General features: G+C 42.3%; 1 protein-coding gene and 1 non-coding gene across 2 annotated transcripts; both read left to right on the top strand.

The window, feature by feature from the left end:
• The first annotated feature begins 22,525 nt into the window (after positions 1-22,525).
• LOC116506865 lies at positions 22,526-22,632 on the top strand. Its single transcript, XR_004255080.1, has one exon. It is a non-coding gene; the product is annotated as a U6 spliceosomal RNA (small nuclear RNA).
• A 2,460-nt stretch (positions 22,633-25,092) lies between these two features.
• Positions 25,093-63,176, top strand: SDC1 (syndecan 1). The gene is given in 6 exon segments (XM_032213414.1): positions 25,093-25,379; positions 58,704-58,791; positions 60,300-60,416; positions 60,419-60,819; positions 61,319-61,454; positions 62,824-63,176. Coding segments are annotated over 6 exon segments (975 nt in total). The 5' UTR covers positions 25,093-25,313; the 3' UTR covers positions 62,991-63,176.
• The last annotated feature ends 8,913 nt before the right edge of the window (positions 63,177-72,089 follow it).

Genomic DNA, 72,089 nt, shown 5'->3' with positions numbered 1-72,089 from the left:
GTCAGGTTACAAGACCCTTGCACCCCTAACCCTTTAGGGAAAAAAATCCCAGGGGTGTTCAATCTTGACAGCTTTAAGACTTGTGGACTTCAACTCCCAGAATTCCTCCTCCAGTCATGTTGGCCCAGGAATACTGGCATTGAAGTGTGCAAGTCTTAAAGCTGTCAGGTTACAAGACCCTTGCACCCCTAACCCTTTAGGGAAAAAACCCCAGGGATGTTCAATCTTGACAGCTTTAAGACTTGTGGACTTCAACTCCCAGAATTCCTCCTCCAGTCATGTTGGCCCAGGAATACTGGCATTTGAAGTACGCAAGTCTTAAAGCTGTCAAGTTACAAGAGCCTTGCACCCCTAACCCTTTAGGAAAAAAACCCCAGGGATGTTCAATCTTGACAGCTTTAAGACTTGTGGACTTCAACTCCCAGAATTCCTCCTCCAGTCATGTTGGCCCAGGAATACTGGCATTGAAGTGTGCAAGTCTTAAAGCTGTCAGGTTACAAGACCCTTGCACCCCTAACCCTTTAGGAAAAAAACCCCAGGGGTGTTCAATCTTGACAGCTTTAAGACTTGTGGACTTCAACTCCCAGAATTCCTCCTCCAGTCATGTTGGCCCAGGAATACTGGCATTGAAGTGTGCAAGTCTTAAAGCTGTCAAGTTACAAGAGCCTTGCACCCCTAACCCTTTAGGAAAAAAACCCCAGGGGTGTTCAATCTTGACAGCTTTAAGACTTGTGGACTTCAACTCCCAGAATTCCTCCTCCAGTCATGTTGGCCCAGGAATACTGGCATTTGAAGTACGCAAGTCTTAAAGCTGTCAAGTTACAAGAGCCTTGCACCCCTAACCCTTTAGGAAAAAAAACCCAGGGATGTTCAATCTTGACAGCTTTAAGACTTGTGGACTTCAACTCCCAGAATTCCTCCTCCAGTCATGTTGGCCCAGGAATACTGGCATTGAAGTGTGCAAGTCTTAAAGCTGTCAGGTTACAAGACCCTTGCACCCCTAACCCTTTAGGAAAAAAACCCCAGGGGTGTTCAATCTTGACAGCTTTAAGACTTGTGGACTTCAACTCCCAATTCCTCCTCCAGTCATGTTGGCCCAGGAATACTGGCATTGAAGTGTGCAAGTCTTAAAGCTGTCAGGTTACAAGACCCTTGCACCCCTAACCCTTTAGGAAAAAAACCCCAGGGATTTTCAAACTTGACAGCTTTAAGACTTGTGGACGTCAACTCCCAGAATTCCTCCTCCAGTCATGTTGGCTCAGGAATACTGGCATTTGAAGTACGCAAGTCTTAAAGCTGTCAAGTTACAAGACCCTTGCACCCCTAACCCTTTAGGAAAAAAACCCCAGGGATGTTCAATATTGACAGCTTTAAGACTTGTGGACTTCAACTCCCAGAATTCCTCCTCCAGTCATGTTGGCCCAGGAATACTGGCATTGAAGTGTGCAAGTCTTAAAGCTGTCAGGTTACAAGACCCTTGCACCCCTAACCCTTTAGGGAAAAAAATCCCAGGGGTGTTCAATCTTGACAGCTTTAAGACTTGTGGACTTCAACTCCCAGAATTCCTCCTCCAGTCATGTTGGCCCAGGAATACTGGCATTGAAGTGTGCAAGTCTTAAAGCTGTCAGGTTACAAGACCCTTGCACCCCTAACCCTTTAGGGAAAAAACCCCAGGGATGTTCAATCTTGACAGCTTTAAGACTTGTGGACTTCAACTCCCAGAATTCCTCCTCCAGTCATGTTGGCCCAGGAATACTGGCATTTGAAGTACGCAAGTCTTAAAGCTGTCAAGTTACAAGAGCCTTGCACCCCTAACCCTTTAGGAAAAAAACCCCAGGGATGTTCAATCTTGACAGCTTTAAGACTTGTGGACTTCAACTCCCAGAATTCCTCCTCCAGTCATGTTGGCCCAGGAATACTGGCATTGAAGTGTGCAAGTCTTAAAGCTGTCAGGTTACAAGACCCTTGCACCCCTAACCCTTTAGGAAAAAAACCCCAGGGGTGTTCAATCTTGACAGCTTTAAGACTTGTGGACTTCAACTCCCAGAATTCCTCCTCCAGTCATGTTGGCCCAGGAATACTGGCATTGAAGTGTGCAAGTCTTAAAGCTGTCAAGTTACAAGAGCCTTGCACCCCTAACCCTTTAGGAAAAAAACCCCAGGGGTGTTCAATCTTGACAGCTTTAAGACTTGTGGACTTCAACTCCCAGAATTCCTCCTCCAGTCATGTTGGCCCAGGAATACTGGCATTGAAGTGTGCAAGTCTTAAAGCTGTCAGGTTACAAGACCCTTGCACCCCTAACCCTTTAGGAAAAAAACCCCAGGGGTGTTCAATCTTGACAGCTTTAAGACTTGTGGACTTCAACTCCCAATTCCTCCTCCAGTCATGTTGGCCCAGGAATACTGGCATTGAAGTGTGCAAGTCTTAAAGCTGTCAGGTTACAAGACCCTTGCAACCCTAACCCTTTAGGAAAAAAAACCCAGGGGTGTTCAATCTTGACAGCTTTAAGACTTGTGGACTTCAACTCCCAGAATTTCTCCTCCAGTCATGTTGGCTCAGGAACTCCGGCATAGAAGTGTGCAAGTCTTAAAGCTGTCAAGTTACAAGAGCCTTGCACCCCTAACCCTTTAGAAAAAAAAAATCCCAGGGGTGTTCAATCTTGACAGCTTTAAGACTTGTGGACTTCAACTCCCAGAATTCCTCCTCTCTCTCTTCATCTTGATGATGTGCGGACGGGCGGGGGGAGGGAGCTGGAACCGGTTCTAAATGGCACTGTAGATTTGTGGAACCTCTTCTATAGAAGAGGTTAGAACTGGCAGGAACCCACCCCTGGGTGGGAGCTACAAACAACCCATAGGTATAACCCCAGGCTATACCTCCTGGTACACAAGAACCAGCTCTACTATATGATGAAAAGTTTACCCATAAAGTTGACCAGGGGAACTGTCATTCAACTGTCCTATGAATCATAAAGCCTACTTCCCCGCGCCCCTGTGGGATGATAGGAAACTCCGATGACAAACAGAAAAAAAAATCCTCCCTGGCGGATGCAGTTACATAGATGATAGAACAATGATTAACCTTATCGTTTTACTAATGAACATCTAATATTTTCTTACTTACACTTGTCCCAGATTTTTGTTTCCCCATCTCTTCCATCAGTCCATTATTCATTAACTACATCCTGGATTCTTTTACACCACAACATTTTTGTTTCGTTGAAGATTATTTATTTATTTTTGCTCAGGGTAGTTTAAAGCTGTTCCCTGCACAGTATTGGTTCTGCTAACAAGACCCTCGAATGGGTTGGGTGGTTGGGGGCATAGATTTATAGGTTTTCTCTCTCTAATTTGCTCTATCCTTGCAAATTATTGGATGTCCTGCATTCACTAGGGAAAGCTGCAGTCAGCAGGTGGCAGCACCTAACTGTACTTGGTTGATCTTGAAATGCTAAGCAAGGCCCGAGTTGATACACAAGGCCCTGGACAGGCCTTTAAAGGATTCAGGAAAACCCAACATGCATGGTCTGATGCTGAATGGGAAAACACCAGTGGAATTTCTGCTGCTCAACACTGTCTGAATGTACAGCCAAGGTTCTTCTAGCTGGGAGAATGCAGGCAGACAAAGGGAGGCGAGCCAGAACTTCAAGTCAGCTAACAGTTTATTTCTAACAGTTGCCTAACGCGGCACTTCACATTTCGCGCGTATTAGCTAACTGGCAACAGCTGAGCCCTGTTTGACAGTTCTTTATGTACCCCAGGTGTCAAACAGGTAACCAATCAGTAACAAGGACACGCCCCCCTAGCCAAACGGACCAGAGAGGAGACTGTAGTACACAACAAAGATATTGAGAAGGACTGGACAAATGTACCACCCTTACTAACAACAGGAGGAAAATAGTGAAGACTGAAGGAATGAAGATGCCCTATGCAAACCTATGGCATGCGTGCCACAGGTGGCAAGTAGAGGCCTCTTTGCCAGCACACGAGCCATTGCCCAGCTGAGCTTCACCAAGCATGTGCGAGTGCCTCCCGCCAGCCAGCTGATTTTCGGACCTCTGCAAAACACTATACAAGCCATCAAGAATATAACTAAGATAGATAGATAGATAGATAGATAGATAGATAGATAGATAGATAGATAGATAGATAGATAGATAGATAGACAGACAGACAGACAGACAGACAGACAGACAGACAGACATATATATATACATATATATATATATATATATATATATACATATATATATATATATATATATATATCATACATATATATATATCATACATATATATATATATATATATATATATATATATATATATATATATACATACATACATATATATATACATATATATACATACATACATACATACATACATACATACATACATATATATATATATATATATATATCCAACAGGAACAGGAAGTGCCTCACAGAAACAGATAGAGGTAAATCCTAGAGAGGCAGGAAATGCATCACTGAACAAGGGAGATGAATGCTAGGGAGGAATAAAGCTGCATACAAATCTGACATAACACCTGTAACTGTGTAGGGATGCAGAGGGGACAGGGGGGAGCACAGGGGAGCCCGCGCTATCCCTGTGCCCCCTTTTTTGGGCCCAGGAGGCTTCAGGGAGGCCTGCTAGACAAGAACGGGACATGGGTGGGTCGCACGCACATGCACAGGGGGGCAGGGGCATGGGCATTGTATTATGGGTGTGGGCACGTGTGCACGAGCCGTTGTGCGTGCACGCGCACTTTTAGCACAGGAGGACAAAAAGGTTAGCCATCACTGCCCTATGGAAATAACATCAAGAGTCTGGATGAAGACAATCAGGACAAATAACTGGGCATCCTTCAGGCTGATACCATCACACACAATGAAGTCAAGAAAAAAGTCAGAAATGAAGATATATCATGAGAAGGAAAAAGATTTTAAAGTCCAAAGTCAATTAATGAAATACTATATCAAGGCAACAAGCACCTGAACAATTCTAATTCATTCACAGGGGTGCCAATCTGGCGGCCCGCGGGCCGGGTGCATCACGTGCAGGCCACGCCCACCCCAGCTCCGCGAAGGGGGACAACGTAGTGATACGTCACGTGATGCCTCAAGTTTGGCAGTAGAAGAATGAACTGGACACAGGCGGAATCAAAAGCCAAGCCACGCAATGACGTCACAGACTCAGTTCCCCAAGGAAAATGGGTGTGTATGGAAAGTGGCAAGTACATCAGAGAGGCTGAAGAAGAGAAAAACGGCCTACTCGAAAGACCAAACGAAGAACAGGAACAGATAAATAATAAATGCAAAATAATATATGTCCAGTACATAAAGAAAATAAGCGGGCAAAGCAGATAAGAAGACCTAGCAGTTTGCTGAGAGCAGGAAACTTGAAGAAAGAAACAGAGGGAATAATTCTGGCTGCACAATACCAAGTCTTAAGAACAAATGCATGCAAACCCTGACTTGCGAAGACAGCAACAGACAGCAAATGCCGCCTTTGCAAAGAAACTGAAGAAACAGTGGATCACCTGGTTAGCTGCTGCAAGATCACATAAGACAGATTGCAAATAAATGCACGACAAGGTAGCAACGTTATTGGAATATTGGAATATCTGCAAGAAATAAAACTTGCCTGCAAGAACTGGTGGGACCACAAAATGGACAAAGTAATAAAAAGCAAAGCTAAATTGCTCTGAGACTGCAATTCAAACAAATAAGTACCTGTCACAAAATACCTCAGACTTAAAAAGCAGCTTGTAACAACTTACATCCTGTGACAATACCTATAATATTATTAAACAACAACACCTGCCTATTCCAAGTCCTTGGGAAGGCTTGACAGGTGGACAAAAATCCAGAAATTCAAATCCTTGATAGGTGGACAAAATCCAAAACACCAATCCAGTGTCGATTGATTATGTGACGAACCATGACAAATAATAATTTCCAATTTCCAATTTAATAAAATTTGTATGCCGCCCACTCCCTAGGGACTCTGGGCGGCTTACAGACAGATAAAAACATTTAAAAATTTAAAAATAAAGGTACATTATTAAAATTGCACATCATCCCTTCAGTGTAGGTGGGGCTGGACATTGATCAACATCCCCAGGCCTGCCAAAACAGCCAGGTCTTGGTGGCTTTACGGAAGGCCGGGAGAGTGGTAAGCAGGGGTGGGTTTCGACCGGTTCGCACCGGTCCCTGCGATCTGGTTGGTCGCCGAACCCGGAAGTAAGTAACTTCCGGGAACGGCGAAGCCCCCCCCCTGCGCCTGCGCGCGCCCGCACACCCGCGCCCGCTCCTTACCCGGTTTTTCCTAATTCTGCGCTTTCCATGCATGCGCAGAACGCATACAGCGCCTGCGCGATCCTCCAGGAGCAGCTGGAGCATCGCGCAGACGCTAGTACGCATGCGTGCGCCACATGCGTGCACGCGCGCGCCGTGTGTGTGCGCGAGGACGCCGCGTGTGTGCGCGAGGACGCCGTGTGTGTGCGCGAGGACGCTGCGTGCGTGCGCGAGGATGCCGCCGGCCTCGTTCCAACCGATCCGGTTGGAACGGGGCGAGAAACCCACCCCTGGTGGTAAGGGTCCGGATCTCTACGCGTAGATCGTTCCACAGGGACGATAATAATAATATGGCTGCTTGAGCAGTACTTTCAATAACATGAATGGATTTCTTAAAGTAGCAGCAACTTTTTTCGGGTTTGCAAGACTACCCTAAAGGCACCAAAACGACAACAGCAGCAGCAGCAGCAACAAGAATTTGGGAAGACAATTTTGTGGCATTCCCCATGAGGTCTTCTGCTTTGGTCACATGAAACAACACAGAGATGCATGGCTGAAGCCTTATTAAACACCCAGAGCACTGGTTATAGTTGTTTGAAAAGAGTGATAAGATTGACTGTGAGTTCACAAACTTTCAATGTGTTATTGACTGTGGCACTCATAAATCTTATGGCAATGTTGGTCACGATAGAGGAAAGGTTTGGACAAAAAGGAAGGGAGTGGTTTTAGCCTGTTGGATTATGACTGATTTCTCTCTCTCTCCCTCTCTCTCTCTCTCTCTCTCTCTCTCTCTCTCACACACACACACACACACACACATCTTTCTATCTATCTATCTATCTTTCTATCTATCTTTCTATCTATCTATCTCTATCTCTCTCTATCTCTCTCTATCATCTATCTATCTATCTTTCTATCTATCTATCTATCTATCTCTATCTATCTATCTATCTATCTATCTATCTATCTATCTATCTATCTATCATCTATCTATCATCTATCTATCTATCTATCTATCTATCATCTATCTATCTATTTATCTATCTATCATCTATCTATCTATCTATCATCTATCTATCTATCTATCATCTATCTATCTAGTCACTCATGTACAAAAAGGAAGGGAGTGGTTTTAGCCTGTTGGATTATGACTGATTTCTCTCTCTCTCCCTCTCTCTCTCTCCCTCTCTCTCTCTCTCTCTCTCTCTCTCTCTCTCTCTCTCTCTCTCTCTCTCTCTCACACACACACACACACACACACACACACACACACATCTTTCTATCTATCTTTCTATCTATCTTTCTATCTATCTATCTCTATCTCTCTCTATCTCTCTCTATCATCTATCTATCTATCTTTCTATCTATCTATCTATCTCTATCTATCTATCATCTATCTATCTATCTATCATCTATCTATCTATCTATCTATCTATCTATCTATCTATCTATCTATCATCTATCTATCTATCTATCTATCTATTTATCTATCTATCTATCATCTATCTATCTATCTATCATCTATCTATCTATCTATCATCTATCTATCTAGTCACTCATGTACAAGATAACAGGAATATGAATAAACATGAATAAGAACACAGGAAATGGGGAGAGTAGGACAGGGACAATAGGCACGCTGGTGCGCTTATGCATGTCCCCTTAGGAATGGGGTGAGGTCCATGCTAGAAAGTTTAAGGTTAAAGTTATGGGAGTTTGGGGTTTGAAACCACAGAGTCAGGTAGCGCATTCCAGGCATTGACCACTCTGTTGCTGAATTTCTGCTTGTCTTTTTGAAAATGAGAAGCGGCAGCCCAGGAGGTATTAATGGCTTAAGTGGAAAATTAACCCTATGGTTACATATCCGATGAGCTTGCATACCTCAATATATCTTCTTGATTGGCCTTAGCAGTCGGCATCTTGGAGACCATCTTCAGAGCTTGCTTTCTGCCTTGTTCATCAGGCCATGCTTCTCCAGACCCTGTCCCAGCACAGAGAAGACCTGCCATCCATCTTCCCAGGGCACCTCCCACTCTGGGGACGAGGCCATTATTCAGCGAAGAGCTTCTCCTTTCCCACTCCCTTCTCCTCCTCCTCCGCAGGTGGGAAGGGTGGGAAAAGGAACAAGTCGCAAGGCCTTTCCGTGACAAGGAAAGACCAGCTGTTGATAACGGAGGCTTCCTCCCACCTGAGTTGCTGTGCAGGAAGGACCAGGAGAGGGCAGGTCCAGACAAAAGCCCTGAAAACTCTTCTGCTGGGCTTCCTGGTGTCTGAATCAGCACTTATGCAAAAGAGTGAGTGAACTGGAACACAAATTGCTGCAGCAGTTACAATCCCTTTGAAGCTGCTGATCAAGTAGTTCAGTGTTTCTCAACCTTGGCGACTTTAAGTCCTGTGGACTTCAACTCCCAGAATCCCCCAGCCAGCTGGCTGGGGGAATTCTGGGAGTTGAAGTCCACAGGACTTAAAGTCGCCAAGGTTGAGAAACACTGAAGTAGTTTATACCTGAGGGCTCAATCACAACGGGGTGATATCAGAACAGGGTATGCCTTGGAGTTGGGGAGGACCAGTTTTGAGGACAGAGACCCACCTAATGCGCAATGCAAGTCATGGTTGCCCAATCTGAGAGCCATTTTGGCCAAGTGGTGAAGGCGCCAAGCAAGAAACCAGGCGCCTGTGAGTTCTAGTCTGGCAGGGTAACTTTGGGTCAGTCACTCACTCTCGGCCCAAATCACCTCACAGGATGGTTGTTATGAGTAAAATAGGAGGCGGAAGCAGTATAAAGTATGTTTGCTGCCTTGACTTATGTATAAAAATAATAAAGGTGGATTAAAAATTAAATAAATAAAGCTTTCCCTTAGTGCCAGCTTCCTTTGGCCCCAGAAGGGAGAGGTAAATATTGTGACATTTCAAAAATTGTGAATTATAACCCCGATCCCTGATATTCCCAGCTTGCATGGATAATAGTAGAGAATTCTAGGAATGGTAGTTCATCAACCTCTGATACATGACAAGTTATCTATTGCTGGTCTAGCTTTGGTTTTAGACCACGTACTAAGTTGAGGGTACATGCCACAAGCTGGTGGAATTTTTCTGGAGGCAATTTTTCACAAAGCTACCTATAGATATATACATTGTAAAAGCAGAGAGATTGAGGGTAAAGGAACCTAGTTCAGGTATAAATACAGCAGACTATCTCTAACACCACTATTTTAAGACTTCAATCAGAAATCTTGATGAAAGTGGTATTGATATGGCCATCACCAAATAAGTATACATTATATATCTTTCCTAATTGTGTTCTCAACAACATTCAAAGGTAGATACACTTACATAGAACTTCGAAACTGTGGTGGTTATTCTACCTGATTCATAAAAACAATGGTCCTGGGAAACCAGTTCTGAAGGACAAAACATATTTTAGTTAATATGAGTATAAATCAGTAAAATAAGTATAATTAAGCAAATTACCTGATGCTCCCCACACAACCTTGAAAAACAAGCCATGCGTAGCTTGGAGAAGTCAACGCTAATTTCCTGGCCCAATTTGCTGTCGCCAAGCGTTGAGTTTTGTGCAGGAGATCAATTCATAGTTTGGTCCAACATTCTGAGAACATGAAGAAACGTTAGTGTGATTCTTCAAATAATATCTGTTGGCCACACATGCTCAGTCATCACACCAAATGAGTCTATGGGATTTATGCTTAGGAATACATCTGAAGATGAATGTTGTGCAGCTGTGTATGTGTCATATATTTCAGCATACTTGCAAGGCATTTTTAAAAGCAGGATGATTCTTCATAAGACCCCCCCCAAAAAAAAAACAGTGTCTGTCAATGAGAACATCCATCTCTCACTAAAACGAAAGATAATTTATAAAGAAAGCAGTAAAGACAGTTTACAATGTATTCCCATACAATGTATACGGCCGGTGATTCAGAGGTGGTATTCAGCTGGTTTGGACCGGTTCAGACGAACTGGTAGTGGTGACAATCAGTTGGCCCCGCCCACCTGCCCCTGCCCTATCCTGTCCTTTATTTCCTGCTTTCTAGTTCATCTCAATCACGTGGCATAGCTGATTCCCCCCCCCCCCCAATGCTGTTCTACGTACCGTTGCTGTCAGGGAAGGTAAGCAGCTGAGCTTCTAAATCAGTGTTTCTCAACCTTGGCGACTTTAAGTCCTTGAGAAACACTGTTCTAAATGCTCCATTTTCAGGGCTGCGTGCAACCACTTTAGGTGCGTGTAAAGCACACGCTCACCGAACTGGTTGTTAAATCGGCAGCATCCCACCACTGAGTTGATTCTAATGGTGTCTTTGAGGTGAAAGGAGACAGGACCAACCTATTGAAACCGAGCAAGCAGGGGAAAGATAGCAATGTGTTGAACCCATTTGTGGTAAAGTACTTTTAACTCAAAGTAGTAACTTCCAGAACTTTGAGCTACATTTCCCATCATTTCTGACCAAGCTGGGTACTTGTAAGCTAAACTATAAGGATAAGGAGGCTTGATCTGTTTCAGATCTGAATAAATCTGTTTAAAGTCCTCCGATGTTTAGTCCTCCAATTTTGACACGTGAGGCCTCCTCTCCCTCAAATTTGCATGTTCCCTATTACAATGACTTTGGTACAAATCAGGATCCTGCCCTATCATGGCTGCTTGGCTAGCAGAGTTTTTCTGCCTTCCTGCCTTCCTCTTATGGCCACCTAACTCACGACTCTGGGCAGCTTACAAACAACCAAAAAATAATCATCAAAAAGCAATACAAATCAAGTCAAACAAAGAACACTGGCAACCAGTGCCATGTGTTAGGCGCGACTTCATTTAATAATCAGGAAAGAAACCGCTCAACTCCATTTGTTTGAAATTAAGTGTACTTTTACTAATTACAAATGAACAGTAGTGAAGCTAAGCTGAATCTGGTTAATTAGGCGCGAAAGCAAAGAATATCATGTATAATTCAATCCCCTCCCCTTGGCACCCCAGTCCATAGTCCAATTATAATTCACCCAACTGTCAGGTGGGAGATATCTTCAAAAAACATCACCAGAATGGAATGCTGGACAGTTAACCTTGGCGGGAAACTCCCTTCCTCCGCATGCGCAATAAGATGGTCAGGTCAGCGTCTAGAATCTTCCTCCAGCACATAACAATTCCCTTCCCAAATACCATGCCCCCCTACCCGTTTCATGGCAGCCGAAGCAGCAGCAAAGCAGAGGCTGACAGAATCACTCAAAGCTCTGGTTTTCTTTCTTAAGCAGAGATCGTAACCAGAACCATATACCTGTCTCTTTAAGGAGGAATTATTCAAACTGGATTTGTTGGCATATATATATATATATATATATATATATATATATATATATATGTATATGTGTATGTGTATGTGTATGTGTATGTGTATGTGTATGTGTATGTGTATGTGTATGTGTATGTGTATGTATGTATGTATGTATGTATGTATGTATGTATGTATGTATGTATGTATATATATATATATATATATATATATATATATATATATATATATATATATATATATTCCTGCAAAAATGTGAAGCAGTATTGACAAGCAGGAAAAAAGCTAGGTGTGAAATGAAGGATTTTAGGGAGGAAAAAATAGCTAGGCTCTACTGTGCCGAACTGGAGTTGCCAGCTGTCCTAAAACAAATTGCCCGTCTGGATTTTTGAGCCAGATTTTCTTGATTCTGATTACAAATGGCATGTGGCCTTTGTCAGCAACTCCTTGACAGTCACACTGTCACCACAGGAAAAAAGACGCACAGTGTAAATATTTAAGGACTAGAAAATGGGCACGTGATGGATATCAGATTAATCACAGTGCACAAGCCTACGAAAAGTGCAGCGAGGTTAAAAATGTCTCATCTTGGGTAGACTTATTTAGATTCTAAGCTCCTACCAGGGGTTTTTAAGTCTGGAATTGATAAGAGCCAGAACCCCCTCCCCCTCCTGTGTAGATATGCAAAGGGCCATGAAGTGAGGGAAAACAACAACCCAAGCACCTGTTATGACTCAGCAGAAGTTTGCTGTGAGTTGAGTCAGGATGCAGGAATAACAATGCAGCTGGGGCTCGTTAGTGTTGTCTTCTGGAGATAAAAGGACTGATGGTGCCACGCCCTGGTTGCAGAAGTCAACGTTCATTCATTCACTCGTTCGTTCGTGGTTCGTCGTTCATCGGTCGTGGTTTGTTTGTGAGAGGCACTTGGATAAGTGATTTGCTTTCTGTAACCCTGATTCAAAGAGACACTTGGAGAAGGGATTTGCTTTCTTTCTGTAAACCTGGTGTTGCTGTAATAGCTCTTTGTTTTTGCATTCTGCTGCGTAACCTTTTTGCCAGAGACATTGTTTATGTTTGTTTTTGGGCTCGCAGCCAGCGTGAGCCAGGACTGATAAAGTTATTTCCTTTTAAGTCTGTCTGACTGTCGTCTGTGAGCAAGCGAAGAAGGGGGGTCAGAACAGACACCTATTCAAGAATAATAGACTTGAGTCAGGGGTGGGTTCCGGATCCTGTTGTAACCAGTACAGTGCAACGGGGTCAGGCATCCACCACATGCACGCGCAGAGCATGCGTGCAGCGCATGCATGCATTCTTACCACCCGCGATGCTCCTCAATTCTCCAGCTGCTCGGGGGACCATCGTGCAGGCGCCGTATGCTCCGTGCATGTAACCCCTGATCAGCTCAAATACAGGTAAGGAGGGCGGGTGGGCCCTCCGGAGCACCATACCGGAATGGTACCTGGTGCTCCCAGCAGGCACCGATGGTCGTATCCCACCACTGACTTGAGTGATCTTAACTCTGAGAGAAGAAATGATTATTATCCTCAGGAATTCTTGCAAACAGGAAGTACCGACCCAGTGGTGGGATTCAAAAATTTTTACTATTGGCTTGGTGGGCATGGTGTGGCTTGGTGGTGAGGCTTGGTGGGCATGGCAGGGGAAAGATACTGTGAAATCTGCATCCCCTCTCTGCTCCAGGGGAAGGATACTGCCAAATCCCCATTCCCTCCCGATCAGCTGGGACTTGGGAGGTGGGGCCAGTCAGAGGTGGTATTTACCGGTTCTCCGAACTACTCAAACTTCCCACTACCGGTTCTCCAGAACCAGTCAGAACCTGCTGAATCCCACCTCTGTATCAACCCCTTCTAAGTTTTTCCAAGAGCTGCTAGAAGAAACAATGAAGCACGACAGTGGTATGTCAATAAAAAAAAAAATCCAGGAAGATGGTTCAGTTTGCAACAGCACTAAGCTTCTGGCTCATAATCCTCATGTAGGCTCACCCCAATCTGGAGCTCTCCCTAAATACATTTGCAATACGTTTTCTATCACCCTCGGACACTTGGCCCATTGATTCTGTTGGTTGGGGATACGTAGTCCAAACACCTGGCTTACATCCTGATCAACATTAAACCGCAGGAAATGTCAGTTCCAGATTGCAAGCTAGCAGCAGACACCAATGTCAATATGTACTTTTTTTCTTTCTTTCGCTACAGTGCAGGATCTCTCCAGCACCTCCAAGGTGACACACATTTTTCTAACTCAACCTGTACAGCCAGAAAAGCCGCTGTAGGAAGAAGCGTAGAAGGCAAAAAGTGTTTATGCTACAGTATAGTGATATGAAATCAGCAGCTCACCCCACCCCACCCCCAGCGCTCAGAGAAGATTCAAGGGAAGCCTTAATTGCTGCAGTTAGGCACCTGTTTCCAGACACGTCTCCTCCTCCTCCTCCTCTAATAAGGCTGCCTGGAAACATAAAACTGCAGTAGGGAAGGAACACTAATTCAGGAGAATACCGGGTTGCAAGGGGAAGTGATGCTAGAATCCCTGCCAAAATCATTTTTTTAAAAAAAGGGGGGTGGTTAAGAAATGGAGCAGAAATAATCTGGGTCAGCATCACAAAGCAAATGACCCAGAAGGTGCTGTGCAAAAATCTAAGGCAAGAGGTCGTCCAACCTGGGCAACGTGAAGACTTCAACTCCCAGAATTCCCTGGCTGAGGAATTCTGGGAGTTGAAGTTCACAAGTCTTCAAGTTCTCAAGTTCCCTGATGTAAGGTATTGTCCTAATCCAAGGCAGCCTTAGCAGGGGTGGGTTTCTCGCCCCGTTCCAACCGGTTCGGGTGCTCCTGGAGGATCGCGCAGGCGCTGTATGCGTTCTGCGCATGCGTGGAAGCGCAGAACTCATCAAAACCGGGTAAGAAATGCGGGCGGGCGGGTGGATCCTTTGGCGTTCCCGGAAATTACTTACATCCGGGTTCGCTGACCAACCGGTTCGCGGGGACCGCCGCGAACCGCCTGAAACCCACCCCTGAGCCTTAGCAACTTTTTTCAGAAGCAATTTGTCCTTGCCTCCTTCCTCGGGCTGAGAGAGAAGGACTGGCTCAAACACCTAGCTGGCTTTGTGTTTATAACTGAACTAGAACTCCAAGGCTCCTGGTTTCTAGCCTAGTGCACTGTATCAGACTGACACCTTACCAGTGTGTTTCTTTATCCCATTCCTTGGTTAAGGCAAGACATGCTGGATTGTAGCATAGTGGCTGCAATGTTTGCCAAGAAGTCTTCCTTGCCAAACTGTCCTGTCAACCATAATTCACGACATGGTCCTCAGGCTCTGCAACACCTTCAGAACAAGAAGACTGACTGGTTCTTGTCAGGATTCCTAAGTGGTATCCATGGGAAGGACAAGAAACATCAACAAGTGTTGCTTAATTTTTAGTAGCAGAAGGATTAATATCATATCTGACCTCTGGTCTGGAATTCTTCATTCCTTTACCCCACAGATTAGCTCTGCCTCCTTTTCTCCTTGCAATTTCTGTGTTTAGCTGACATGCTAAAGAAGAAATATTAGATACCAAGCGCTGTATTTTACTCAAAGTGTCCTACTCGTGTTGTTCAGTTTAAAAATGGGTGTCATCTTGGATACCCGGGGACTGTAACCAACAAGAAACAAACCAAAGGCATAACATCAAAGTTTAAAGCATTCTAAGATAAGTTTGAATGACAGGCCAGTCTAAAACACTGACTGCAAAGGGTTGGAAATCTCTCCCAATCTAGGTTTTCTTAGTAGATTGTGCACATATGGATCTCCCTTTATCCTTCCATTTCTCATCCTATATTTAGTCATTACGCACTATAATATGATGGCTAGGTTCACACCATGTTATATTTATTGTTTAAATGTTTTATGTTCTTGTTTTATGTTATAAGCTGCCCAGCGAGATAGTGAGATGGGCAGCCTATAAATGTGAACAATAAATAAATAAAAAAATAACCAAATTTGCTTCTGACTCCATGCTATGGGAACCCAATTTCCATTATGGTTTATGGTTTGGCACTAATGTCACAAATAGGAACTTTTTCTTGGTTCATTCCCAGCTCCATATCCTCTGTGTGTGTGTGTATGTGTATAAATAAATAAATAAGTAAATAAAGTGGAAGCCAGCCTGTTGGAAAGCAAAGCTCCAGCCTCAGGAATTTATCAGAGTGCTTCTGAGATTTATTTTATTTTTTTCAAATATAATTTTTTTATTTTCCATTTTCATAACATATAATCACATGTATACTATTACATAGCCAATATCATGTTGTGTTAATTAATAATTACATCAGTTCATCTTGCCATCAACTCCCAGAAAAAAAATAAACAGAAAAAGAAAAACCAATTATTGGCTCTTCCGCTCTCCATACACCATAGAGTGTAGAGTGCTTCTGAGATTTATAAGTACACCAGAGTCATTCTTAGAAAATCAAAATGGAGAGACATATACCAGTCAAGTGATCTGGAAATCCAGAAAAAAAAAATTGAGAGCATTCGGAAAGGCAGGAATAGCTCTCGAGAAGCAATTTCAGCAATATTGTGTTCCCCATGGTAGTTACGTTTTCTAAATTTCAAATATCCTCTTTGATCCAGACTCCTGGCTCAGCATGTTTATTAACCTAGCCAATTCATGGTTAACCAAAGCATGCCTTGGCACATGTGTGCACCCATTTTTCTTCGTGCCCATGCTGAGGAAGTCCACTTAGAAATGCTGACGGCATAGGCTTTTTGTCAAAACCTCCAAGTTCTTTCCATCATTTTTCTTCTCTCACCACCCATTCTCTGTGTACAAGAAACATCATGTCTCTCCACTGAGAAATGACTCATGAAGATCAGGACTCCAGACAGACTCTCTGGCTAATTAAGCTATATTTTGTTTAAAGAGAAATAGACTTATACCAGAGAGAGAATTAAAAATGGGAGATTCTCAGAAATTTCAATAAAGGAAAGGGGATGGTAATTTTACAACGAATATGGGGCAGGGTCTTGGCACTTCAGATATTGTAGTCAGGCATATAAGTCACCTATTAACAAATCACCCGAAGTCTCATCACTAGGGGGCAAATTGTAAAAGAAAACTGTTGTGTTTCTCCTTTTCATGTAACCTTCTTGGAAGCGACTGTTTTGCCTCTGCTAGATTATTGAGGTAAGGTTTTAGGAGTGCTGGACATGGGGACTGACAGGAAAGAGGCAAAACGTACTTGTCAGCTGTCAGGCCAGCCAATTAGGATTGCTAAAAAGAAGAGCATGTTATCGCCCAAAAGGAAAATTATGAAGAATGTAGGTTTTGGATTTCGAGTCTCTTGAAGTAGCTCTGCTATATGTTACATCCGCAGTGGTGGGATTCAATTTTTTTTTACTACCGTTTCTGTGGGCGTGGCTTGGTGGGTGTGGTTTGGTGGGCGTGGCAGGGGAAGGATACCGTAAAATCCCCATTTCCTCCCGATCAGCTGGGACTCAGGAGGCAGAGAATAGAGGGGGTGGGACCAGTCAGAGGTGGTATTCAAATTTTTTACTCCCGGTTCTGTGGGTGTGGCTTGGTAGGCGTGGCATGGCTTGGTGGGCATGGCAGGGGAAGAATACTGTAAAAATCTCCATTCCCTCCCAATCAGCTGGGACTCAGGAGGCAGAGAATAGATGGGGTTGGGACCAGTCAGAGGTGGGTATTTACCGGTTCTCTGAACTACTCAAAATTTGTCGCTACGGGTTCTCCATAACTGATGAGAACCAGTTGAATACCACCTCTGGTTAAATGGAAAGAAGAGGGACGGGCTTAGCATTTGTATTTGTATTTATTAGGATTTATAGGCCGCCCTTTTCCCTGAGGGGACTCAGGGTGGCTTACAATCATTAGGGAGGGGGTGCAATTCAAAAATAAACAGTATGTGAACAAAGTAAAATAATAAGAAACACAACTTGCATTCAACACTCAACACTCGGGTGGGGCAAATTAGAAGCTTATCCCCAGGCCTGTTGGGATAGCCAGGTCTTGAGGGCTGTGCGGAAGGCCTGGACGGTGGTGAGGGTGCGTATCTCGACGGGGAGGTCGTTCCACAGGGTCGGAGCTGCAGCAGAAAAGGCTCTCCTCCGAGTAGTCGCCAGTCGACATTGACTGGCGGATGGAATTCGGAGGAGGCCCAGTCTGTGCGATCTTATCAGTCGGAGGGAGGTAATCGGCAGAAGGCGGTCTCTCAAGTACTCAGATCCACTACCATGAAGGGCTTTAAAGGTGGTCAACAACACCCTGAAGCGCACCCGGAGATCAACAGGTAGCCAGTGCAGCTCGCGGAGGATGGGTGTTATGTGGGCGAACCGCGGTGCACCCACTATCACTCGCGCGGCCGCATTCTGAACTAACTGCAGTCGCCGGATGCACCTCAAGGGCAGCCCCATGTAGAGCACATTGCAGTATTCCAGCCTAGAGATCACAAGGGCATGAAGGCGTTGTCTGCATTTTAAGCCATTGGCCAAGACTCTCTCCCATAGCTTTTTAAAAAATTATTTATTTATATGCCACCATTATTATTTTTATAAATAACTTACGATGATGACCATACCTAATACTTTTCTTCTGCCTATATTCCTCAGAATAACCACCCTGTGAGGTGGGGTGGGCTGAGAGAACGACTGGCTCATGGTCCCCCAGCCAACTTTCATGTCGAAGCTGGGACTTGAGCTCATAGTCTCCTGGTTTCTAGCCTAGTGTCTTAACCGCTAGACCAGTGGTTCCCAAACTTGGCAATTTTAAGACTTGTGGACTTCAACTCCCAGAATTCTCCAGCCAGCAGAGCTGGGAGTTGAAGTCCACAAGTCTTAAAGTTGCCAAGTTTGGGAACCACTGCGCTAGACCAAACTGTTCCTTGTTGCTTTATCCCCCACATCACTGGATTTGGTCCATTTTCAACCCTTGCCCAATTTGGTGTAGCTCTCTTCGGAGTAACTCTGGGGAGCTACTTTGTTGACAGACAGTCAGAGACCAAAACTCTTTTCCATGTAATTTCTCCCCCAAATTTCTATTGGGATGGAACGAATAAATAGAAAATGCACAGATTTGTTTAAAATCTGCAGGGACTAATTTACAGGCACAGGTACAAATGTAGAAGTGAAAATATGGTGAATTGAAACAGAAATATAACATACATCTGCTCCGGGGAGACTTGTAAGCAGATGAGTTGCATTTTATCCCATCTGCTGTCCAGGTGGCAACCATCGTTGAGTTCCTTCAAGGACTCTGCTCTTTTCTTTTTTCTTTTTTCTTTTCCCTGATGGTCCTTTCTATTTAAACTGGGCTGGACTGGACTATCCTTTAGAATGTCTTTACAGCCTTTCAGTTACGCAGCCCTATAAATAAAAGTCTGTACTTGGACAGATGGCAGATGAAATATTGCATTCTCTCACTAGATAATGAGAAAGACAAAAAGTATTTTTCCCCCCCTTCTGTTCGGACTAAATATAATTAGAGGAACCGGTTTGTGAAAGGAAACCATAGCAAAGAATGTTATTAAAGGAGTGAGGATTTGTCTACATATTAATACATAGTGAGGCGAAGTATTTACTTGTCGGTTTTTTAATGAAACAGAATTTATCTGTTGCTGCAAGAAGAAATAAATGTCTACAGCTTTCTTCAGACATTGAAACTCTTATTTTTTTTCTATAATACCATAATACTCAAATGTTAGAAACAGTTTGCAATTCCAAAACAGGAATATGAGATTTTAGGAAAAAGTAAAAAGTGAAGAGCTCATGTTTACATGCAGTGTATATGTATTTTTTTTCATACAAGTAGTACTTACAACTATTCATTTAGTGACTACAAAGTTACAGTGGCACTAAAAAGGTGATTTAGGACTACTTTTCATATTTATGACTGTTGCAGCATCCCCATGGACATGTGATCAAATTCAGATGCCTACAACTGGCTCATATTTATGGCAGTGTTGCAGTGTTCCCGGCAGGGGTGGGTTTCAACCGGTTCGCGGCGGTCCACGCGAACCGGTTGGTCGGCGAACCCGTAGGTAAGTAACTTCCGGGAACGGCAAAAGGCCCACCCGTCCGCCCGCACTCCTTACCGGTCTTTGAAGGCTTCTGCGCTTCCATGCAGGCGCATGGCACATACAGCGCCTGTGCGATTCTCCGCGAGCAGTTGGATGGCACATACAGCGCCTGCGCGAGTCTCCACGAGCAGCTGGAGCATCACGCAGGTGCTAAGATGCATGCGTGAACTGCGCGCGTGCACGAGGACGCCACTAGCCCCGTTCCAACCGAACCGGTTGGAATGGGATTAGCAACCCACCCCTGGTTCCCAGGTCATGTAATCACCTTTTGCCAACTTCTGAAAGCAAAATAAATGGGGAAGACAGATTCGCTTAACAATCAGGTTACTAATTTAACAATTGCAGTAATTTACGTAACAACGATGGCAGGAAAGGTAGTAAAATAGAGCAAAATCCACTTAGCAACAGAAAGTTTGGGATGAATTGTGGTCATAAGCCAAAGACTACCCCTATTTTATGCCATTGAGCAAGAAATATCTTTAGGATATATTGATTGTTTCAAAAAGTCCTTTAGAATGGAAAAGTAGGTTTACTTTTGCAAGAGTTTCATGTTGGAGAGAAAAGACAAAAAAAAAAAAAAACGTTCTGGGAAAGAGTTAGGATTGCAGCCATAAACTCCTAATTTCCCAACAAACAACTAGTGCTTCACAAAACAGAAATTTTCATTTATCTACAAACCAATAAAAATTTGTGAATCAGGATCTGAAGTGAACAATGGCTTATCAAATAAACTGAATCGAAAAATAATCGTTGCAGTTAATTTTTAAACCTACTACAAAAAAGAATACATTGGCCACTGACTTACATGGCAAGTCAAATCTATTTTCAGTTTCAAACTTACAGATTATGAGCAAAAAAAACCCCTAACAACATAAAGATGAAAGGGAACATTCAACTGTTTCACAGTATGTATGCCAGGAATCATCATATTGTTATATTACTCTTGTGTTTGACAAAGGGAAATATTCTCTCTTTTATCCGTTTATTGGAAGGAATGTCTGACTGGTAAGAGAATACCATGATAGTCTTCCCATCTAGATCCAGAGGCCTTTTCTTTTCTGTTTACGCTCTTAATAAACTGCTTTTGTTAACATTTGTCCAATTCAATGGCATTCATCCAATAATGTGGCATCTAAAATCTCTTCGATCAGATCAACAAAATGAAGACGGTTGCATTTATTCCAAAGTAATACATTTATATTCAGAATTAGATTTGAAGTCTAATTATTTCCTGGAAAATCTTTCCGCTATGGTTGCAGATCTTCTTTTCTGCATGAACTGGGTTATGTTTCCTCAGACCATTCACCTAAAAATGTTAATTAGTGCAATTGTCTTGTAAAATGTCCTCAAGTTAGATCTCCCACAAGGAATGTATTCATATGCTAGAAGGTGAGAGGATCTTCGTTTTCACATCCCAAAGACATGATTGGTGTTTTGAAGGGGTTGCTTCCAACCACAGACCAGTTATTTGCAGGTAATTGTCTACTAGTTAGACCACAAGTGTGATAATTTCCCCACAGAACTTGGTTTCTGCATGCATACATGTGTGTTCACTGGAGCAAAATTTGCCCTATGCCAGTGGTTCCCAAACTTGGCAACTTTAAGACTTGTGGACTTCAATTCCCAGAATTCTCCAGCCAGCAGAGCTCTGCTGGCTGGAGAATTCTGGGAGTTGAAGTCCACAAGTCTTAAAGTTGCCAAGTTTGGGAACCACTGCCCTGTGGTTTCCTTCCAGGTAAGTGTATGATGGGTACCCTTTTTATAATTTCTATGAGTAATCATAAAAATTATAGCCCAAGTTCCCACACTACAACTAGTTCTGCTTACTCAGGAATTTGACTATGAGCATATTCCAATAAAATAAAAAGCTTCACACACACACACACCCCGGGAAAAGAATCAGTTTGTTTTACTCTGAAATAGTCAGGAAAGAGGAGTTCTTACCAATATGAATGGTATGTGTGAATCTAATACTGAAATTCTATGTATGGTTTCTGAGAAGTAAGCCCTATCAACTGAAACCAGTCAGATTTACTTCTGTATAATTGTGGATAAGGGACACGGTGGTTCAGGGGCTATGGCACTGAGCTTGTCGATCAGAAAGGTTGGCAGTTCGGCAGTTTGAATCCTTAGTGCTGCGTAAAGGAGGGAGCTCCCGTTACTTGTCCCAGCTTCTGCCAACCTAGCAGTTCAAAAGCATGTAAAAATGCAAGTAGAAAAATAGGGACCACTTTTGGGGGAAGGTAATAGGGTTCCGTGCGTCTTTGGCATTTAGTCATGCCGGTCATCTGACCACGGAGACAGTGCTGGCTTTTCGGCTTTGAAACAGAGATGACACCGCCCCCTAGAGTCGGGAATGACTAGCACGTATATGCAAGGGGAACCTTTACCTTAATTGTGGATAAGGTCTACATATACAACTGTTACATGTTCTCCATCCACACACAAAAATGATCAGATTGGAAAGAAAAGAAGAATCCGAGCATGTGCAGAGTGTTCTGCCATTGCCAACTGAAAATGAGGAAAGCATTACAATTGTTGCAAGGGATAATTTAGGTTAGAATAGCAGCTGATTCCTGGTCCCCTCCTTTTCCAACCTCTGGATCTATGGGTTCTTTGGATATAAACATTGCTGCATTTAGACTCTTAAGCTGAAAGGCCATATGCCTAAAGTTGAAAGACACAAGGATTCGAGCTTCTGTAGAAGAAATACAGAGCGACAGGCCCAGGGATGCTAGGTCTGGCAAGAGTGTGCCAGAAACAGAGAACTTCCAGCCTTCTCTGGATCAGCTGATCCGCGTTAAGGGGCCTCCTGAACCTCAAAAATAAGACTTCCCCATGCTTGCTTCGGCAGCACATATACTAAAATTGGAACGATACAGAGAAGATTAGCATGGCCCCTGCACAAGGATGACACGCAAATTTGTGAAGCGTTCCATATTTTGGTGGATTATGCAAAATGTTCTTAAAAAAAGGATAAAGTTTACCCCTCAGTTATTGTTGTTAGGTATAACTACTGATTGCACTGTTATAGAGACTAACTTGATTTTGTATTTAATAACGGCAGCAAGACTGTTGGTGGCGCAATACTGGAAGAAGGAAGATCTGCCTACTATTCAAGAAAGGACATTAAAAGTCACAAACCTAGAAGAGATGGCTAAAATATCAGCATATCTCAAGGACCACTCAAATGAGAGATATAAACTGGAGTGGGGAAGATGGATTGACTATACTCAAAATAAATACGGGACTAAGAAATTCCAGATAGAAGAAGCAAGGAATGATATAATCTGTTTAGAGTTAGCCTAACAAAGAGGAGTTAAAGCTCAAATGAAAGATGATACTAGAATATCTTTGTTAAAGATTTATAGCCTGTATTTGTTCTGGGAAGTCGGGGGGGGGGGGGGGGAAGGTTGGGGGGGGTGTTCGTGTGGAGGGCAGGGGAGGGGAGGTAAATATTTGTAAAAGTTTTTTTTCTCTAAAAATTCTCAATTAAAAAAAATAAGACCTCCCCGAAAATAAGGCCAAGTGCTTATTTCAGGGGGTCAAAAGAAAATAAGACCTTGTCTTATTTTCAGGGAAACACGGTATTTATTACTACAGGAGCTCTGTATTAATCACCAAACTAGGGAGCAACACTTGGTGAATTTTGACTGCTAGCAAAGCTAGGTAGTATTTTGCAGAGTGTCAACTATTAGTCTGAAACCATAGACTGGAAAGATACAATACTATCCCAGAAGAGATAGTGGTCTCTCATTTCTGTATTGCCAAAAACTATGCCAGGAAAACTACCTGGGATGAAGTCTCTAGTGGACATTATGGACTTGAAGAGAAACATTTGCACATTTGCTTAGGTTGTTTGTCAAATAACCTTGCCTTGCTGTGAAAATGTGCTTAGTTTTTGCTGACAGGGAATTGAAAGGATGCAAGTCAGTGGTGGGTTTCAAAATTTTTTAGAACCTCTTCTGTAGGTGTGGCCTGCTTTGTGGGAGTGGCTTGCTGGCCATGTGACTGGGTGGGAGTCACTTGCCGGCCATGTGACTGGGTGGGCGTGGCCAATTTGTAAAATGTAGTGAAACTCACTTAACAATGCTCTTGCTTAGCCACCAAAATGTTGGCTCAGAAACTCTGGCATTTGAATCACCCCTAACCCTTTAGAAAAAAACCCCCAGGGGAGTTCAAACTTGACAGCTTTAAGACTTGTGGACTTCAACTCCCAGAATTCCTCCTCCAGTCATGTTGGCTCAGGAACTCTGGCATTGAAGTCTGCAAGTCTTAAAGCTGTCAAGTTACAAGACCCTTGTACCCCTAACCCTTTAGAAACAAAAACCCCAGGGGTGTTCAAACTTGACACCTTTAAGACTTGTGGACTTCAACTCCCAGAATTCCTCCTCTCGCTCTTCATCTTGATGATATGCGGGAGCTGGAACTAGTTCTAAATGGCATCTGGATCTAAGTGGATCCTCTTCTATAGAAGAGGTTAGAACTGGCAGGAACCCACCCCTGATGCAAGTGTTTCCAGGAATCAGACCCAAAAGTCTTTGGGTTGGAGCTGAAAAAAAAAGTCAAGGGTCTTAACTATTAAGTATAGTTACTAATTTTCAAATGTCAGAAAGCCAAGCATGTTTCGAGGCATAGTTGTGTGTGTGTGTTTTCTGTGTGTGTATGTAAATGATATAACTTCATGAAGTGGAAACCTAGCTCCTCCGCACTCCAGGAGCTTGTAGATCAAGGGCTGTTAAGAAAACAGGATGACAAATATTGGATTATCAGCCTTTTCACTGGATTTCTTCAGCGGTTCAGATGCTGAAGCGAATCGGAGAATAAAAGGGCGCTGCTTCTGATCCAGCCTCTCTCTCTTTCTTACCGACTCCCGCTTCCTCCGGCCAGAACCTCATTCGCAGGCTCTGCATTTTCGTTTGTCTTAGGTGGACTCGCAGGTTACACACAGGACCGTCTGAATAGTATTATTCAATCCACGGATAGGGTCTTTCTCTCGGTTTACTCGGAGCTCTACGGATTAATGGCTCCCGCTCCCCGTCCCTCTGCGTTTTTCCTTCCCGCACCGTCCGTACTATGGAGGGGTTATAAGCACCTCGGAGCGGGGAGATAGAAACCGGGAGAGACGTAAAGCTTCAACGGCTTTTAGGCAAAGCCCGAGGGCGCCCAGTGGGGGTCGACCGAGCAACCAACCACGGGTGGTGCCGGCTAATCAAGAGATCGAGTCCCGAGAGAGGGAAACCAGAGTCCCTCGGCAGAGGAGGAATTTTACGCGGGACGGAGGAATAAACACAAGCGGGCGAGAGCAGGAAACGCCGCTTATGGTGCGAGGAGGAGGAGGAGGAGGAGGAGGCGGCGTGGTAGGTCTGGGCGGGGCTGCCTGCTGGTGGGCGGGACCCCTTCCAGTAGGTGAAGGTTAGGCTCTCTTCCCTTTGATTTAGATTAGAAAGAAGGCAAAAGAGTTCTAGCCTCGCTTCCTTCCCAAAGCGCCCTTTTTTTCCCCCATTTCTTTTTTTGCAAGCGAAGCGAAGGCGGCGGAAAAGAAACAGCCAAGAGCCAACCTTGCACCGGGTTTTCTGTTTTTTTGCAACGCGGCTGCTGCTGCTGCTTTCACGGACGGCGAAGGATGAGGTTCAGCGCGATAGCGGGGCTGAGCGCCTTGTTGGTCTTTGGCTTCCAAGCCGTCTTCGCGGTGAGTAGTAACAACCAACCCTCGGGGAGTGGGGGGGGGGGGCGCCGGAGAAAGGAAGCTTCTCCGCGGCGGGTCGGCGCCGCGTCCTGGAGGAGCCCGGCTTGCACGTGGTCGGTCAGCTCCGAGAAGGGGAGCCTGGAGAGAAGGAGAAAGCGGCGTCTTTCTTTCCTCTTTTGAAGCGGGTGTAGGAGCCAGGTTGAGCTTTGGGGCTCTAATGCCTTTCAGTAGAAGCGGCGCGGGGAATAGAGGGAGGGGGGGAGAAGACCCTTCCAAGCCCCCCTCCGCGTCTTCTTTCTTCTCCCTCCCTCCCTCCGTCCTCGCCCTTGCTGGCCAAGCGGTCCCCGTGGATGTTTGGGGGATACACCGCTCCGGGAAGCGATTTCTGCCTCTTCCTCGCTCTTCTTTTTTCCCTTCTTCTTTTTTCCTCCTCTCCGGCTCGTTGCTCCTCGTCCCTCCCTCCCCTCCTTTCCCCAATTCCTCAACAGGTCCTGAAGGAGTAAAAAGAAAAAAAAAAAAGCTGGAGGTTGAGAGTCTATTGTGTGAGCCCCGGGAATGTGGCCGGCTTTATTTATTGGCTGCCCCCGAAAGCTTTCTTAATTCAAACCAGACCAGGGAGAGCCTCCTAACCTGACTTGGAAGTCTTCTCTCCTCCAAGCCTCCCTCGCTCCCTCCCTCCCTGTTGCAATTAACCAGATATTTGCCTAGTTCGGCGCCGCGGTGCGCCTTTTCTGCTGGCTGCCTTTAAAAAAAAATAAAAATAAAACTCTCCGTGGCAAGTTATAACTCGAGTTTTAAGGATGTGGCGCGCCTGGCTCCCGGTACTTCGGTGGCCCTGCCCTCCTTTCCCGGGACCTCACTAATCTCTGCTGTGTGTGCTCTGTGCCAAATCCATTCGTAATGGTGCCAGTTTAAAAACACACACACACACACACACACACACACACACACACTCTCTCTCTCTCTCTCTCTCTCTCTCTCTCTCTCTCTCTCACTCACTCACTCACTCACTCACTCACTCACCCTCTTGTGAGTAGGCTAACCTGAAAGCTGCCGGTAGAGTAGGTTGACTCCTCTTTCGCACGTTAGGAAATTTTGGTGTGGGAGGAGGGATTTCCCCCCAGTAAGACATGGGAGCATCGTACATGCCTGCAAAGTACTGCTTTCATTCAGTTGGATGCTGGGGTGGTGGCGAGAAAAGTGATTTCTAGAAAAATAGTTTAATATCAGGAGGGGATACAGTTCCCACCGCACTGCACTACATGACCTTCCCTGAGATACTATAGGTTGTTTGTGAGATTGTAGCTTGGCCATCTATCATGTGGGTGTGTTGAGCTGCCAATGAAGCCGTCATGAGAACTAACCAAAGCGGATTAGGAAGGTTAGGTAATGAGTTGAGTTACTTCTGATATTATCTCCCGTCAGATAAAGCAACCAGTCTTTATTACAGTCAGCAAAAGCATTAAAACAGTTTTAATCATAGTAAAAAAATAATGCTCTGAAATATCTGAAATACTCTTCTGATGATATCAAGTTTTCGCAGGTAAAGCTTTTGGATCATGAGGGTAGGGTGGAAAGAGACTACCAAATATACGGATCCTAAAACAGAATTTGAATAAAACATGTTGCTGTTTATCAGGTCCAAATAACTAGCATTTATAAATGCCTGAAACAGCGAAACTGTTCAACACCCAGCCTTGAAGGCAGAAAACACCTAAGTCCTCTGATACATTTTTTTAGCCTGCTTTCTTTTTCTTTTTTTGCTTGCGTAGCAAGAATCTTTTGTCTCTTAAGCAGAAGTAGAGTTCACTTTCTTCTCCAAGCCTGTTTAATGGGGTTCAACTACAGCTGTTAAAATGACAGTGGAAAACTATAATGTAGCGCTGAAGTTTCTGAACATCACCTTTCCTCCCAGTGACCTCATAACTCAGGGTAATGATTAACTTGACCCCCCCCCCCAACCCCCCAAGAAGTCTTATCACAATGAGGACATTTCCATATTGGTGTGATTCAGTGGATGAAATAGGATATGATGTAATTATATTTTGTTTTATGTGATTAATAGAAAACAGGGCTGCCTCTGGATACCTGTAGACAAGCTCACCTCATTCTGCTGTGTTTGTTCCTCAGGGCTGGGTCAATTTTTTTGGCTGTAATGCCTCCCAATTGCTAGCAAGAGACTACAAAATTGCACCAATTTAAAATCAGAAAAGAGATGATGTACTTTACTTAGACTTTCTTCACTGTGGACTTCAATAAAGATGGATGTGTAAAGTTCCCTAGCAAACGGAATGTGCTATGTTAGTTAAAAACGAACACAACATTAATATAATTTATTAGTTTAATAAAAGCAAATATGTTATTTATTAAAACTATTAAACCACTCCATGGAGTTGCAACTTTAAAAGCTAATATTGGTCTACTCTGTGCTAGAGTGCATTCCGTATTTTAAAGCTATCATGGGAATTCTTTTTTTTCTCTCAACCACCAGAGGTCGCCACTGAACAAACTATGTATAGTTTATCTTAACTCCTACCCAGAGACTCAGCGGTAACAAATTGCTTAAATAATTTAATTACTCTTATTTGGGTCTAATAACTCATCATAACTTCCATTATAGTATGAATCTCTCTTGTTGAAGGATTAATCAGCTACAAACAATACTACAGTTTGCAACTGACTCTTCTTGCTAAGTCTATGGGAGGACCACCCAATCCATTTAGTACTGTACTGGCGCTTTAACTCAGAAAGTAGCCTGCCCTATCTGGTTCTGTATGTAGCTCTACCCATCTTGTTATTGATTGCTGGCTGTCATTCAAACTGCAACTCTGCACTTTCATTATTAAGGGGGGGACGACAAATAGTACAGACTGTATTTTTAAAAAAGTAAAAATGGGATTCAGATGGAACATGTATGGGAGAAAGTTGGATAGTCACAATTGGTGTGGCGGCCTTTGAGGTACATAAATGTACCTTTAAGGTTTTTTACTTCTCAACATTTACAGGTAGGAAAGGCGTAAAGGAGTGGAGGCAAGAAATAATGGTGGTCCTTTATGAAAAGATTGTTGGAGTTGATTCTTCCAGGTAGAGGGTTTGTAGTAGTAGAAGAGATTGTTCACTCATTTTTGTAAATGATAATATATACCTTAAACCTGTTAAGGTAGAAAGAACAACCACAATACTTAAGCATGGGTAGCAGACAGCTGAGAGATAGTTGAATGGCTAAATTAAAGATTGTCTCAGTTTCCCCCCTCCCCCAAGATACTGTGATTAGAGAAATAACTTAAGAAAAAGATATTAGTAATTCAGCCCATGTTGGATTTCTAGTACACTAGTAACTATAAGTGTTTTTTTTTTAAATACAAAATTCATGTGTTACTTAAAAGCTTACAACTACACTTCACCACTTTTGAAGTCTCAATAAGCTGTCCAATTTCATCTTTTATAAGATTGTATAACCTTTTATCAAGGAAATCAGTTGTGTGGAAAATTTGGATTAAAAAGAAGCTTCTTAAAGATTTATGCTGAAAGTAGCTGTTTTTTGGCTTTGCAACTGGAGAGAGGGTTAACTGTAAAAGTAACCAAATGACTTAAATAGTGTATTGCTGAACTTCTTAATTAGTACAGACTTTAGGTGATCAATGAATGTGTTACATTCATTTATATAGGTAAGGAAATACTGTAATCAAATTCATGACTTGTCTTAAAACAAGTATAAGTATAATAGAACAGATTTCTGGACTTTGATCTGACCTACATACTATGAATTTGAACTTTGTTTACTTTCTCTGTTAGGCTACCTAAGCAATGCAGTATATTACTTTAAAAGCTGCCAGTCTGTGTTTCAGAGCTTTCTATATGAGGCTTTCTATATTTTGCATTGAAAAAGTAAAGGCAGTGTCAGCAAAGATTTTAAAACAGATCAGAGAGAGATTGTACTGTAAGTACTTTGAAAACTATGTGATAACTACCAGATATTAGCATGGCTTGGTTGAAAACAAATCTTGCAGACTAATCTTACTTTGGATAAGAAAAGTTGTCTGAATCATTGCATCATTGCAACTGGGCTAATCTTTAGTTTGAGAGACTTTTCACTGTCCATCCAGATAGCTTCCTCAGTCAGAGTTGTTGGGATGTACCAACTCCTGCCACATACAATTGAATCATTGCCACTGGACACTCTGGGGAGGAAACCCCTTAGGTTGGTGTGGTAGGAGTTGGTTCATTCCAACAACTCCCTGCCTAACTGACTTGCTCTGAATGATGAAGCTGCTTGGATGGGCAGCGAAATACACTCTGTTGCCAAAAGTATTCGCTCACCCATCCACATAATCAGAAGCAGTTGTGAGCGAATACTTTTGGCAATATAGTACATCAAACTAAAAATTAGTCCAGTTGCAATGATTCAAACTTCAGAAAACCTTCAGTTAACTACTTGTATGATTGAGAATCTTCATCAAAGATAAGAAAAGTTATTTAGCAGATTGTGGGAATGCTGCAAATGTAATATGTCTTGATTTCCAGAAACCAATTGAGAAAGTATTCCATCATATTCTAAGTGGAAAGCTGCTTACCTGTGGGTTGGATAGCATGATAATGATAAGTGGATGTACGATACACTTGAACATTATACTCAAAAAATAAGATATCAAACAGAATGCAACTCAGTTGTAGGGCCCGTGCTCTTCCCTTTTTCATTAATAATTATTATCATGATTATTTAGTTGAAAATGTTTGATCCCACAGAAAATTTAAGACTTTTTGAGAATGCCAATGTTATTTTTGTGATTGTACTGCACAGCAGGAATCTATGGCAATTTGCAACTTAAGAGGTTCATCTGGGAAGGAAAACTAGAGATTTCTACTGGTTTCTGGGTAGCGTTAGGTGCAATCAAATACTACTAGAAACTCCCAGTAGAAAAGCATTGCCAGGAATTGCAATGACTTGCCTGTCATCAAATCTCAACTATGTTAAACAGGAGGGCCTTTACACAGATTCATTTTGTACACTAATTACATGCTTTTCTAGGCCAGAAGGCCATTTGGCCTGTCATTCATACTAGAGTAGTCACCACAGGTACAAACTATTGAAATGTCCTTGAAGGCCACTTGGAAGCTAGAACTCCTCTGAAATGAAGTGGCTTGGGAAGTTAAAAGCATGGCATGGTATGTAGTTAACTGAAGAACTGTCTGTGTCCCATAACATCTGCCTGCCCCATGCAGTCTGGCAGAATTGTCATTTGTTGGGTCATCTTCCCTGTCTCTGTTATGATTCCTTGGAATTGCATTCCCCCTGAGATTTGCACGGTCTCCACCTAGCCTCATTTAAAAAGGCCCTCAGATCCTGATTCATTCATTCTTTTGGGTTAATATGGGTTCTTAGCAGAGGTGGGTTCCTACCAGTTCGCACCAGTTCGGTAGAAGCGGTTTGTCAAATCTACCGAACCGGTTAGAAGAGGTTCCACCAGTGGACCCGGAAAGCAGGCCACACCTACAGAAGAGGTTCCAAATTTTTTTGAAACTCACCACTGACACACACACAGAGACAGACTCACACAGAGAGAGAAAGAGAAAGAGAAAGAAAGAAAGAAATAAAAAAAGAAAGAAAAAGTGAGAGATGAAAGAAAAAAAGGAAAAAGGGACAGAGACAAAAGGAGAGAGAGAGAGAGAGAGAGAGAAAGAAAGAAAGAAAAGAAAGAAAGAAAGAAAGAAAGAAAGAAAGAAAGAAAATAGCTGGCTGGCAAGCCACTCCCACCAGGTCACATGGTCGGCAAGCCACTCCCACAAGGGAGGCCACACCCACAGAGTAGGTTCAAAAAAAATTGAAACCCATCACTGGTTCTTAGGAGTGCTCTTTGCCATTGTGGGGGGCTACTGATTTTTCTGGGTCACTTGCACTTTTTTATGAATTGCTGTTTTAATTTCTTTATCAGTTTTGAATCTTGTATGCTGTCCAGAGTCACCTTGAAGTGTTAAGTCTTACAAATCAATTGACTTAAATTAACAGATTCATATTGCCCCTACTAGCCTGGTTTTGCCCCACCCCTGGGGCCTTGGAATGGATTGGGTATTGGGCCCTTGTGAGAAGCACCATTTCTAACAAGCTGCATTATTTAATTCTTTCCAAGTCTGTATTTGTTTCCTTTATTGGGCATTGCTCAATCTGTTTGTCATGTTCTATACCTCAATCAATGTCACTGTGGAGTCCGGCAGCCTTACAAATTTGATTGATAGACAAATAGCTGTTCCTGTAGGTAAAACTTCATCTGTAATTCTCAGGAAGTATCTAAGTGAACTTCTGGAAGAAATATAAAATATAGTTATAGCCTTCTTAGTCTATTATTAGACTGTTAGAAAATTAATCCTTTAGCAAAGCAAGGGAGACTGTAGAATTATGAATTGCATTTCCCAATTTAATGTATTCTAAGTATGTTAAGCTACAATTCCCATTATAACTATAAGAAAGGCAAAGGAGAACTGAGTGGGTGAATAAAGCATGAATGATAAATACTGCTTAAGTATTGGAACCTTTTTAATGGCCTAGAAAGTAGACAAGAGCGAAGCATTTCCTAATCTTGCCACAAAAATTCTAGGATTAGTCCAGGCAATCACCAAGATTCAAAAACTGACATGAGGGCACACATATACCCAGGCTAATATAAATGCTGCCTGCTCAAAACCTGTGGACTAGAAACTTAATATTTATAAATATGTGGACTAGAAACACATTTATGGAGAAATTCTTCTCTATTTTGCCATGCAATTTTCAGTGATAACATAGTAGAAATTGAAATAGGACATAATACCACATTCAATGTTATATGAATACTGAAAAATGTAAAGTATATTTGAAACACAATTTAAAAAAGAAAAAAAAGCATACTAGCTCCAGTCATAAGCACTGTTCCCTCTAAGGTGCGCGGCCGCGCGGCCGCGCACATGGCAAGAAACCCCCGCGCAGAGGTTTCTTACTCCCGCGCAGAGGTTTCTTTCAAAGTAAACGTGGGGAAGTCCTTTGCAGGCGGCTAGAACTGGCCGCCTGCAAAGGACCTCCCCAAACTTGTTTCATCGGCAGCTCTGAGCTCTCAGCCTGGCCGGCAGCGTGACGCAAGCTGTGGAAGGAGCGGGAGGAGGAGGGAACCAAAGAGAGGCTTTTGCCGAGTCTGCGCCCCACAGCCAGGACCGTCCTGGCACCTCAAGCCGCGTTTCTTTCTGCAAAGCCCTTCTGGCGTCAAACGGAACTCTCGGGTTGCCCGAAGGGCTTTGCGGGAAGAAACGTGGCTTGAGGCGCAAGGACGGTCCTGGCTGTAGGGCGCAGACCCGGTAAAAGCCTCTCTTTGGTTCCCTCCTCCTCCTCCTCCTCCTTCTTTCTGGAGCCCCTTCCTCAAAGATTTGGTACCAAAGCAATGGCGGTGAGGAAGTTGTGTCTTTTGGATTTTGCACTGTTGTCTTTTCAATGGTTCTCAGACTGGTTGAACCTTTAGCAGCTGGGGTGATATTCTTTACTGTTAAGGTTACAATTGGATGTGTTGGACAAATCTTAAAAGATGAAACTTTTATTAAAATGTTTGACTTAACTAAAAACGTCTTCCTTTTTCTTCTTCTTCTTAAATATGATTTATTTATTTATTTTTACTTCAGAAGTTTGATGACCGTTGTACAAACTAATCCAACCTAAATGTAGAGGAGGAGAAGAAGGGGGGGATTTAAAAAGAGCAGAGGAAAAAGAAAGAAAGCATGAAGAAAACATAAAGAAAGGGATGGGAGGGAGGGAAGGAAGGAAGGCACTTTATGTTGAAACAGAAAATATTATATAAGGAAGAAAATGGAAATAACTTAGGAAGGAAGGAAGGAAGGAAGGAAGGAAGGAAGGAAGGAATTGCACTTAATATTGAAGGAAAAGAGAATGAAGGAAAAATTATTGGAAGGATTGAAAGAAGGAAGGAGGAACAAAGAATTACACTTAATATTGAAATGGAAAAGAAAATATAATGAATGAAAGAAGAAGTATAGGAAGGGAAGGAAGGAAGGAAGAAAGAAACAAACAAAGACTGTTGAAACAGAAAAGATAATATAAGGAAGAAAATGGAAAGACGTATAGGAAGGAAGGAAGGAAAAAAGGAAGACAATGTTGAAATGGAAAAGAATATAAGGAAGAAAATGGAAAAAAGTATAGGAAGAAAGGAAGAAATGTACTTAATATTGAAACAGACAAGGGAATGAAGGAAAAAATATTGGAAGGATTGAAAGAAGGAAGAAAGAATGGAAGGAACAAAGACAATGTTGAAATGGAAAAGAATATAAGGAAAAAAATGGAAAAATGTTAGGAAGGAAGAATTACACTTAATATTGAAACAATTGAATATAATGAAGGAAAAGGAAACAGGAATAAGGGAGGGACGGAGGACTTCAGCTCCCAGAATTTCCCTGGCTGAAGAATTCTGGGAACTGAAGTCCACCCCTCGTAAAGTGACCAAGGCTGGGAAAAGAATCCACACTAGTAGGGACAATGCAAGCTATGCTTCACCCCGTCAGTCCATCTTAGCGTGCAGAAAGACATCAGACAACGCCATAGTTGCTATGGTAGCATTTGGCTATGCGCAGCGATGCTCTCCTGGTCTTTATGGGTGGGAGGGGGGCAGTTGAGCTATGATGCTAATCCCCTCGTGGGAACACAGAGGGTGGGAGAAGAGAACCAAAGAACTTCAAACTCCAAGGTTCTGGAGTGGAGAATAAGGGGATCAACTTGTCTAAATGATATTGACATATAAAGAACGGTTGTAGGAACTGGGTATGTCCAGTTTGATGAAAAGAAGGACTAGGGAGACATGATAGCAGTCTTCCAATATCTCAGGGGTTGCTCCAAAGAAGAGGGAGTCAAGCTATTCTCCAAGGCACCTGAAGGCTGGACAAGAAGCAATGGATGGAACTAATCAAGGAGAGAAGCAACCTAGAACTAAGGATAAATTTCCTGACAGTGAGAACAATTAACCAATGGACCAACTTGCCTCCAGAAGTTGGGAATGCTCCAACACTGGAAGTTTTAAAGAAGATTTTGGATAACCGTTTGTCTTAAGTAGTGTAGGGTTTCCTGCCTAGGCAGGGGGTTGGACTAGAAGACCTCCAAAGTCCCTTCTGTCATTCTATTCTACGATTAGGGGACTGGAGGCTAAAACATATGAAGAATGGTTGCAAGAACTGGGTATAATGAAAAGAAGGAATTGGGGAGACATGATAGCAGTGGCTCCAATATCTCAGGGGTTGCCACAAAAAAAGAGGGAGTCAAGCTATTCTCCAAAGCACCTGAGGGCAGGACAAGAAGCAATGGGTGGAAACTAATCAAGGAGAGAAGAAACTTAGAACTAAGGAGAAAATTCCTAACAGTTAAAACAATTAATGGAACAGCTTGCCTCCAGAAGTTGTGAATGCCCCAACACTGGAAGTCTTTAAGAAGATGTGGGATAGCCATTTATCTTAAGTGGTGTAGGGTTTCCTGCCTAAGCAGGGAGTTGGACTAGAAGACCTCCAAGGTCCCTTCCAATTCTATTTCTATTGTATTCTCTATATTCTATTCTTTCTCTATTCTATTCTAATCTCTTCTGAACTAAATGTTTATCTAGAACTCAAATAAATAGCTGCTTTTTGGTTTTATTTTTTTTAATATTTATCAGTCTCTCTTTTATTCCATACTTCTGGTTGAAAGACTATTCTATGTCATGCTAAACAAATGCATATTCTAGTGGCGGCGGGAGCTCGTTGGCATCTTCAGCAGCAGCCCTGCCTCCTGTGAAAAAACCGAAGATGGAGCAGATCCACGCAGATGACGTTGCTGCAACATGACTGGAGGAGGAATTCTGGGAGTTGAAGTCCACAAGGCTTAAAGCTGTCAGGTTTGAAGACCCCTGGGGTTTTTTTCCTAAAGGGTTAGGGGTGCGAGGGTCTTGTAACTTGACAGCTTTAATACTTGCATGCTTCAATGCCAGAGTTTCTGAGCCAACATTTTGGTTGCTAAGCAGGACCGTTGTTAAGTGATACTGATATTATATAACACTTTTAATTAAGCGGGTACCTTGAATAAACATAACTTTGAGTTTCAAATAATACTGATTTCGTTGTTGTCTTAGGTGACATCTGTGAAAAAAATTCAGGTGCTCAGGCATGAAAATGTGCCGCTCAACACTATACTTTCCGCTCACACTGAAAAAAAATTAGAGGGAACATTGGTCATAAGAGTAATGTTTCCATCGTCGTAGATTCTAAAAATGATGACTGGTTAATAGTTGATATCTTAGTTGGCAAAGGTCAATGCAGGGACAGAGGAAAAAGAGGCATAGGAAATTTTTTTGACGGAACATCCCCCCCCCCACACACACAAAGTAGATGTAAATTGTAGAAGTGTATTGGCTTTGCTTACAGTAATTGACAAAGGGGAAATCTGAGCAGGAACTAGAACAGAGTTAATTATGAGGATGGAAACATTAAAGAATTAAACATGATGCCAAAATATAGACGAGGGCAAGAAGCAAAGTATTCTCATTTTAGTTGGGAATATATGCATATGACATTCCTACATCTGAACACAAAATCTGAGATTTAAGGAATGGTAGTGTTAGCAATAATAACTCTTATAACTTCATTATTATGTGTGGTTAATCTACAGTTAGGTTCACCGTCTAAGACGGGTGGAGGAACTTAATAATTCAAATCCCACCCAAGGATCTAAGTATTATTAAGGTAGTATATAAGGCTATAGTCATTTCCAAGCAAGGTAGTTTTTAGGGTGTTCAGATTTAATAAATTCAGCATTACCAGATATTGAGGAAATACTTTGCTGTTATATTCAGAGTCTTATGCCAAAGATAGCAATGTTAGCAAGCCATTACTATGAGTAGTTTCGAGTGAGCAAAGTTACAGTTGGGGGAAAGAAAGTATCAGTGTTGAAATTTGTAATATCAAGGTGTTCTCCATTGCATATAGTGTTTATTTGCAGTATCTAAAAGTGTAGTTTCTTCAATTAATAACAATAGCTCTTAGACTTCACAGAACTTTACAACCTTCCTCTAAGCCAGTGTTTCTCAACCTTGGCGACTTTAAGTCCTGTGGACTTAAACTCCCAGAATCCCCCAGCCAGCTGGCTGGGGGATTCTGGGAGTTGAAGTCCACAGGACTTAAAGTCGCCAAGGTTGAGAAACACTGCTCTAAGCGGTTTAGAGAGTCAACCTAATGGAGAACTTTAGGCTTTTGGAGTCATGAAAGAGGAGAGGAGAAGCGCCAAGAAGCTCTGGTGGAATGTTAGCTTTGGCCAGTGACTAACGCTAACAAATTAAATAATTTGATAACCGATAGAGCCGAGGTGGCGCAGTGGTTAGGGTGCAGGTATTGCAGGCCACTTCAGCTGACTGTTATCTGCAGTTCAGCGGTTCTAATCTCACCGGCTCAAGGTTGACTCAGCCTTCCATCCTTCCGAGGTGGGTGAAATGAGGACCCAGACTGTGGGGGCGATATGCTGACTCTGTAAACCGCTTAGAGAGGGCTGAAAGCCCTATGAAGCGGTATATAAGTCTAACTGCTATTGCTATAACGCCACTTCCCCCCTGAGAATCAGTTCCATCATTCAGGCTGTTGGGATTGCTTGGCATTCTGGCATTTGCCTGGTCTAATTTGGCACAATATCAGCTTAGGTTGATACTGGGTGACTTAAGAATTGGCTGGCGGGCACTACTGCTTCTCTTGCGGCTTACTGAAATTTGAAACCTAAGCGTCTTCCATACCCATCTTAAGAAACCTTTGAGTTAATGTATATTGAAGTGTTTAACAATTCAGTAGGAGATGACACGTTGATGAAAGACATGTATAATAAATTTATTTACTAGCAGACAGAATGACTATGAAGACCTGTTTTACATCTGTCCTTGATGTATTGTTCTTCACACTTATCTGCAATCTCCTTTTGAGTCATATGCTAATTGACAGTATCTTTTTCTGGAGAAAAGGAGGTAAATGGTAACCTGTGCTTATTCGATTTATTTGGGAATATTATTAAAGAAGAAAAAAAACCCTCTTATTTCTTGTCTGCTATGTGAGGTTCAACTGCTGGTCTCAATAATTTTTTTTCTTTTTAATTAGTAAAAATGATACAACAGTCAACAGATTGCAAAAACAATACAACATCAATATCTGTTTTGCTTTACATTTGACTACATTTCGAGGCATTTCCATAATGACAAAATCATTTTAAACATCAAAAACTACAGTCATCTTCTTCCCTCCCTCCCTCTTTCCTTCCCTCGTTTCTTCTCTCCTACTCCCCTTCCTTCCCTCCCTCCTTCTCTCCTTCCCTCCTTCTTTCCCTCCTTTCTTTTCTCCTTCTCTCCTTCCTTTCCCCCTTCCTTTCCTCCTTCCTTCCCCCCCTTCCTTCTCTCCTTTCTTCTCTCCTTTCTTCCCTCCTTCCTTCCCTCCATTCTTCTCACCTTCTCTCCTTCCTTCCCTCCTTGCTTCCCTCCTTCTCTCCTTCCTTCCCTCCTTGCTTCCCTCCTCCTTCCTTCCCTCCTTGCTTCCCTCCCTCCTTCCTTCCTACCCCCCTTTCTTCTCTTTCTTCTCAATAATTATTTTTCCACCTGTAAATTCACATTTTCTGATGCACTGTCAGGGTCTTCTAGTAGTTTTGTGATAAGCTGCTTTATGGCATAGGGAAATTCTCTTTTTAAATAGACTTCACGTAGGTGCTTTGTACATTAGTAATCTTGTTACCTATTCCGGACACTCTGGGATGGACAAAACTGCTTGATCAGCTGTCATGAAGGTCATTTTAATTATACTGCCATAAAAATTGGATTCGGTAGGCAGACTGAAGTTCGACTAGCTTCACCCGTGTTCCTTACTTATTAAACGATATAGGCAGATCCTTACATATTTATGCTTGGAGCTGGCTTTCCTTCTGTGGAGAGTATTAATATTGAAGTATATTGAAGTATAATAATGAAGTATTAATATTGAGGTCTTTGCATGATTGAAGTCCTTATGGGACAATGGATACATTTTCTGTACTGGGCTGTGTACATTGCTTCAAGATAAAGTCAAGCGTGGCACGACAAAACCGCGCTCGACTAAAGCGCGCCCGATTAAACCGCGTCGCTGACGTCATCAACAGGGCGACAACAGCGAGCGCGGAGAAAGAAGGGCGCTTTAAATAGCGCTTTGAAAGCAAGCCGATTCAAGTTAAGGTAAGGGTTAGGTTTAGGGTTAGGTTTAGGGTTAGGTTTAGGGTTAGGTTAAGGTTTAGGGTTAGGTTTAGGGTTAGGGTTAGGTTTAGGGTTAGGTTTAGGGTTAGGTTTAGGGTTAGGTTTAGGATTAGGTTTAGGATTAGGTTAGGGGGGTTAGGTTTAGGTTTAGGGGTTAATTTTAGGTTTAGCATTTACAGCGTGGTTCTGTCTCCGGGCTGTTGTCGCCCTGTGATGACATCAGCTACGCGGTTTCGTCGAGCGCGCTTTAGTCGAACGCGGTTTTGTGGTGGAACCAAAGTCAAGTATAGGTTCCTTACATTTCCAGCCAGTTCAAAGAGAGAAAACCTCATTTCACGAAGTAAATGAGTTCTTTTCTTGCTTTCCCCCCTTCCCATGTTTCAAATGCTAAATGGTAATTTTGATTAAAATCTAGACATGCGGGAATAGCAGTTGTGAAGGAAATAAATGATCGGAAGGGGAAATAAAATATTTACTGAAATAACTGCCTAGTATTCATGCGCTGCCTCTTCAAGTTTTAAATGGCAGCCTCACACAGTTATTCCAGAGAAAGACTATTGTCTTTCCTCCACGAGCTGCACTGGCTTCCCATTGGTCTCCGGACCCGCTTCAAGGTGCTAGTCGTTACTTTTAAAGCCCTACATGGTATTGGACCTGGCTACCTGAGAGACCGCCTCCTGCCATTCACCTCCCAACGACCAATTAGATCACACAGGTTGGGCCTCCTCCGGGTGCCGTCGAGCCGGGACAATGCCGGCTGACGGCTCCCGAGGGAGGGCCTTCTCTGTAGCTGCACCGGCCTTGTGGAATGAGCTACCCGCAGAGATCCGGACCCTCACCACTCTCCCGGCCTTCCATAAAGCGACTAAGAGCTGGCTGTTCCGGCAGGCCTGGGGCTGTTGAGTATTCCAGCCCCATTTGATGAATGGATGCTGTGTTGATTTTAACTTTGTAATTTTATATATTTTAAATGTTTTTACTTTGTTGTGAGCCGCCCAGAGTCCCTAGGGAGTGGGCGGCATACAAATCTTATAAAGTCAAAAGTCAAAGTATTGTCATTATTGTAACTGGAGCAAGAAGGATGGTTAACTTAGAAGAGGCGCATAAACTATTGTTTGAGCAAACAGTATTACAAGGTACCTATGTGTGAGCGATGCCACACATTAACAGCTATAATTTATGCTTGCCTGATTAAACAAGTTGTGAAAAATAGGGTGTTTTGTACAGGTGCTACATGAGAAATTGGCAATATTGGCACTGTGTAAGCAAGCCACAAAGGAATATGTTTTTGCTTGATTTCCTTGCTGTATTCTGGCATTTCATTTAAGGCACAAATCGATTGTACTGCAGGCAGTCCTCAACTTAATTGGGATTGGAATTCCCATTGCTAAATAACAGAATAACAGAGTTGGAAGGCACCTTGGAGGTCTTCTAGTCCAACCCCCTGCCTAGGCAGGAAACCCTACACCACTTCAGACAAATGATTGTCCAACATCTTCTTAAAAACTTCCAGTGTTGGAGCATTCACGACTTCTGAGGCAACTTCTGTTCCACTGATTAATTGTTCTAACTGTCAGGAAATTTCTCCTTAGTTCTAGGTTGTTTTTACCCTTGAATAGTTTCCACCTATTGCTTCTTACCTGCCCTCAGGTGCTTTGGAGAATAGCTTGACTCCGCCTTCTTTGTGGCAACACCTGAGATATTGGAATATTGCTATCATGTCACCCCTGGTCCTTCCTTTCATTAAATTAGACATACCCAATTCCATATGTTTTAGCCTCCAGTCCTCTAATCCTTTGCAATGCAGTTGTTAAGAGGCTCACGTGACTGCAACCGATTCCTTCCCCCCCCATCGACTTTGCTTGTCAGAAGCCAGTAGGGAAGGTCACAAATGATGATCATGTAACCTCAGGATGTTGCAATCATTGTAAATTCATATCCTCCTTGGCCGCTTCCTCTTCATCCCTAAAGAAGTTTGTTTACTAGATTAAAAGTGTGTTTGTTGTTGTACCACTTGATCACTAACACTGTTTCTCCTTTCTTCACAATAAATATTCATGTGTCTTGCTCAATAAATGTTACTCAATAAACATTGTGTCCTTATTATCCTTTGACAACATCTACCAAGTTTAGATGACGTGTGGTTGGCATCCAATTAGGGTTCATAACTGTAGCACTTGACTGTAGACTAAGGGAAGGCTATGAATCAATCTTACATTTCAGTATTGTAAATTCACTGCTTGTATAGATTTCTTTTACTAACCTGAATGCTATCATTTAAAGACCAGTGTCTACATGCCTGGAGTGTGATGAATTAGCTAGAGGACTTGAGGTCTGTCTTCAATGGCCCCCTGTGGCCCTATAGGTCATTTCCTGTGGCCCACAACAGTATTTAGGAAAGAGAAAGTCCAGTGGCACAGATGTCCCCTTGACTGGAGGGGGAAGATCCTCCCAAGAAAAATTACTCCTTGCCCAGTTCAAGGAGTGGAACACAATTGCTGAGAGTGTTGTGGACTTCAGAAGTTGCCTTGGAGAGCCCTTTATTTGATATTCCTGTTATAAAATCAAATATTGATGTTCTGGTTAGTGAAAAATTGTCGGAGATTAAAAAAAAGGTTTGGTTTGCAGTTGTTTGTTTTTAATGACATGCTGTGATCAATTTCTTTGGTTTTTATTCTATGGAGCTTTCCTATCAATGGAACCAGTCTTCTATATGGTGCTCACAACAATTTAACTTTGAGGCCTCTGTATTAATACTCCTACCAAGAAACCACTAGTTTATAATTGACAAGGCACATGATAATGTATTATTTTGTGGGCAGTTGTAGGTTGCTGTGTGAAAGAGCTTCTGTTCTACCCAGTCTCCAGTTTAATTGAAACAATGCCAATCAGACATTCAATATGAAACCAAGAAGTCTAAAGGGTTTTTTTTTGTTTGTTTAAAGATAGCCTATAACTATTGGAATAAAAATATAGTTTTTTTTTTAAAGATGTGAGCTTTATTTAGAGAAAGAGAGTAAATTTGTTCTCTGTTAATTACTACTTCATGTTTTCTAATTAGTGCAAAACATGCAATATGCACTTCAATAATATAAAAAAAGCTTTTATTTTAATGTTAGAGGTGGCTAAGACAAGAGGAATTAGGAACTTCAGACATAACCACAACAAAAGGCTAAATTCAAAATTGAGGCAATTGAAGCAGTCACGTCATGATAATGGAAGAAGAAAACTGGAAGTAAATAAAATATTATATTTTAAGAGCCGAGGTGGTGCAGTGGTTAGGGTGCAGTACTGCAGGCTACTTCAGCTGGCTGTTATCTGCACTTCGTCGGTTCAAATCTCACCGGCTCAAGGTTGACTCAGCCTTCCATCCTTCCGAGGTGGGGTAAAATGAGGACCAAGACTGTGGGGGGCGATATGCTGACTCTGTAAACCGCTTAGAGAGGGCTGAGAGCCCTATGAAGCGGTATATAAGTCTAACTGCTATTGCTATTGCTATTTTAATGAGCTGCTAAACCTTGGTTAGTAAAGTTCAAAATGAACCCCGAATGAGACAGGTTGTCCTCAACTTGCAACTAATTGCTTAGTGACCATTCAAAGTTGCAACAACATCGAAAAAGTGACTTATTTTTCACACTTAGGACCATTGCAATGTCCCAAATTCGACACTTGGGCAACCGGAGGTTATGATGGTTGCAGTGTCCCAAGGTTCTGTGATCACTTTTTGCAACCTTCTAACAAACAAAGGTCAATGGAGAAGCCAGATTTACCTAACAGCCGTGATACTAACGTATCCATTGCAGTGATTCGCTTAACAACCGTGGCAAGAAAAGTCGTAAAATGGAGTAAAACTCACTTAACAACTGTCTTGTTTAGCAATGGGAATTTTGGACTCAATTGTGGTCGTAAATCGAGGATTACCTCAATATTTATTCACTTTGAGGATACCATGTAGGTGAAATCTCCATGCAGAATAATGAATTCAAAGCAGATTTTTTTTCCTTTCTTTATTCTGAAAAATAAGCCTTCATTACACCTGAATATTGCAGTGATTTTATGGTTTGATCTCATAGGGATTTTCACTGGATTTGATGACTTGCTCTGCCTCCACTAGTTTTGAGATGAGAGCATATAGTAATATTTTTAACCATGTAGCAATAGCAATAGCAGTTAGACTTATACACCGCTTCATAGGGCTTTCAGCCCTCTCTAAGCGGTTTACAGAGTCAGCATATTGCCCCCAACAACAATCCGGGTCCTCATTTTACCCACCTCGGAAGGATGGAAGGCTGAGTCAACCCTGAGCCGGTGAGATTTGAACAGCTGAACTGCAGAACTGCAGTCAGCTGAAGTGGCCTGCAGTGCTACATTTAACCACTGCGCCACCTCGGGTCTTAATCTGGAGTGAAATGGAACTTGGTGAAAAACACTGCATCCATTTCTGGCTACCACAAAAGAAAAAAAAGTTGATGAGACCCCAGAAAGTGTGCAGAGAAGAGTAACAAGGACGATAAAGGATCTTGAGCGGGATGGGTATGTGTAACATATTGAACAGAAGGATTGGCGGGGGGGACGGGACATTACAACTATCTTCCAGTACCTGAGGGGCTGTCACGCAGGGGTTAACTTATTATCTAGGGTACCAGAGGACAGGACAAGAAGTAATGGAGGGAGAGCTTGTTAGAAAGAGACTCAACCTAGAAGCAAGAAGATTTTTTCTGTCAGAGCGAGCAATTAATTGGTATCGATTAATGTAAAACATTAATTAAAGAGCAATTAATTAATTGGTAGAATAGCTTGCTTCCTGGGGTTGCGGGTGTTCCATCAGTGGTGGCTTTCAGAAATAGACTGGACAACCATTTGACTGGGATGGTATAAGTCTCCTGCCTTGAGCAGGTGGTTGGACTAGAAGACCTCTGAGGTCCCTTCCAGCCCTTTGATAATATGATTCTATAACAGTGTTTCTCAACCATGGCAACTTGAAGATGTCCGGACTTCAACTCCCAGAATTCCCCAGCCAGCATTCGCTGGCTGGGGAATTCTGGGAGTTGAAGTCCGGACATCTTCAAGTTGCCATGGTTGAGAAACACTGTTCTATAATGATGGGGTAGAGGGAAGAGAAGATTTTTTTTGTATTTAACATTTCTCCAATGCTTCATTCTGCTGAAATGGAAGGAAGAAAATGAAGTCTAGCATACTATGGAGTTGGTAAGCCCGGGTCCCCCACCCCACCCAGGCATTGAGTATAAGGGTGGTAGATGAGCCTATCCGTATGGTTATTATTGAATGGTTTCCCTGTTGTTGTTTTTTCATTGTTTTCCTATGTTGGAATTGTACTTTATTGAGGTTTTATCCTGTGTTAGTCCCCCAAGTTTCAATTTTTGAATTGGACAGCCAAATATATAATCTCAACAGCGTGTAGGGGAGTTCCATAGTTTTTTTAAAAAAATCTTGTAATAAATATCAACTGCGGTTGTTGCACATTGGCTGAATTTACACACACTGTATGCGTATACTGGTGTAGTTAATATCAATTAAATTATGGCTTATTCATCAGTTTTATATACTGTTGGCTTTAATCAGTTCTCATTGGCTTATAGCAATAGCATTTAGACTTATATATTGTTTTACAGTGCTTTTCAGCCCTCTCTAAGCGGTTTACCGAGTCAGCCTATTGACCCCAACAATCCGGGTCCTCATTTTACCGACCTCGGAAGGATGGAAGGCTGAGTTAACCCTGAGCCTGATGAGATTTGAACTGCCAAACTGCAGGCAGCAGAAGTAGCTTGCAGTACTGCACTCTTAACGACTGCTCAGTAGGCTTAGGGTCACAAAGTCAACATCATAGGAAAAGTAACATTGTAAAATTGTAGTTATTTCTTGACTGATAAGCATTCATTTAGGCGCCATTTGAGGTAACAACAGGCCTGGAAAAAAATGGCTCCCTAGTTGTGGCACAATTGTTACAAAGTCCCAGTGGTAGGTTTCAATTTTTTTTTAGAATCTCTTCTGTGGGTGTGGCCTGCTTTGTGGGAGTGGCTTGCCCGGCCATGTGACTGAGTGGGAGTGGCTTGGCAGTCATGTGATTGGGTGGGCGTGGCCAACTTGTAAAATGTGGTGAAGCTCACTTAACAATGCTCTTGCTTAGCAACCAAATGTTGGCTGAGAAACTCTGGCATTTGAAGCACGCAAGTCTTAAAGCTGTCAAGTTACAAGACCCTTGCACTCCTAACCATTTAGAAATAAAAAACCCAAGGGATGTTCAAACTTGAAGCTTTAAGACTTTAAGGTTTAGATAGGACTCTTAGAGGCGGGCGGGGTGATTGGTGAGCCAGCCAATCAGTGAGTGGCGGGGGGCAACGGCGTGAGGACGGGCGGGGGGAGGGAGCTGGAACTGGTTTTAAACGGCATGGTAGATTTGTGGAACCTCTTCTATAGAAGAGGTTAGAACTGGCAGGAGCCCCCCCTGAAAGGTCCCCACGGTCACGTGGGCAGTTGACTTGCAGTTACAACAGTTGCAGCGTCCTCTGGATACTTGATCGTCATTCGTGACTTTCCCAGCTGGCTTCCCACAAGCAGAGACAATGGGGAAACTGCCTAAACCAGGACAGGAGTGTCTAAACTTGGGAACTTTACGACTTGTGGACTTCAACTGCCAGAATTCCCCCTCCAGCCAGAATTCTGGGAGTTGAAGTCCACAAGTCTTAAAGTTCCCAAGTTTGGACACCCCTGGCCTAAACTGTCAGACTCTAAATCCCCGAAAAAGAGGTGGGTTGCCAAACTTTTCCTGAACAATGTCTGTGCATGCAACCCAAACTTCCAGGTCTTGTCCTGTAATGTTGGGGGGGAGGAGCATCCTCACACCTCTCATCTTATGACAAGTACCTCAAGCTTCTCCAGGTGGCATGAATGCTCAGAAGGCTGTGTTCCACCTGAAGGAGGCACTCCTGAAAAAAGTACCCTGCTAGTAAGGAGAGCTTTAAGACAAAAGTGTTTTGAGTTGCACTTGGAAGCCTCTTGACAGACAGTGCGGTACCACAACTTGTCGCTCCAATGGATCTCACTTACCTGCCCAACTGGCTATTTTTCATTGTCGACTTTACATCTCAAGGGGGGAGGGCAAGATTTTGAGAGAGGCACAACATAATTTAAATGCAGAATGAGGTTTATTCCTCTTTATTTATTCCTGGCTGAAAAGCAATTGAAGGCACGGATGAGATCAGAATTGTTTTTAAAGTCCCGTATGACTTTATCAATAATCCCTGTGAAATTGGCTGGCTTTAATTGCAAACCTTGACAGTGGCTGGTGGAATAGGCACCGCTGTCTGTGCCAACGCAAGAAGCCGGCTAGACTGTTCAAGGTCTTACAGCTCAGCTGCCCTGAGCTCACGTCCGTGGCCTCAGAAGATAACCTTCACAGCTCAGTACACTTGCGGAGCTGAAAGGGACCTAATTTGGTGTGATACCCAAAAGGCGCATTGGCATTCCCTTTTGTGAGACCAGCACAGAAGACGTCTGCAAGCTCTGGATACAAATGAAGCTCTGTGATCAGCTGCCAATTCTGTCTGTTAAGGTCCTTGACAGAAAATGGATATGCACTTCGGGCATAATGCTTGCAATTCTTTCCTAGACTTGGATAGCTAAAACAAAACCTTTGGTTGTGCTTATTCATTCATTCGTGTATTCTTTTAAAACATTTATATAGCTGCCCATCTTATGCCCAACTCTGGGCAGCTCCCAATCAAGAATTGAAATAACATAAAAACTATATTAAAACTATTAACATTAAAAGCAAAAACCTGGCTCCGAGTCAAGCGTCCTACATGCAAGCCACCTCATCTCAGTTCTTGGAGGGAAAACAAATGGTTCCACCACAAAACCGTGGTAGACAAAATCACGCTCGACGAAAGCGCGTACGACGTCATCACAGCGCGACGAAAACATCGCGCTGTGAGCGGTAAATGTAAATTAAAGCGAAAACCTTACCCTAACTCCCCAAACCTAACCCTAAACCTAAGCCTAAATCTAACCCTAAACCTAACCCTTAACCTAATGCTAAACCTAACGCTAACCTTTAACGTAAAATTTAACGTAACCCTAACGCTCTAAACCTAATCCTAAACCTAACCCTTAACCTAACCCTAACCCTTACCTAATGCTAAACCTAACGCTAACCCTTAACCTAACGCTAAACGTAACCCTAACACTTAACGTAACCCTAAACCTAACCCTTACCTTTATGTGAATCGGCTTGCTTTAATTTTATTTTTTTTAATTTTTTCGTCGCGCTGTGATGACGTCACGTACCCGCTTTCGTCGAGCGCGCTTTTGTCGACCGCGGTTTTGACGGGTCACGAAAACAAATAACTTCTTCCATGTTTTACAAAGGGGGGGGCAAAAGCCTGCTGAACTTCAAGGGGAAGTTGGTCCCATAGGGGAGGAGGCTGCCCCCGAAAAGGCAAGCTCTTTAGCTCCCATAAGGTGGTAAATGTTTATAAAGGAAGGGACTAGTAGCATGCCCCTAACCTGGCAGAATAGATAAATGCTCTTAGGGGAAGGCAGTCTTACAGATAACTTACATAATAACAGAGTTGGAAGAGACCTTGGAGGTCATCTAGTCCAACCCCCTACACAAGCAGCAGATCCACGTGCACAATTTCTCCAGCTCTGCCTTGCAGCTGCTTCTGAGACAAGCCTGGGAAGGAGATCCTGGAAGAAACAGCATAATCCCGTCCGTCTTTCTTTCTTTTCCAAACTCTTGGCTGCCGAGTTCTGGTTTTGACTCCAGGCCCTGCTTTCTGCCCGCTGAGTTTTGGCCGTCCAGTTAAAAGTTGGCCAGAGTTAAAAAGGAAACACCTGAAGTCCAGGATGGGGCTCAACTGCTGCACCAGACCAATAGGTTCAAATTAGTCCAAGATTAACATCGGACACCAACGATCAAGAAGTAAATAATACCCCATTCAAGAAACTGCCAAAGAAGCAAACAGCAGATGCCAAACTAAAGAACCTTCAAGGTCATTCCACCAACATTGACAGGGAAAGCCACTAGAACATAAACTGAGAGCAAACCCCATTCCTTACTAGCGCTGATAATGTTACCTAGTTTGGGTAATGAATCATTTTCAAGAAAATCATCAAGCTCAGAGACACCAAGGAATTGCGGCATGTTCCCTGCACACCCGCCACAACAGACACCACCTTAAGCAGGAGCTGTATATGCTTTTATCTATCAAATGTAGGAATAATACTGTCCTACCTTCCAGGATAGAGAAACATGCGTATTACAGAATTGCAGAACATTTATATAAGGAAATGTCTTAATGTAAGTAGTTGGGCTTATGCTAGCCCTCTGCTTCAACTGATAAGTAATGGAGGGTAATTTGATGAGGCGGATTACTAATGCCTTTTTTTTTATTAGCACATGCGTTGATTTGGGTTCAGATGCTACGTACCTTGGTATCAAAATGTGGAGATTACAGAATTGAACAATGGAGAAAGGGAGTTAAAGTTTGCAATCTTTCAAGGATCGGGAAGAGGAGGAATCCTGTTAGCATTTGGATAGGGAGTTAGGAGACAAGTGAGAGGAAATAATGGTAAATTATTTGTCATATGATTCAGTACTTTGGTTTTAAATACAGTGATAGCCAAGTAGTACCCTATTTCCCTGAAAATAAGACTCCCAGGATAATAAGCTCAATCGGGCTTTTGAGTGCATGCGCTGAAATAAGCCCTCCCCTGAAAATAAGCCCTTCCCGAAAATATTGCAACACAGCAGCAGCCATGAGGTGACAATGCTCACCTTAAAAATAATAACCCCCCCTGAAAATAAGGCCAAGTGCTTATTTCGAGGGGGGGTCAAAGAAAATAAGACCCTGTCTTATTTTCGGGGAAACATGGTAACCTTGGCATAAAATTGAAGTTGGTAGCATGTACTGTGTATTTTGAGTCCGACTGTACAAAATAGACTTTTTAAATACTGTAAGGTAACAGTAAAGATTCCCCTCCCACATATGTGCTAGTCGTTCCCGACTCTAGGGGGTGGTGCTCATCTCCATTTCTAAGCTGAAGAGCCAGCACTGTCCGAAGACGTCTCTGTGGCCATATAGCCGGCATGACCAAATGCCGAAGGTGCACGGAGCACTGTTACCTTCCCACAAAAGTGGGTTCCTATTTTTCTACTTGCATTTTTACATGCTTTCGAACTGCTAGGTTGGCAGAAGCTGGGACAAAAAATCGGGAGCTCACTCGGTTACACGTTACTAGAGATTCGAACCGCTGAACTGCCAACCTTTCTGAGCGACAAGCTCAGCATCTTAGCCACTACCACATCCCGCTTTAAGATACTGTACTATGAAAAAAAAATTACCCCATATTGTCCAAGCCTTCTGCTATCAGAATGTTGTTGTGCAGGGGAATTTTAGAAATAAATCAGCAATCAGATATGGCTTAGTAGGTTCTATTGCACTGTTTTGAAGGACATGTTCCTCATACTGTATTTTCTGCTGAAATGCTAAACCGCAATTTATGGCCATGTTTACACTTATTTGGTAAGCTCAGAGGGAAAGAAGGGAACTTGCAGTTCTGGTCAATTTGTACTTCAGCGGCGACAACGTGTGCTGTGTTATCCAATAGTCTACTACTAATGTTTAAGAGAAGGGGGGAAGCCTTCGAATATGAAGGACATGTGCAGATGGCCATTCAGTCTGAGTTTTTGTGAACCAAACTCTTGAAACTGTTAACATTGTTATAGTAAGTTCTCTGTGGCATCTCTGAAACACCATTCTGACTTTGATGGGAGGGGTAACTGTTCTTCTGAGAACATTGTCTTCTTGTCTTGCTACAAAGCCTTCTGACAAGCAGATATCTCCAGGAGAGGCAACTCCTGGTCCAGATCTGTTACTGAAATAAACAAAAATATTTTGGTAGAGTTTGGGAAATGAGGACCAATGACACCATGTTTTGTTATGTACTTATTTGGTTTTTGGAAATGAAATTTGGATTGGATTTGGATTTTATTCAATTTGTAGGCTGCCCTATTCCCCGAAGGGACTCAGGGCGGCTGAACAAAGCCAAGGGAGGGGAAATTACAAAAAATAAGACAAAGACAATCAGACAATACAAACAGTTTAAAAGCACAACAGCACAACAATACCTTTAATACTGGCTTAGTATCTCTGAACTCAGCAGCCCTTAGATGTATTCTTGTAGGCCATGATTATATAAATTTCAGAACAATTATTGGCTATATCATACACGAAGGGGGAAAAAACTTGCATTTCACATCACATGTTCTAGTTTCATGGTGTATTGGTGCAGGCAGTTGTTAGCTCAGCAGTGGCCAGTATTACTCAATAGTTCTGCTTTCTAGCACAATTCAAAGGAACCTATATATTTGTCATTCATTTTATGTTAACAGTTTGAATCAAACTATGTTTTTAACAACCTGTGACAATTCAATCAAATATTCTTTTAAAACATACTTTCCTTTTTTCTAAGGCAGAGTTCCTTTCTTGTACATTGGGGACTTCCTATTGCTTCTGGCTTAATCAGTGGGGTTGTGCCTTCCTGTAGGAAATAGCTCAAAATGCCATGGAAAGGCCTCGACCCCAATACGTTGGTGTTTTCTCATCTTTATAATTTGTCCCTTAATAAGACATTTCTCATAATATCTCCCGTTTACAAGCAGACATCCTCCTATCAAGGATGCAGCCTTGCTTTGATATGTCTGAAAGAGGAATCCTACCTCATTGCAATGATTAAACATGGAAATTCTACCTTGCCTGTCTCTTCCAAGGACAGCTTTCTGTCTGACCAGACCCAGGCCAAAAGATGTGGGTGTTGGAAACAGAATAAGGAGAGTTACCATAAGAAAACAGACACAACTTAGGGAGCCGAGGTGGTGCAGTGGTTAGGGTGCAGTACTGGCCACTACAGCTGACTGTTATCTGCAGTTCAGTGGTTCTAATCTCACCGGCTCAAGGTTAACTCAGCCTTCCATCCTTCCGAGGTGGGTGAAATGAGGACCCAGACTGTGGGGGCGATATGCTGACTCTGTAAACCTCTTAGAGAGGGCTGAAAGCCCTATGAAGCGGTATTGTAAGTCTAACTGCTCTTGCTATTGCTATAATTTAAATAGAAATGCTGGAATAGGAAGTCAAGTGTTGAAGACGCTTGCTCTTTTTCCAGATCGTTGAGATGCTGCATTCCAGCTCTGAAGTCTTCTACCATACTAGAGGCAATGCTGCCTTAACTGTACCTGTTCCTCATCCATACGTGTTCCTCTCAAAACACTTGTCCATTAACTATTTAAAATGTTAGCCATATCCTTATTGGGTTCACAATATATCTAGACTAGACTAGGCTATGTAGACCAGTGATTCCCAACCCTTTTTTTTTGCCATGCCCCACCTAACATCTTTAAAATCCTGATTCCCCACCCCCACCCTGCGGTGACATATAATTCTTACTTTAGTCAAAAAATAAAGTCTACTCACACGGAGGAAGCCTAAAAGGCTATTAACTTGGTTTAAACAATGTTCAAATTGCCCCCATTACAAATCAAATTGCCCCCTATGCGGTGTGGACCCCACTTTGAGAACCACTGAGAAGAAGTCAACGGTTTGGGTGAGTGGAGTGTAACCCCCTCACCCTTTGACACGGAGAGATTTGGAATGATAAGAACATGCCATGTGAGCTCTTCAAGAGCCGAGGTGGCGCAGTGGTTAGGGTGCAGTACTGCAGGCCACTTCAGGTGACTGTTATCTGCAGTTCGGCGGTTCTAATCTCACGGCTCAAGGTTGACTCAGCCTTCCATCCTCGAGGTGGGTGAAATGAGGACCCAGACTGTGGGGCGATATGCTGATTCTGTAAACCGCTTAGAGAGGGCTGAAAGTCCTATGAAGCGGTATATAAGTCTAACTGCTATTGCTATTGCTATTCAAAAGTAGCTGTCGGGAGGAGGAAGGAGGGCATGCAGCTGATTTAAGACGTGTGATTTATAAATTAACACAATTAATGTAGCCAGTCTCAAAATACCATTTGCCAGGTGGCTTCCTACCCAAATGCTGCATTTGTCTTGGAGAGGGATGGGGAGATAAGATAATTTCCCAAACAAAGCATGGTGTGGTCACCCGCGTTTTGATTTTCCAAGCATGCCTCTTGGAGACAGAGCAATTCATGGAAACAATGATAGGGCCACAAGTAGTCTATTCAGCAGCATGGGAGTTTCCCCACAGACTTTTGTTTTAATTGAACGAATATTTTGAAAGTCAGCAGGGGTAGGGAGACTGGCAATTGTCTAGGGAGGTGTCTGTGGGCACACTTGGGGCTCTCAGACAAGCACATTGTTATCCTGGTTTAGACATTCAGGTTAGAACCCAACAGGCAAGAGTTCATGCCTATTTACTTATAGGCAAGCCACTACTTGACTGTATATATAATCCAATTAAAGAACTGTGGATTTTTTTTAAAAAACTAATCAGTTGGGAAGAATGTTTGAAATACAATTGCCAGTGGTTGAATGAATTATTAGTGCATCTCATTAAGATTTTGCATTCAGGTAGGCAATTAGAATGCAGAACTAACTGCCTCACGAAGTAAAAAACTTTGCAGGCTTTTAAATATCCTTTTCTTTCCTTGGATTTCACAATGAAGACAAATGAAAGTAAAGTGAGCTGATAGGAGTTGATGATGTACATCCCGCTATCTTAATTGGAGCTCAGGAGAAAAAAAAAAACTGACCTCCTTGTTATTCTTGCCTAAGATAGTTGCTGCCAGGTAACAGGCCTATACTTGAATTGAGCAGAACATATTCTTCTCTCGCAATATGGAATCTGTGCCAGCCTTAAGTCACCTTGCAACGTGGAGCAAAGCCCAACCCTTCCCACCCTTCCCCTTGCCCCATGGGCTAAAGCTGAGTCTTCCCTCAAGCGCTGCTTTCCTTTGCTGATGCCTCCTTCGCCCTCTTGTAGGGGTGGGCGAGCCCTGAATTGAGTACTGGTTGCCTCTGCCAACTTTAGGTGTGCCATGCCACTTAAAATGCATGTATCGTTTGTTTCCCAAAATGGAGCAGATCAGACATTTTGGTTTCTTCTCCACCGCAGTCTTTGGTGGAATGAATGGCCGAAATATTTATTGAGTATCTGATTTCCTGCCTGAGAAATTGAAGATATCTGTGGCTTTTGGTTTAACATAGCTGGCAAAATAGCCGCCTATTATATTTCTGTTTCAGAGATTCCTGGGAAGTTGCCCTCCCCACATAAGTATTATGAACTGGGAAGGAACAACAGAATTTTACTGTTCTGTAAAACAGAACGCAACATGAGAAGAAAGGTGCTGGAGTTGACCTTTTTTTAAAAAAATTAATTGCTTCTCTAGAATTTTTGTGAGTTTTACCATAAAGATGGGATCAAATTAACAGGACAAATACAGCTAAGCTGATATTTCCATGGAGTCGTTCTTAACAATTGGGCCTCGTATCGATTTGTCTTATAGCACAGTTTGAGGCTAAACATGGGAAACTTGCAGTTTGAAATCTAATAGCTAATATGTGTGTGAGCAACTGACATTAAATGTCTTGGCACGCAAGAGAATCTAGTCTTTCCGAGCCAAGGGTTGAAAAATAGCTTGTAAGATTGCTGAAATTTAGAACCTGCTCTTTTATTATCTTTATACTGTTGCCTTTTAAGGCACATATCTGTGTTCAAATTGCTTGGCGAAATAAAGTTACAAGCATGTCTGGCTACTTATGAGAAGATGGGTAAGCTTACCGTCTTCTACCCAGAGGCCTCCCCTCTAGCTGTTTTCCATACTTAAGGTGGGGTACTTTTAACTAACTGCACACCTGTGGAGGACAAGCTTGTACAAGAAAGATTCTGAATATACTTCACATTGTGTGGATAGTAAAATTAAAATCGAATAGTCTTTGCACTTTCTTATTTTTAATTAGGATAGGGGTTATTCAAAAGTAAATGGTTTCCTGTGCATTTGTGCTGGAATTGGAATTGGTGGCGCTCCAAATACATTCAAATCTGCTTTTTTTTTTCAAAGCTTCATTCCTGTAGGTTTGTTTCTCGGATGAAAGAAAAAAAAATCATGTCCAAGCATGATACGTTGCCTGAAAATTAATCTACTGGCTTCATTTAATAGCAGTTAGCAGTTAGACTTATATACCGCTTCATAGGGCTTTCAGCCCTCTCTAAGCGGTTTACAGAGTCAGCATTGCCCCCAACAACAATCCGGGTCCTCATTTTACCCACCTCGGAAGGATGGAAGGCTGAGTCAACCCTGAGCCGGTGAGATTTGAACCGCCGAACTGCAACTAGCAGTCGGCTGCAGTACTGCACTCTAACCACTGCGCCACCCGGCCTGCGCCTTTAAAAGATGTAAGCCTGATTAGTGACCCTTTCAGGTGGATAAATTCTTCTATTGAATAAAACCGCTGACAGAAGGTAGAGCAATAGCAATAGCAGTTAGACTTATATAGCAATAGCAATAGCAGTTAGACTTATATACCGCTTCATAGGGCTTTCAGCCCTCTCTAAGCGGTTTACAGAGTCAGCATATTGCCCCCAACAACAATCCGGGTCCTCATTTCACCCACCTCGGAAGGATGGAAGGCTGAGTCAACCCTGAGCCGTGAGATTTGAACAGCCGAACTGTAGAACTACAGTCAGCTGAAGTAGCCTGCAGTGCTGCATTTAACGACTGCACCACCTTGGCTCATAGGGCTTTCAGCCCTCTCTAAGCGGTTTACAGAGTCAGCATATCACAGTCTGGGTCCTCATTTCACCCACCTCGGAAGGATGGAAGGCTGAGTCAACCTTGAGCCGGTGAGATTTGAACTGCTGAACTGCAGACTAGCAGTCAGCTGAAGTGGCCTGCATTACTGCACTCTAACCACTGCGCCACCTCGGCTCCAAGCTTAAGACCTCTTAAGTTTTTCCAGCAACCTATAGTTGAGAGTGGTATGATTTATTGCAGTGCTTCTCAACTATGGTGACTTGAAGATGTGTGGACTTCAACTCCCAGGATTCCCCAGTCCACCAGAGGCCAGGCTGGTACCAGTATCCTCTACCTTCTGTGCCAAAGATAAAGCTTTCAATCTTCCATTCAGTCTTAGTGTTCATAACCAATCATGGCTTTACCCATCCCTTGTATGCCCTCTAGGTCAGGGTCATTATTACTGTTATTGTCCCATTATTATTTTACTTACTTTACTCTAAATAGTGGAGAGACTCTTAAATAACAGAGAGACTATTACAGCCCCTCAAACACTGGAAGACTGCTATCTTTGTTAGATTAGACCAGTGATGGCAAACCTTTTAGACACCGAGTGCCCAAACTGTGCACATGCCATGCCCAAACTGAAAGGTGCATGTGCATGCATAGACATGCGTGTATGCAGCAGAGATCCAAAGAAGCTGGCCGGCGGGAGGCAAGGCATCCCACCACTGGCAGCACGGCAAGAGGTAGGATCTTTTAGGTTTAGGTTTTTAGATTTAATGCCGCCCTTCTCCCAAGGACTTTTCTTTTGTGAGCTTCTGTTTCGTCGTTTGCAAGGAAACAGAACCTTACAAAAGAAGCCATGGAGATCTGACCCAGGACGACGGTGCATGTGCCAGCAGAGAGGGCTCTGAGTGCCACTCTAGCACTCGTCCCATAGGCTTGCCATCACGGGGACTAGATTGTTCATCATATGGTTTAGCCCAGTGGTGGGTTTCAAAAATTTTTCGAACCTACTCTGTGTGTGGCCTCCTTTGTGGGAGTGGCTTGCGGCCATGGACCTGGTGGGAGTGGCTTGCCAGCCATGTGTTCTCTCTCTCTCTCTTCCTTCCTTTTGTCTCTGTCCCTTTTTCCTTTTTTCTTTCATCTCTCACTTTTTCTTTTTTTCTTTATTTCTGTCTTCTTTTTTCTCTTTCTCTCTCTGTGTGAGTGTGTCTGTGTCTGTGTGTGTCAGTGGTGGGTTTCAAAAAAATTTGGAACCTCTTCTGTAGGTGTGGCCTGCTTTCCGGGTCCACTGGTGGAACCTCTTCTAACCGGTTCGGTAGATTTGACGAACCGGTTCTACCGAACTGTTGCGAACTGGTAGGAACCCACCTCTGGTTTAGCCTCTTATCATCTTCAATCCTCTTCTCTGCCCTCTTTCTGAGACATTTTCTGCACTCTCTGAGGTATCTTAGCTTAGTGCAAAAACATGCCACTAGGACACACTTGCATTTCATTCCATTTCTTTCTTAATGGCAAGCAGGTAAATTATTAACGGCTAACTTGATTTCTCTGCGGAGAGAAAGAAATGATTAATCCTGCTGTTCCTTTACAAGTGGAAAAACAATTTCAGTGACCTGCTGACATAAAGCAGAATGGAAATATACAATCAAGTAATAGATAAGATGACTCTGCAGAAGCGTTCCTCTAAAGAGCATTGTGCGGAGAGGCCCAAAGGGAATATAGCGCTACTGCTGCACAATCGCCAGCCCAAGTTGTGTTCGTTTTTCTTTTATTACATTTCTATGCCTCCCATCTTCCCAAAAGATGACTTTGGCCAGTGTGGCTGCATTGGGGCTGTTATCTCAACGTTATTTGTGCAGGCCAGTTCATAGTCATTGATTACTTCAGAGCAGTGTTTCTCAACCTTGGCAACTTGAAGATGTCTGGACTTCAACTCCCAGAATTCCCCAGCCAGCATTTCGCTGGCTGGGGAATTCTGGGAGTTGAAGTCCGGACATCTTCAAGTTGCCAAGGTTGAGAAACACTGGCTTAGATTGCTTTATCTGTTCAAGTTGGGAATTCTGGGAGTTGAAGTCCGGACATCTTCAAGTTGCCAAGGTTGAGAAACACTGCTTCGAGAGATCGGGGGGGGGGGGTATAAAATGACTTTTATTCTAAAATACATGAAGGGGAGATATGATGGGGATTAGGCTTAATATTATCAATGTGAGGGGAGCAAAGATAATGGGTAAGGTTACTTTATTTGTAGGAACGAAACCCTACAGGACTTCAAGTGGCTCTTTAGATTAGATCAGGGATCCTGTTAGCAACTTGAGGACTTCAACTCACAGAATCCCCCAGCTTATGCAATGGCTTACGTTTCTAAAAGGTGTTTTCATTATTCCTAACATTTTTTTTTCTTATAGCAATAGTAGCAATAGTTAGACTTATATACCGCTTCATAGGGCTTTCAGCCCTCTCTAAGCGGTTTACAGAGTCAGCATATCGCCCCCACAGTCTGGGTCCTCATTTTACCCACCTCGGAAGGATGGAAGGCTGAGTCAACCTTGAGCCTAGTGGGATTTGAACAGCCGAACTGCTGAACTGCAGTCAGCTGAAGTAGCCTGCAGTGCTGCACTCTAACCACTGCGCCGCCTCGGCTCTCTATTATGATCTATATTAGAAGGTGGTCGACCTCAGTAGAGATTTTAAGAGAGACGTTGATCATTTTATGAGAGATTTATTGTAATGACACTGTTCTAGTGTGGAAGAACTGGACTGTATGTGATTTGTAAGGCTCTGCGGCTTTACGTTTCCTCTATAATTGGGCTAATACTGTTAAAGAAGTTCACACTATTTAAGGAAATAAATTAAATGTTGGCAAAAGTTTGTGTGATATTTAGTGGTAGCAGTATAGGAACAGTGGGTTATCCCAGACCCCTGTTGAAAGAGCCCATCTTCATCACAATGTAAGATCCATCAATATGTAGAAGAGCTAATCATTAAGTGTTGTACCCTATGATTCTTGACAAATGTATCTTTTCTTTTATGCACATTGAGAGCTTAGGCACCAAAGACAAATTCCTTCTGTGTCCAATCACACTTGGCCAGTAAGAAATCTATTCTATTCTGTTGTGCTTAGATCCCTGCTCCAGAAACAAACCCGTGAAAATTGATTGTTTTGGGGCTTCTCTGATATCAAAAAACATCTCAGGCTAAAGAGAGCAAAAGGAAAAACATTACAGAATACCCACATTTGTGGGTATGCACAAATAGCCAAACACACAGCATGCACACACACACGGTTCTGGATGGTCCTGAATCCTATTAAAGTCTGACTTCTATGTATTTCTGTTGCTAAACAAGGCAGTTGTTAAGTGAGTTTTGCCCCCATTTTTTGACATTTTTGCCACATTTGTTAAACGAATATTGCAGTTGTTAAGTGAATTGTGGTTGTTAAGCCAGCCTGGCTTCCTCCATTGTCTGTGTATGTTGGAAGCCAGCTGGGAAGGTTGCAAATGATGATCACATGATCCATGGACAGTGCAACTGTCTTAATACATGCCAGTGGCCAAGCATCCAAATTTGTTCATACGACCATGGGGACGCTGCAACGGTTGTAAGTGTGAAACTCAATCATAACTCACTTTTTTTCCAGTGCTGTTGTAACTTGAAATGGTCCCTGAACAAATGGTTGTAAGTCAAGGACTAACTGTACCCTGTTTCCCGAAATAAGACCCAGCTGGGAAATAAGTCCTAGCATGATTCATATTACAAACATGATGCTTGTGATATAAGCCCTACCTCAAAAATAAGCCCCCGCTAAGATCGTCAGCCAGACGGAAGCATTTAGTGCCATATTTCCATGAAAATAAGACCTAACTGGAAAATAAGACCCAATGTGTCTTTTGAAGCCAAAATTAATATATTATTTTAAATTAAAATATTATCTTATTTTGGGGAAACATGATAGATGCGTCATCACAAATCAAATGTAAAAATGTCTGAATTTCTGCAAGTAGGATAATTTTAATTATTCTTCACTATGGCCATGGACGAACCTTCACTTTATAGCCCATAGCATGCAAAGCAAAGTTTGAATGGCCTGACTCAAGAGTAGAGTTGGTGTTTTTTTTTAATGTTGAATCATTAGAGTATGGCCTTATTTTCTTCTCCAAGCATTTATATTATGTGCATCCACAATACAGTAAGGAACAATGGGCTCTTTCCAGAAAAAATTACAGATGTGCTCTGTGTCCGTGCAAGGACCATGAGGGGCAATACAAAATATTTGCATCCTAGCCAGCATAATGATCAGCTTTTAATTAGTATTTAGTAGTTATATATATATATAATATATTGATTTTCTATTCTAAAGCAACCAATGGACATCAGTCTACCCCCTGAAGACCAGGATTCATCTGGAGATGACGATGATTCATTTTCTGGTTTATCATCGGGTGCAGGTATGCTTGGTTCTCTGTTCTTCTATTTAAATAGAACTCTTGCTTAAGTGTTAACATAGGGATTAACATTTGTTGCCAGGAGAGCAATAATGATTACCGCTTCAGAAAATTTGGAAAGGGATTAAAAATTCATACGGGATAAGGCTTCTAGTTGCTGAATTTCTCTATGGTTATATGGTACCTTATAAAAAATCGAGAGTTGTACAACCTGAGGCTACATTTGTACCTGACTCATAATAAAGTATGCATTGCCTAGACGTTCTCTAGCTGAAATTTTAAAATCTGATGCAAAGGGAAGGCTATTAAATAGAAGGTTGAAGAATTATATATTACAACAATTACAATATTACACAATACACAACAATAATATATGTGTATATGTATATATACACACACATACATACATACATATGTGTTATATTTGTGCTGATAAATAAATAAAGGGAGACTAGTATAGATCTATTTCAAGCTATTTAGCTCTCATCAGCAGTTAGCTTCCTCCCATAATTGGGGCATACCAGGGGTTGTGACACTAAATACATACATGCATACATACATACATACATGCCTATGCACATGCACATGCACACACACACACACACACACACATATGTATGTATGTATGTGTATGTATGTATGTATATAAAGTAATTTAAGTACTATATGAAGTCAGATTGAGGTTAGTGCCCACAGCTCAAAAAGGTGATACACCTGTGTGTTTCTTAGTGGCCTATCTCGTAGAGTCCATAAATCAAAGGTGGTATTCCTTAAAATGGAACTGCTTAGGATGTAATAGTGACAAAGGACTTATCATCCTCATATTCTCTTTGTAAGTCTTTTGGAGGTACCGGGCAGCCATTGTAACACACAAGAGTAGGCTAAGTAGGCTTTGTTTAATCTGGCAGGTCTCATTTTAGCAAATAAATGCTGCAAAGGCGTGTCACGTCTTAAAATACAGGGAACAGAAGTGTTTTTGTCAGCATTGGTAAGGAACATTGTGACGACATCAAGTGGTTGTCAGCATTCCAGATAACACCCCCAATGAAAGAAGACTCCGAGGCTTGAAGTTCCTCAAAGTTCCATTTTACTAGAGTTGTCATGTTGGCACATCTGGGAAAACCCAAATCTGAAAGCTTCCAGGGTTTCCCTATCCAAATGAAAGTCCAAGCCCCTGCCCAGCACCCACATATCTGACACATGGCCCAATCAGGCACTGTCCCAACTGGAGATGCCTCCCAGTCCTACCCCTCCAGGTGCAGGGCAAGATGTCCTTGACTCTCTTCAGAACGGAATGTTCTTATGACTATATCTCCCATACTCCATATAATCCCCCTCCCATTTTCCCACAGCATTAAATGTTGCAGTCCTGAAGGACCAATGCAAAAAAGGACAGTGGGATTATTAAAACGTGGGTTGGAATTCTTCAGACTATTTGGCCAATGTTTCTCTTATTGTAGCATTATACTTTACGCTCAATTAATCCTGATTAAAATTAATTTTGATGTTAGGCTCTCCGATAGAGGATGAAGTGATTGCCTTCAATGTCCCATTACAAAAAAGCACAAATACTTCTTTGATGCCTGAAGTTTCTACCAGCTTGACAGATACTCAAACAAAGTTTCAAGTAACGATAGCCCTGAGGAAGATTATTCAAGGGCACCTATCTCTACAGCAAGCATACCTGGGGTTCCAGATATTGATCTCATATCCAAGGAGCCACCAATAACTCCCGGAGACTTTGACTCCGTTATGGAGCCAACAGAACCTGCTGTGTTGACAACAAGCGTCCCAGGAGCGCATCACGTTTCCACGACCAGAATTACAACTTCTCGTGCGGCTAGCACAGTTAATTTAATTGATATTCAAGACATATCTAATATCGACGAAACACACTCGTTTGCCATGGGGCCAGAAAGCGAGAGAAATTTGAATAGTGCCCTACCCACTATAGTGTCTTCTACTGCTCTAATGGATAATACTCCCCTACCTGAAAATGATATCTTCCAAGAATATGGATCTGGTGATCAGGTAAGAATAAGATAAATTATTGACTGCAGTATGTTGTAGTCAACATACTGGGCAGAGTATGGGCAGAGTCGAGGTGGCGCAATGATTAGGATGCAGTACTGCAGGCCACTTCAGCTGACTGCTATCTGCAGTTCAGTGGTTCAAATCTCACCGGCTCAAGGTTGACTCAGCCTTCCATCCTTCCAAGGCGGGTGAAATGAGGACCCAGACTGTGGGGGCAATATGCTGACTCTGTAAACCGCTTAGAGAGGGCTGAAAGCCCTATGAAGTGGTATATAAGTCTACTGCTATTGCTATTGTAATAACAAGTGCTTAGGAATAGTTTTACTAGTACATTTGTCACTTCTTAGTTGTCAGTTACTCTTGATACGTATTAAAATTTAGATGTAGGCTTTGAAACTTGTGATACAGTGCTGGGACCCTTGGGATACATGGGTGTTTTTTTTAAATATAGGTGCTTTGAAACACAATGTAATTTATACCTCCTTTTTCCAAACAGGGAGATTTTATATTTTCAACACATGATGAAAATCAAATGAATGTAAAAGACGTTGCAACAGAAAATAGGATGGCCGATACAGAAGCCAAGGATGCAAAATCTGAAGGATTAATGGACAGGAAAGAAGTACTAGGAGGTAGGCCTGTGTTTGTTTTGGGGTGTATTAGGACTGTGCAGTACTTCAGATTGGTTCCAAAATATAAGGCAGTGCATGATGGAGATACGAATAGGCACCTATTTACAATTCTTTAAAGTTGTTGTTTTATAGCCAACCTCTTTTCTGTATAATATTACTTGTTTTATATCAATGTCTATAATGGACATTATTTCTGATGGAATGTGACAATTACTGCAGAGCAGTATGACAAAGAGGCTTACAACTAGTTGGTCTTAGTCATGGATTTTAAATCAAAATCTAGAATCAAATAGCTGAATGGCTCAGATAAAGGTGTGTATAAAAGGAAATCACACACCTTTATGCAAGTAGATTATTTGGCGAGTCAATTAATTTAAATATAACACTGATGTTGTGGGCATCCTTCCCTTCCCTTTCTTGCATGAAGGGCCCAATAATCATTTCTTTGCTGCCCATCCATAGTTCTTTATTTTGGTACATTTATCCTGCACCTTTCCTCGGAGAACTAAGAGTTTCCTTCATGCCGCTAATTTGTTCATTGTGCACTGTACTCGCAAATTTTCTTTTAGCAAATGACGCCTAAGAATGTCAAGCATTTTGAAAACATGGCATTTTGCATTAGATTTTTCAAATTTTTTTAAGGTGGTTAGCATCCTTGATACTTCAAAAGAGTATTGTGGGTCCGATGTGAGCTTTCTCATAACAATATGTTCATACCTTTTCTAATACCTGGAGCCTGGCAAATCATGAAATGCGGAAGTCAGCTGAGGCAGAGAAACTAGTAGCTACTGAAGCAAATGTTCATATGTTAAAGATCCTAGAACAGTGTTTCTCAACCTTGACGACTTTAAGTCCTGTGGACTTCAACTCCCAGAATCCCCCAGCCAGCACAGCTGGCTGGGAGATTCTGGGAGTTGAAGTCCACAGGACTTAAAGTCGCCAAGGTTGAGAAACACTGTCCTAGAATTATTTTAAGGATCATATAGATGTGCACAAAAGTCAATTGAAAATAGTTTTTCCATAAACAGTGGTTGCTTTTGAGGATATGAAAAAAAAGACAGTTGCTTAGATCAGTGTTTCTCAACCTTGGCAACTTGAAGATGTCCGGACTTCAACTCCCAGAATTCCCCAGCCAGCATTCGCTGGCTGGGGAATTCTGGGAGTTGAAGTCCGGACATCTTCAAGTTGCCAAGGTTGAAAACACTGGCTTAGATTGCTTTATCTGTTCAAATTCAGTATAGATTATTTCCTTGATGATATTCTTTGGAACTTACAAAGTAGTAATCTCCCTCGGGGGTTAGGACAACCTCTCTTTCCACTTTGGTTCTGGCTTGAAAACATAAACCTTATCCTTTCCCCCCCCCCACAGGAGTCATCGCTGGTGGACTCGTAGGCTTACTATTTGCTGGATTCCTAGTTGCCTTCATGCTATATAGAATGAAGAAAAAAGATGAAGGAAGTTACTCATTGGATGAGCCAAAGCAATCGAACGGAGGCTATCAAAAACCACACAAACAAGAAGAATTCTATGCATGAGCACCCTGAGCGCAAATTAAAGACCGTTTTCTTTTCTTATTCCTGGACATCATGAGTTCTCGCTGCGTTTTAAAAGGGGGGAAAAAAGCCATGAGACTGAATCGTAAGGCTCTGCCTCCTTGCCATTGGGAACTATAATTTCTCCAAAGTCAATCGGGATTTAATAAAAAACCTTACCTGCTTTCTTGCACAAAAAAGATTTACCTGTAAAGTGGGACTTCCTATCTTGTCTAAAGACTTCTAGGGGAAGATAAGGAATCAACTGTATGTATATATATATAGTCTTGATGTCTTACGAACGCACCGAGGAATTCGTATGGTACAATATGTGTATTGTCAAGAGATTATCCCCCCCTCCCCGCTCCCTTCCCAGCAAAATTGGCCAGCCACATTTTAGAAAATAATCTTTTTAAAGACAACGGTGTGGCTTTAGGCAGTTATTTTCCCCATTTCGGCCATAATGCTAAGCCCCTAAAAATAAGCCAATCGCCTGGGAAGTCCACCTAAAAGTTACATATCTGACCAGAGAGGTGGAGTTCTCCAATAGAAGTATGATTCCACTAGAGCTCAGTGGGAGAAGTGGTGTATCACCAATGCTTCAAATTCTGAAGCAGCACCTAGGGAAGTAATATTTAAGACGTTCACCCTTTTTCTCTTCTTTTGGTCTTAACTGCAATATCTCTGCTCGCTGCACAAAAAAAAACCCACACAGTCCTAGCATGGGACCAGTACTTTTTCTCTACCTCTTTGCACTGAGTTTTTGATAATGGCTTCTCAACACTGCCGCCTTGAAATTTCTCTCGCGTAGTACCTAGAACGCCAGGTGTGGCCCGCAACTTACAGGGGCAAAGCACGGCAAGGCTAATGAGGATTCCTGTTTCTGCCAAATCCCAGGGATTAGAATCCTGTTAGATTGGCATTTGCAGTAGGAATTCACCTTTTTGGCATGCAGGGCCTAGGGGAATATGTACATGGGTGATGACTTTTATCTCGGTCCAGCCGAGAACATTTAAGAGATTTTGAAGTTCAAAGATCTCCAGAAATTATTCTGTGTAGAAGAGGGAGGTAAGAATGGATTGTGTGCCTTCATCACTGTTGCGGTGCCCCAAATTTAATGGTTGTGGGTCACGGCTCGGTTTTGTATCACTGGGACCAAATCAATGAATGTTGGCACTTCTGAACCAGTATTTAAACGTGTTCACCGTGTTTGGGAGAAAAGACGATGATCTCTCCTAGCAGGCAAATTTCTGTTTAGAATAAAGAAGCATAGACATTATTTCCGTAATGCACAGGAGGAGGATATAGATGCCAATAATCTATACCACAATGTTTTGTATAGAGGTTTTGGGTTTATAAGAAAACACTTGCATCCAATTTAGGCTCTTTTGTTTCATCTCTTTTTTTTGGGTTTGCAATATATTTTTCTGCTTCTAGCAAAGTTTAGATAAAAAGGATGGGGCTACACTAGTGCACTGTGAGGAAATATGGAATGCTAAGCTGAAGTAAATATTTCAGAAGGAGCATAATTGTGAGTTGCTGCACAGTTGGTGCCTTTTTTTATCTCTTCCTGCTGGAAAGACCCTTTGATGGGTTACAAGCTTCAGTGAGTGAAAACAGGCTGTCAGCTTCTTACAGTACCAAGATATGGTGAAGTTTTTAAGTGATGTGTCCTTTTTATGTATGGAAAATATGATCGTTGGCTTTCTCAGACATAGGAAACACTTCTCTCTTTCAAGCAAAGAATAAAACTCATGGGTTTTTTTTTTTAATGGTCAAGCTTGAAAATAGAATCTTGAAACTAAGAAGTACAATCAATTGCTGATTTTTGTTTTGTTTTGTTTTGTATTTCACAACCATACACATGCAATAAAAAGGCAGCCGGTCAAAATAGTTTGTCTTGTGTCATTTACCCGAAAAATGTTTTTCTACTCTTGATTTTTTTCCCCCCCATATGTTTTGAATTGAAAGGTTATTTGGGAAAGGGAGGGGTGTAGAATACAAGGACCCTTGCTTGCTTGTTCCTGATTAGCCTGGTTGTCTGAAATGCATCTAAAAAATGCGCAAGTAGAGTATAGAGGCTAATAGGATTTTGAAACTTACAACGGCAGCAAGACTATTGGTGGCACAGTATTGCAACGGCAGTATTGGAAGAAGGAAGAATTACCTACTATTCAAGAATGGACACTAAAAGTAACAAACTTAGCAGAGATGGCTAAAATATCAGCATATCTTAAGGACCATTCAGATGAGAAATACAAGCTGGAATGGAGAAGATGGATTGATTATATTCAGAATAAATATGGGACTAAGAAATTCCAGATAGCTTATGAGTGAATGAGCAAGGAATGATACAATTTGCTTAAAGTTAGCTTTACAAAGGGGGAGTTAAAGTACAAGTGAGGGATGATGCTAAAGTCTGTTAGCTTATTTTAGAATATGGATGTTTATACCCTGCATTTGCTCTGGGAGGTTGGGGGGGGAGTTGGGGTTGGGGAGGGAGGGGAGGTATATGTAAAACTTTTTAAAAAATGTGCATGCTTCTATTTATGGAAAAAGCAAGGGCTCCCTCTGGGCTGTCTCGAGATGGACTGATTAAGAAACATTTAGAACTATATGAAAAAATATGCAATCTGAGCATTAAAGAAACAAAACAGAGTATTATCCCAAAATTGCCTTTCCAAAAGGTTCTACTGAAGAAGCTTCTTGGATGAGAAGTGAAACGTTTTCAAAGGAAAACAAAATAAATAAACCAAGAAAGTTCTCGGTTGCCTTTTGGAAAAGCACCTTTGAGACAACCATGACCTGGATGATGGAGAATCTCCATAGACATAAAGGGTGTACAATATTAGTCAAAATGAACACATCCTACCTTAGTCATACTCTGAAATCAGCTCCCTGTTAAAGACAAGACAATTTGCAGAGACTTATTTCTAGCGTGAGGGAAGATGTGAAGGTCTATGAGGGATACTTACTGGTCAGTTCAAAGGTTTCTAAGGGATGGTATGAACTCTTGAGTAGGAATAAAGACCTATGCAAAAACAGCTGGTCTTCTCCTGGGAAAACTGCTCTAGGAACTATGTAATTACTAACTTTCTAGAAGGGGGCATGTGTGGTGGTGAGTAATAAACAAAATTCTATATTGCAGTACAGTAGGACTAGACTGGTAGCATTCTTCTGTAAGAGGTGGTCCGATTGTCCATTTCTAGTCTGAAATTATCTTTTAAGTACTTGATGAGAAATTGAAGGGATCTAACTCAACTATGGGCAAAACTTTTTTTTTTAGACTGAGACTGGGGTCCTTTCACATGAGGATTTTGTTTTGTGTATATGTTTGTGTGCAATTTTCCCACCTCAATTACTGGACTTCTTTGTGAAGTTTTCAGATAAATTATTTTTTGCTTGCAAAAAACTTATGAAATAACTACAGAATATTCCAGATGTTTTACTCTACTTTTCACAGCAATTTCATAACATTTTTCCTCCAATTCTTACCCAACATTCATTCACTCACTCATTCAGACCCATACAGGAGTGATGCACATGGGTAGTGATTGGATAGGATTTCTGTTTGCAACCAAGATAGATGTTAATAGTAGCATTTCTAAAGTTGAAATTTTCTGTTTCATTTGCTCATAGACAGAATTTAGCTTTTCTCCTTGGAGCGATTTTGTGAAGCCGAGGTGGGGCAGTGGTTAAATGCACCACTGCAGGCTACTTCAACTGACTGCAGTTCTGCAGTTCGGCGGTTCAAATCTCACCGGCTCAGGGTTGACTCAGCCTTCCATCCTTCCGAGGTGGGTAAAATGAGGACCCAGATTGTTGTTGGGGGCGATATGCTGACTCTGTAAACCGCTTAGAGAGGGCTGAAAGCCTATGAAGCGGTATATAAGCCTAACTGCTATTGCTATCAAGATTGCTAAAAAATCTTGACAGCAAGATAGCAATCCCATCCCAGTCATTGCTTTAAGACAAGGAGTAAAATGGCTATATTTATGTGGTCAACCTACCATAACCAGAGGTTATGACTTCAAAGAACATGAAGTTCAGGATTACTGCCCTTAACATTTGATGGTGTTTACCTCTGTGTGTTAGCCCTCCCCTTGCTCTGCTACTGTGATTTATTTAGTTATTGTCATCCTGTACCTATAGTCAATTGTCACAATTCATAGTAAAATGTGCACAGCTAAAGCCAGAAAAAGATAATAGGGGACATAAGATTTAGATATCCAGAAGTTGCAAAATCCATCTCTTTTATTCTGTCTTAGCACTTATTTCAGAGGTCTTCAAACTTAGCAACTTTAAGACTTGTGGATTTCCAACTCCCGGAATTCTCCAGCCAGCTATTCCCAGAATTCCAGGAGTTGGAGATCCACAAGTCTTAAAGTTGCCAAGTTTGGGGAGCCCTGATTTATTGGTTTAATAAGTTGCACGATTTAAGCAGTTGTGGTTTTTTCACTAGTAAGCATTAGTCTGTTGCATGTTAACCACAGCTATGAAAACGAGTATGAGAAAACGGTACCCAAACTACAATGTTGAACATCATCAGCTTAAGAAGTAGTTTTCTGAATTAGTATCCCCCCTCCCCTCCACTTTTACACACATATACCTTTGCTGTTATGGTCTGTTTACTATAGCAACCATTCCCAGCCAAAGGCTAAAACTTGCTAATGTGTAAATATCTGAGATATTTACTGATCTTCCAGAATGGAAATAGGAAACCTGATGCCCTCCAGTTGTTTTGCACATCACTTCTTATCAGATCTGTGGAAGTCATAGTCCAAGACGTTTGGACAACACCTGAGTTGGGCATTTTTTCTTTTAACATTTCTTAATGATGAATTATGCTGTAAAACTAGATTTACAGAATAAACCCAGAGAAATGGTTGACAGGGCTATGCTAAGCCAAAGTGTGTTCATCTTCTGTGTCTATTCTGGAGAGAGACAGGAAGCCAAAAATTGACACATAGCTTGTTCCTCACTTGATTCGGTAATATAATTTTTCAGATGTGCCTAACTACATGAGACAGAATAATGATAATAAGGGTGTGTCTTTGCCCTAAAAAATGACTCCTTGGGATCCCTGCAGTTGACATGACAAAAAAAATAAAAAGACCAAACCCTCAGAGAAGTAAGGATGCTTATTCCTAGTTCCTAAGTATGCATCTACAAAAAAGGGACAGCTAATGACAAATGATAGTTATCCTGGATTGACTTCATTGCAACCACTGATCATAGCACGGACAGTATTGCATTGCCACTGTATTGTAAAAACAACATCTTTACAGTTTTGGAAGGGCTTCCTGGATGCTATTCACAAGTAGGTGGCCCAAGTTCTGCCTGGATTGCCCCTGTTCTCATCCTTACATTGCTGATGAGTTTTGCCCTGGATCCTCCCAGAGAAGACAATTCGTTTCTACGTGTATAGTAGCCAAAGTTGAAACTTTTGCAGCTTCCATTACAAAGCTTTTAATTATAGTATTTGCAGACTCCTAAACCAAGAAAAAGTGCCAAGGTCCACCAGGTAAAGCTCATGCATATATTTATCATTCCTCTTGCTAAAGGTTTTAAATGAGGAATAAATGTTGAAAGCATCTGTGTACATTGTGGGCAAGCACATATGTATACGCTGTACCAGTGCTGCTAGTTAGTTAAGGGGGTGGGGTGGTGGGTTGTAGGTGGGTGGGGGGGGGTGTTGTTGTTTTGTCAGGTTTCTGAGCAAGACTTGGCTATTGGAGAATATGTGAGAAGTATGCACCTGAAAGGAAAGCTACTTAGCTTTTTCATGCTCTGCAAAAATTAAACACCAGACAGAGTTTATATTTGTCCTCTCCACTTTCTTCCTCACCACAAACTGATTGGTTAAGGTAAGAACGTGTGGCTGGTCCAGTGACTCAGTGAATTAGGTTGCTACGCTGAGATCTGAACTTTAATCTCCTTAATCTGTCTGGTCCTTGTCTTTGCACTATAATCACGGAATAATGTAAATTTCCCCCTCTTCTAATTAAGTGAAATAAGAGATAATAAACATGTCACATGCTGCCTTGAGCCAATGAAACAAACTGCTTGAAATAAGTTCTTTATGAAGTTACCTGCTTTGCAGTGGTGGGATTCATTTTTTTTTATGTGGGTGAGGCTTGGTGGGCGTGGCAGGGGAAGGTTACTGCAAACTCCACATTTCCTCCCGATCAGCTGGGACCCAGGAGGCAGAGAATAGATGGGGGCAGGGCCAGTCAGAGGTGGTATTTACCAGTTCTCTGAACTACTCAAAATTTCCGCTACCGGTTCTCCAGAACTGGTCAGAACCTGCTGAATATTACCTCTGCTACTTTGTATACTGTATTTATGGAAAGGACAGATGATAAATCTCTTATATAGCAACGGATTCTTTCATAAAACATCATTTGTGGGTTTAAAAAAACAACAACAACCAAAGAATGCATTTGATAAAGTTCCATTAGAGTTTGGCAGTGGGATGGGCAGGATGAAGGAGGTATTTCAGTAACTGGGGAAAGGTGTGTAATCTCCCAAACAAGGCACAGGGGAAGACAAACAGGAAATATGAACTAAAATGAAAGCAGTTTGGAATTTCTATTGAAAGGAGTTGGATCCAGAATCACTTGTATTTACTTTCTTAGAATATATATATTATTATATATGTGTGTGTGTGTGTGTGTGTGTGTGTGTGTGTGTGTGTGTGTGTGTGTGTGTCTGTGTGTGTCTGTGTCTCTGTGTCTGTGTCTGTGTCTGTGTCTGTGTGTCGTGTGTCTGTGTGTGTCTGTGTGTGTGTGTACGTACATTATATCACTAATCCTCTATCAAGTATACATAAATTCATTGTTATCCTTATCCATTTTAAAACAAAAAGTTCTAAAGTATTCAATTCATATATGTATCAGTCTTTCATTGTATCATTGTTAATCTATTTCACAGCATAATTGTAAGCTGGGTCTTCTTCTGTTGTCCAGCACAGGAGAACAGAGCTGGAAAGCAGGTTAGTGGGGTAGGGAAGGAATGGAGATTTTACAGTATCCTTCCCTTGCCATGCCCACCAAGCAATGCTCACCAAGCCACGTCATGCCCACAGAACTGGTAGTAAAAAAAAATTAATCCCACCACTAAGTGTGGCCAGTACATCTTAGAAGCATATTACAGAGGTCCACATTATCCAGTTCTTCAAGGGTCCTTTGGAATTGCAACCCAACCGCCTTCTCAGCTGCCTTTCTCCAAAAGAGTGGAGATGGGATGAAAATCACCCGGTTCTGTTGGGACCAATGATGGCTTCTTGAGGAGAAGATGGACTGTTGCCTCTTAAGAGTTGATTGTTTTTAATTTTTTCTCTGTATCTTGTTTGTTGTGTTACCTTGTTTGTACTAACCCCCCCCCCCTCCCCTGGGTTTGTTAGCCGCCCTGAGTCCCTCCGGGAATAGGGCGGCATTTAAATGCAATAAACCTTTAAAAAAAACCTTTAAAAGAGGTGATGGGGAAACCTCTTATCTAAAAGATGCCTATGACAGATGTTAAAAAAGGAGCAGGGTTCAATCACATGATCGTGGTTCGCAGTCTGATTGTTTTCAACCTCCCCCAATGAACTCACTTGACACTTCTCTTAACTTGTTTATTCTGTTTTTTAAATTTTATTTCTCATTTATAACATTTCTTGGCCACCCTTCTTGCCTTAGGGTAACCCTGGGCGGCTTACAGTTACACATATACAGTTAAAACAGGAAAAGTTAAAACCAGGCAAAGCGAGGACAAATGGGGAGGGGGTGGAGTGGGGAGGGGGATCTGTTATTACTCAATCAACCACCTCCATTGCACTATTCCCTCAATGGGGCCCTGAGCCCACCAGAAAAAGCTACATCTTTAGGTCCTTCTGAAAAGATGGCCAGCCTCACATCAGGGGGCAAGAGCCTTCTCTGTTGCTGCTCTGGCCCTCTGGAACGATCTCCCCGTTGAGATCCGGACCCTTACTACCCTTCCGGCCTTCCGCAAAGCGACCAAGACCTGGCTGTTCCGGCAGGCCTAGGGCTGTTGACTTTGTCCAGCCCCATCCTAAGTTGTGAATGTTGTGGACTTTTTAATGTTGTTTTGTTATTTGTATGTCCTCCCCTTCCTTTTTTATCTGTAAGCCGCCCTGAGTCTCTCGAGAGTAGGGGGCATACAAACAAACTAACTAACCAACTAACTAACCAACCAACCAACCAACCAAACCAACCAACAACCAACCAACCAACCAACAACCAACCAACAATAAATAAATAATAAATAAATAATAAATAAATGTTCCAAAGAGCAACAAGAGAGAAGCCCCTCCTCCTGGACCCCACCAACTGGAATAATCGGGCTGATGGGACCCACGGCATTCCTCCTCTGCCAGCACAATTGGTACAGGCCAATCCCGGTGGGGGTGAGATGATCTTGTTTGCTTTTTAAAAAAGGATGGGGCTGCTATTTAGTTAGGCAAACAATGTTGCCTGACAAAACCTGGAGCCCTCAACTTTTCATTTTCTAACAGGTTACGATGACCTCAGCTCTCTCATTTGTAGCAGCCTGCCAGAGGACCAGCAAACCCCTGGCACCCGCTTTCCTCCTTGAGCCCTGGTAAAACATTGATCTTGGCCACGGTGCTTGTGGGCAAGACTTTGGGGGGCTTCAACACAGATCCCGAAGAATTAAGGAGAAATTTCCCTCTGAGAAAACCATCGGTGGAACAGCTTTGCCTCCAGAAGTTGTGGGGGGTGCGGGAGGAGGTCTCCATCGCTGGAGGTTTTTAAGAAGAGACTGGACAGCCGTTTTCCTGGAATGGTATATGGTCTCTTGCCTGAACAGGCGGTTGGACCAGAAGACCTCCAAGGTCCCATCCGACTCTGTTATTCTGAAGCAGATGCAGCTTTTTTTTTGCACAGATGTTTGTGGAAACTGAGAAGAGAGGGTGGTTTTGCACTGTGGAGTTCAAGGAGAAAGTGTGTGTGTGTGTGGTGTATCCATGGCTATGTATGCATGTGTATGAACATTCTTTCCTCAAACCACTTATTAACATTCAGTCTCTCTTTGTCATCTGCAGGCAAGCACTTGCCTTTAATCTGCCAGGCATTCTCC

Source organism: Thamnophis elegans, chromosome 3 (genome assembly GCF_009769535.1).
Source record: "Thamnophis elegans isolate rThaEle1 chromosome 3, rThaEle1.pri, whole genome shotgun sequence".
NCBI classification, from domain to species: domain Eukaryota; kingdom Metazoa; phylum Chordata; class Lepidosauria; order Squamata; family Colubridae; genus Thamnophis; species Thamnophis elegans.
The sequence above is the reverse complement of the archived record's forward strand: the minus strand, read 5'-3'. Positions and strand labels throughout refer to the sequence as shown.